Source organism: Triticum aestivum, chromosome 6A, assembly GCF_018294505.1.
Source record: "Triticum aestivum cultivar Chinese Spring chromosome 6A, IWGSC CS RefSeq v2.1, whole genome shotgun sequence".
Classification (NCBI taxonomy): Eukaryota; Viridiplantae; Streptophyta; class Magnoliopsida; order Poales; family Poaceae; genus Triticum; species Triticum aestivum.
In genome coordinates, this window is record NC_057809.1 from 1,576,599 (window position 1) to 1,644,205 (window position 67,607).

Consider the following 67,607-nt stretch of genomic DNA (forward strand, 5'->3'; position numbering starts at 1 on the left):
TCGATCATCAGTATCTCAATACCTAGTTCAATCTCGTTACCGGCAAGTCTCTTTACTCGTTCCGTAATGCAACATCCCGTAACTAACTCATTAATCACATTGCTTGCAAGGCTTATAGTGATGTGCATTACCGAGAGGGCCCAGAGATACCTCTCTAATACACGGAGTGACAAATCCTAATCTCGATCTATGCCAACTCAACAAACACCATCGGAGACACTTGTAGAGCATCTTTATAGTCACCCAGTTACGTTGTGATGTTTGATAGCACACTAAGTGTTCCTCCGGTATTCAGGAGTTGCATAATATCATAGTCATAGGAACATGTATAACTTATGGAGAAAGCAATAGCAATAAACTAAACGATCAAAGTGCTAAGCTAACATATGGGTCAAGTCAATCACATCATTCTCTAATGATGTGATCCTATTTATCAAATGACATCTCTTTGTCCATGGCTAGGAAACTTAACCATCTTTGATCAACGAGCTAGTCAGGTAGAGGCATACTAGTGACACTCTATTTGTCTATGTATTCACACATGTACTAAGTTTCCGGTTAATACAATTCTAGCATGAATAATAAACATTTATCATGATATAAGGAAATATAAATAACAACTTTATTATTGCCTCTAGGGCATATTTCCTTCAGAATCTACTCGACTATTACTTCATCCATCGACCACTATCCAGCATGCATCTAGGGTATTAAGTTAATAAAAATAGAGTAACGCCTTAAGAAAGATGACATGATGTAGACAAAGAAAACCCAAGCAATATGAATAAACCCCATATTTTTATCATTAATGGCACAATACAAATATGTGTCATTTCCCTTTTTGTCACTAGGATGTAGCACTTCAAGATTGAACCCATCACAAAGCACCTCTCCCATTGCAAGATAAATCAATCTAGTAGGCCAAACATCCGTGTGACATCCATGTTGGGCCCATGTGGTTGCGGTTTTAGTCCCACCTCGCCGTCAGAGGAGCGATGCGACTAGCTTAAATAGCCACATCGTGCAAAAGCTTTAAGCTTCTCTCTCTTAATTTGGGCTATCAATGCCCGCTTTGTGAAGTAATACCCTCCGCAAGGTGAGCATCCATGGCCCCTACTCTCAGTGATCAATAGTGTTTAAGTATGAGAGCTCTTTTTGAATCATTTCGTCATGCTCCTACAATAAAGTCACCAGAAAACCTAGCCGGACAATGGGTCGAACACATAGAGGGCAAGGTGTAGTCTGGCGCAAGTGAAATCGGGTAGGTCAGAAGGTGATTTGGTGCAATTTGTGGTGGCGTTCGGTTGTTGGGTTCGATGTGGAGGATGCGCCTGGTCGCACCAGGCATCCCCATATTCATCCTAGATTTGTGCTGGATATTAGGGGTGTCAGTCAACCCGAGCATTTGAGGCCGGTTTGAGGTGCTCGTCTGGGTCATTGTTTTACCGTTCAGTGACCGGTCCATCCGCCCGGTCGTTTGAGTGCCATTTGAGGCATCCGGCTCTAGATGCTCTTAGGTGTTTGAGTCGAATATGTGTAACCTTAACCTATTATATATGGTGACGCGAGCTAGACAAATAGACTAGATATAGGTTGCTAGGCTAGATAGAGATCACCAGAGGGACAATCCTAACACCCGTGAAAGTGGTGGCCGAACCACCGTGGTGTGTGGTCCGAGATGCTTTTTGATACTCTCAATGGGTTTATCTTTGTTCTACTAAGTTAATTTCTTACATGTGGAGGTGCACCCGTTGTCATGCTCTAGGTTGTATCCTATGTTCCGTGAACCTCGTTAACAAGTCTCGATGTCTTTTTGTCATATATAGCTTGTCTTTGGTTGATCGACTATGCCTCAAATTTTCAAACATTCCGAAAGGAGAAGTTGCCCTAGTGTTGTAAGGCCCATGGAAGTCAGGGGATAATGGCTGAACTAGGGTTTTGATTCAATCATGCTTCTGCACCTTTGCTTTCCTTGCAGCGGTGACTCCGGTGACTGTCCATCATCACCAATATAATAGAGAGAGAGAGAGAGTGCCATTACCGCTACATCACTAGATGGGCAAGTCCATGGACCATCATCGATAACCCTCTTAGAATCATATGGCGTCCTCTAATGAAAACTGATCACTAAGAGAATCCAATGTACACTAAAATGTTTATTCCCTATTTTTTTCTAAACAAGATGTAAATTAGACACATAGTTCTAAAACAAAATGACAAATAGATCAATGCAAAAATATATAATAAAGGTATTTTTTTCTAGTTGTAAGTATTTGAGTTTTTCTTTTGTACAAACTTTTCTTATAATATTATTATAAAAAACAATTAACTTAATTATTTAAATCATAGTTGATTTATCTTCCTTAAAAATACCGGTGTAATGCTTATCTTATTTAGTTGACACATAATTCTAAAACAAAATGAAAAATAGGTCAATGCAAAATATAAAATAAAGCTATTTTTTTCTTGTTGTAACTATTTGAGTTTTTTCCTTTGTATAAACTTGATATAAGGACATTCAAGAGGTTAATGCGTAACTTCATATATTCATATTTTTTTCATTTTTTAGTTTCTGTCATTTAATTTTAAGCATATTGCTTTATTTTTCACTAATAAGGTTTAATTTTCCAAAATCATATTCAAATCTTAAGAGATAATTGATTCTTAGTCCCACCTCACCGGCAAAAAAATGTTAAGACCAATTAATGTACGCGATCATTTTAACCCGTTTATACTAAAGATAAACTATTGCAATAAAGATTATTATATTGTTCTACTTAAATAAATTTGTTGAGCATCATCGATCAAATTAAACTTTGAATATAAAGATACTTAAATTAACAATTTTATATACTTATTTAAACTTTTTCTTGTCACGGTACAAACTTAATGAGTATTTTTATTTAGTTTCAACAGTTAACCATATACTAATTCAACCTAATATTAATTATAATATTCATTATTATACAATTGTAATGTATATCGTTAAAAAATTGGTTTTACAAATTAAAAAATGGAAAAAGTTTAATTTTAAAAAACTTTACAATTTTTTAAATTACATATATATGTGTGGGTTCATATAATGATTATATATATATATATATATAATAATAATCTAGAGATCTAAACATAGAATCTAATTAATATTTTAAATATGGTTTCTAGTGTATTATTAGGTAGCATTTGTCTAGAATCTTCTAGTGCAAAATTGAACTGTTAGAACATTTATCCTATAAGTTTGATTCACTCATACCTTGACAATATAATCATCAAAAAGTAAAAAAGTCATTAATTCTACTTTTTTACACATCAATTTAATCCTTTCTTATGCTCAATTCCAATGATGTCACATCCAATTTTTTTTTGCCAATTTTGGAACATAAATAATTTAAATAGTTTTAATTACGTCATCTTTTATGATTGCTTGATCTTAGCTTGTTTTGAGTAGGATTTGATCCATTTTAGTAGGGGTGGAAACGGATCGGACGCGGATCGGATAGTGCTCTTGCCACTTCCATTTTCATATTTTCAAAACGAATACGAATCCGAATACGGATGTTATCGGATACGGATGCGGCTCGGATATTATTCGAATACGGATTCGTATCGGATATTTTCTTGATTCGGAACGGATACGAATAATATCAACATATTGCTTAAGTAAATTAGTCGATAGCTATGTGACCTGAAATAATCAACTTGTGACATACAATAAGTCAATGATAAATAGGTTTATGAATAAATACTATTGTAATGCATAATAATTTATAAGTTTAATCATATAAAGAGTAAAATTTGACCACTTATTTGGCTTTTATGTTGGATAATTGGAATATTGGGTCTAGAATTTTGAAAATTACCTCCCATAATCTTATTCGGATACGGATATATCCACTTCCATATCCATATTTGTCTCAAAATCTCGTACCATATTTTATTTTTTATTTGTTTAATAAATTCAGATACAGATAATTTCCATTTCCATTTTGGTTCGGATGCGGATGTTTCGGATACGAATAGGCATTCTCTCGAATACGAATATCGGATATTTTGGATTATCCGCTACCAATTTCCACCCCTACATTTTAGTGTTATTTGTGGCTCAAAAATAATTTTGAAACTATTTAGAACCCTAATTTTTTATAAGGGATTATTTATAATGACAACATAGAGCTACAAATTTGGGTGTGACTTCCATTTGATGTTGGATTGGAGAATAATTTCAATAAATACAAAATTTATTGAGACTCCAATAAAAAATTGGGAATTAAATTGAACCCTAAAAGTATTTAGGGAATAAATTAATATCCCAAAACAGCAAACACGGCGGTACCGATCACTCCTTTCGGTGAAACCAAAACGTTACGAAAGGGAAACAGAGAGTTTGCACTACGAACTCGGTGGGACCAATCACTCATCTCGGTGAGACCGGAACGTTACGAAGTGAAACAGAGAGTTTGCAATCCCATCTCAGTGAGACCAAAATCCCTATCGGTGAGACCCAACTGATTAGGGTTTCTGGCTATGGCTATGTCAAAAGAACTCGGTGGCACCGGATGAATCAATTCGGTGGGGCCGAGTTTGACTTTAGGTTTAGGACATGTTTGGATATGAGAGTGTGGTTGAGGGATTTGGAGCATATCACTAAGCACTTGAGCAAGTAGACCATTAAGCAACACCTCATCCCCTTTTAATAGTATTGGCTTTTCTTATGGACTCAATGTGATCTTGGATCACCAAAATTGAAATGAAGAGTCTTGAGCTTTTGCCAATATTTGTCCTTAGAATTTTGAGGGGTCCACATCTCTAGTCCATGCCATTGCCAATCATTGAACTTTCTGAAATGATCAACTTGAAAGGATATTAGTTCAATGAGCTATATGTTGTTATGAATTACCAAAACCACCCGGGGATTAGTTGCACTTTCAACGGCAATCTTGATGACGATCACCACTTGATGTCATCCTTTCCATGGGTTGTATGATATCTTCCTCTTGACACAAGCCCACGGACACATACCTAACCCCACATGGAACTCTCACATAGACCATGGGTTAGTACAATAAGCGTAATGGACAAATCTTACCATACCATGGGCCACTTCATCCCTCTCGGTACATCTTTTACGCTTTGTGAGTTGATCAACTTGATTCACTCTTGACTTAGTCTTGATCAACCTTGAATCTTTCCAACTCTCTTCAGTTGGATGATGTCTTGAAGATAAACATGAATGACACACAATCTTCTTCTTCAAGACATGCTTGCAATAAGCTCAACACTCACATGACCAATCTTTGGATAATTCCTTAATAGCACCTTGGTCAACTCAGAAACTCCTTGAAACCTACACATGGACTTCAAGAAAAGCCTATGGACAAATCCTTCAAATATAACTCAATGCAACCATTAACCATAGAGAATGTCATCAATTCCCAAAACCACACATGGGAGCACCACATGTCCTTTCAAAGTTCATATCCAAAGTTGTGTGCTCCTGTCTGATCTCATAACAAGAGTATACAAAAGATGAATGGTTAGCATATAATCACAACAAGAGTATACAAAAGATGAATGGTTAGCATATAATCACAAAAAGAAAAACCATGAAGAATCCTAGACAAAAAGCAAAGAAATCAATAAAGGGAAAAGTAAATATTAAAAGTACTACTCCTTGTTCATTTTGGTAACTAGAGGAACACGATGGCCCTCCTATTCAAGTAAAGCAATAAGAATCTAACTTAATTCAAATAATTCCAACTTAATTCCTATTGCCATTTATTTTTTTAATATATGCTTTCCCTTTTTTAAGTATAGTAGTTGATTGCTTAGTAAAGTGTTCTAGACATCAGAGCAGCCATATTTTCAGTGAAGTTTCATGTTTCGTGAACTTTTATGAAATTATGAAAGTGTTCAGTGAGCAATCTAGTGCTAGCACACAGATAATTTGTCTTCATTTGGTTCAACTCACAACAACAAACAAAATTGTGTGCAATTCAGTGATAGAAAAACAAAATTGTCAGGGTAGGAGTATGCAACATCAGGGTAGGAGTTAACCGAATTTACACTACTGATAACCAAATGTAGAAGAAGAATGTGCTAACTTAATTTACACTAAAGGAAGCAATCCAGTGCTAGAAAAACAAAAAAAATATTTACACTTGACTGAATTTACAGTATAGTGAATTTGAGTACTTACAGAAAATTGCTGCTGTTGTCAAATTACTCTACTCTCCATAGTAGAAAAAATAAGTTAATTGCTGAATTCTTTAAACTAGACATCAGTTGATGATTTTTTATGTGGCACATCAGGGGCAAGCAGCACACCATGATTCTTTCTGTGGCACATCAGGGGCAAGCAGCAGACCATGATTAACTGAATTATTAATCTGCAACACAATGAAAAATTGTTCCATGCTTTCTCTTTGTCATGAAATGAAATATGACCACTGTTTTGACTTGGAATGACCATTGCAAACTGCTCTATGAATTTGTACTGCTCCCTGAATTTTGGACAAATTCAAAGTAGCAATGTCTATTTCTGCTACCCCTGGTGTTGATCCAACCATTGCAAACTCAGGTAAAGTACCTCGCTCCTGCTCCTTCACAATTCTGCAAGTCCTTCAGTCTAAGCCTATGAGTAACCTTGTTTGTTCACTAATTCAGTTTACTGTACAATTTTGTGCATCTATAGTTTACTCTTACAGACTGAATATTGTGTGTGTATGTGTACACGGTCATCAAATTACAGATTGGATGATCTGGTGGTGCTCTAATTCACCTCAATTTGATCTATAGAACAAATTAGCATCAATTTAACACTGATTTCAGGGCGCTGGCTACCTTTCACTTCAGTAGCAGCAGAGGCGGCGAGGAGGAGCTGGGTTGCTTGGACGAAGAAGAAGAAGAAATCGGCGAGGAGGCACATGTGGGTGGCGGTGATTGCCTCTGTAGTAGGAGGGCGGCGGTGCTAGGCCCGACGGTGGATGCATTGGCCACCTCGGTGGACGACTGTGGAGGAGCAGCGGTGGCCGGGGTATTTCCCAACTCCCGTAGCGGAGTGGTTGGCCTTGGTAGGTCGGGGTTGCGGCCGGGGATGTGAATAGGACGGCGAGGAGGAGTCATCCATGAGCCGTGCAGTCGCCACCTGTCGAGGTGTCGCCACAGAGGAGCAGGTGGGTAGCGGCGAAGCTCGCCTCCGTAGGGCAGGTAAGCAGGGGTGGCACAAGATGGAAGCCGCGGGGCAGGTGGGAGGTGGCGCAAGTGAGACTTTGTTGCCGGCTGATCCCTACGGCGACCAGGGCACGCGGTTCTTGCCGACGACGGGGGGAGACGGAGGCTGGGGCATGCGGTGCCCGCAGGCGTCAGGGGAGGAAGAAGGGTTGATTAGCACGAGATTTAAAATGATAAGTTTTTTTTGTAAAATTACAGTTGAACTAAGCTGGTGACATGTTTTCCCGGACGGAGGGAGTACTGTTTAATTATGTTGCAGTGAGCCGAAATAATAGTTTTTTTGCCGAGGACACATAAATGCATATTTTCATAATCACACAGTTGGATCATCTTTGTTACATTGTAGTGGTGCTCCACGATTTATTTCAAAAAAATATTAAAACATTTACACCGTAAGAAGCTTAGTGAGTGTTAACATGTTCTCTGGCAAGCTATGATAGACACACTTTTACTATATATATATATATATATATATATATATATATATATATATATATATATATATATATATATATATATATATATATATATATGGGTAGAAAGGCAAGGTGGTAAAGAGGAGCAGACCCAGAAAGATTGCCTTAGAATAGATTGGAGATTACAATTTAAGGCAACAAATCAATTATATTAATACTTTCCCTATCAAACTTGGCACTTGTGAAGATTTTTCTATGCATTAAACACATCACATCCTTTATATCGCACTAACACAATAGATTTTGTACAAAAGATAAGGATGATCATATCTTAGGGCATTTGATGCCATATTCTCAAACACATCTTATCATATATAGTGCAATTAATGCTATATTTTCTAGTGGTCATATATCTTAGTACAATTAATATATGCTATCTTTTGTATGCATACAATAATCCTTAGGTTATACATTATAATTATAAGCAACATTAAATGTGAGGTGCACTCTGATGCATATAAATATGATGGTCTAAGAACTCCAAAACTAACAATTCCCTATTTTCACAATGAAAGGGATGCAAGCCATTAGTGCAACTCTTTTCATGTCATTTCTAGTTCTGGTGACCAGAGGAAAAGATGTGCAATACAGAAGGCAACAGGAAGACAATACCCAGATTCTCACTTATCACCGAGTCAATAAAACCATTGTGGTATGAATAATTAACCTTCTTATGTATATTTAGCATATGTTTTGGGGGTTAACAGGTAGAGGAAACATCAAAATAGATGAAAGATGGAGATGTCTATGACTGCATTGATGTGAATGAGCAACCGACTTTCAGGCACCCATTATTGAAAGACCACAAAGTCCAGGTAAATTAATTTCATAACAATATGATGTACCTCCATGAATTGTCTAGTATATTATTAGTTCATGATTAATTGCATAAATGTTGATTCAGCATGTTCTACTCCCTTCATGTTTCATTAATCTTTTTGGATATGTTTTTAATGCTAGAAAATTAGGGCTATTGGAAGTGTACTGAACTAAGAACCTTTTTACATAATATAAGCTTTATAAACTATGAATAAAATTACAACATGTTTTTTGTGTATTGTCTTATACATTTGTAATATTTTGTTTATAAGGTGGTTCATTCTATTTTCAAACAGATGCAACCAAATCATTTCCCTGTTTGGATGGATATCCAAACATTGCCTTCAGATGAACCATCTATCATTGAGTGCCCAACGGGAACAATTCCAATACTGCGTACTAATGGAAGTGGCACCATAGCAGCACATAGTTACGATGGGCAATTGGAGGTGAGTTTTTGTATAAGTTACAAAATGAATTTGTTATCACAATTTTACATGATTTTTGTAGGGTTGATTATGGATATTAGCGTGTAATTGTGGCATTTGATACGCATGTCAAATTTACAATGTTGAGTTAAAGAAGCAGCATAGACACCATAATAATCTAATTAAATTACAATAAGGTATTTTAAGAAAAAAATCACCTTCCGATGGTAATGGTTAATTTTCCATCAAGTGTCGTAATAATGAACGGTCTAGGTTCGTCAAGTATGATGGAAAATGATTTATAGAAAAGAATGCAATTTTATAGTGAATGAAGGGCCTCATATATACTCTACAATATTTGAGTAGTTGGTAATGATTTTTGTACCCTCAAATCTTTATTTGTACTAAAAAAGTTATGTATGAACATTATGTCTGCATGAAGGTATTCCAATTTCATTACCAAGTTTTAGCAACACTCTCTTGGACAGTTTCATACTATATACTAATCACAAATTCTTAGTTGTCAGAACTAAATCCCGAAATGTGAATGAACACACATCTTAAGATTTAAGTTGTACTGACAACATGGAAAAATAATGTAAGTAATATGAACCAAAAGTGATACATTTGAAATGCTTTCGAATACGAATCATATAATTTTATGTGTCACATAACCCATAACTTAATAGCTTAATTATTGGTCAAATTAAAAATTATAATGGGGTTGGTGCCTTACATTTTGGAGAAGATGAATTACATGTGATATCCTATCAGGCTTATCTACACATACTATTCATTCTTCTCACTTAAAGGTGTCACTTTTAATTCTTGCAGTCAGCGGGACTCATATATCAGGGTGATGTATATGGGGTGCGTGGTGTATTAAATGTTTGGGAGCCAAAGGTGAATAAATATAGTAAGGATTCAAGTGCAATGTGTGTAGAAATGAAAAGTGGAGGAGAACAACACACTGACAGGATTGGTGCTGGTGTTCGGGTCTTTCCAACATTGAGTGGCGATACTTTTGTTAGATTTCATATTTCTTGGGTAATGCTTAATTTTATTCAGGTACATGCTATTATGTTATATATTTTTATGATAATAAATTAATAATATAAGTTCATATGGGTCTTTCCAACATTGAGTGATTTTATTTCGTGTGCATAACCACTATATATACCTTACTGAACGTGACCACAACTTGATATGCTTGTTTACCATCTTACACCCACATACTATCTTTTTGCACATATATGACACTATTCTAATAATATAGATTCAAAAGGCAAGTTCAATTAATCATGACAATACTTTGAACATGAAGGAAATACACATATATCATTCTGATTCATATCCCTTGCTATGCAAAAAGGATTAGGTGAGGACATGCATGCCTACTATATCTCATCAAAAGGATTATAAAATAATTCACCGCTAAAAAATACTAGAAAGAATAAGATCATGATTGTAAATAATCTTAGTTATTTAATAGCCTATTTATCTCACACAATATTGATTTAAGGACGGCATCTAACCTGCAATAAATATGGATTTATTTTAGGACCCTGTGTCAAAGAACTGGTGGTTGACTTATGAGCATGTAGCAATTGGATATTGGCCAAGTGCATTATTCGAATTCCTTAGGAACAAAAGTGACGCAGCATTCTGGGGTGGGATTGTTGAGGGGCCGACTGCCTCGTCGAACTCTCCGCGAATGGGCAGTGGACATTTTGCTTCCGAGGGATACGGAGGAGCGGCTTTCGTAAAAAATACCCAGATTGCGAATAATAAGAAGGGATATTTTGACACTCCAGATAAGTATCAAGTGCGTCCTGAATCAAGCGATAAATCCAAATATACCGTGGAAAGATTTGAATATAGTAAATATGTAGGTATGCGTATCTTCTATGGTGGATTAGGGTCTTATAAGGCCTACTGACATGAACTCAACAAATATATTAAAACAATCACTATGATCAAATAAGTGATGGTGAATTATGTATTATCAAGTTCTGTTCATGATAGAAGTTGGGTCCTAGCAGCAGTATTGGGGCCCGCGCTACTGCCGGAACGCTGAACTTAACATTTAGCAGTAGTGTGGGCCTCGCCTCATCTTACTACTACATTTATTAGCAGTAGCGTGAGGTAGGACCCACACTACTACTAAATAGCAGCAGTGTTGGCTACTGCCCCGCACCACTATTATGCATCCGTATTTCATTTCAGCATATTTATACCGCATTTATACACCCTTATAGAATTGTTATACCGTAGCAATGATATAACCACTCATCATCATCATCGTAGCGATATAACAACTCTGCATCGGTCGGTGATGATCGGTGGTACTCTGCAGTGGGGTTGAGTGGTGTGGGTTCGCGACCCTTGAGACTCGACCGGGACAGCGGAGGCTCGACGCGGTAATAGTGGCGAGGTGTGCGGTACGCACGGGACATGGAGACGGGTCAGGGCTCTAGTGGTCATACATGTGGTGAGACAACTGCGAATTTGACTCGGGATGATTACAAGCAATGGTGAAATTACTTCAAGTTTCAGACAGACGGTCAAGAAAGGAGCGGTGATGTTGAGTTCAGGTAACTCTTATGTGTGACACCCAATATGTGAGTTGTTCACTTTCACGCAGGTCAGTGATCAGTGTGTGATGATGTTGGACTGATACTCTGGAAGTTGGGAGTACAAACTAGAGTAACAAGGAACTTAATTTTGCTCGAGTGTTGACTGTGGTCAAGAAAAGGAGGGACTACAAGTTGCAGGTGGAGTCATATGGAGTCTTTGGAGTAGCAGCGGTACTCATGAGATAAGCTCAAGTCCAATGTACATAGAAGTTTGACGCATTAACGAATTCAAGGTGGTGGAGGATATTCGCCAAGGTGGAGTTTGTTAGAGTTGTGTCAAATATAGTGTACGAGGTAGGTTACAGTTGGACTTGTAGTTGTATTGTGTTTAGATAAGATATGGAGCCGTGTCCTAGTAGGATACTTGTATCCTAGGCCTCTCATATATAGCGGGGCTAGACACACGATATAACCTATGCCAACATAATAGCACCAGAACGCAAGGGGAGCCGACGGCATGTGCCGGTGTCCAGGGCGACCGGGTGCGGTATTGTAGCGGTGTCACATCTCGGTGATGTAGCCATATCGGTGAACCGTAGTCAAGCCCCGGGATGTAGTCATATCGGTAAACCTCGTTAACAAATCTCGGTGTCATACTTGTGTGATTGCTTAGTCCTCGAATGATCAATGATATTGCCTCGAATTTATTGTAACAGCAGCAGTTCCGCTGCATCTGCCACAGCAGGTTCAAAGCAATGCGAGCTTCAGGCATCAGGGGGTGATAATGAGCCTGACAGACTGCTCAGCCATGAATGATAGCGTTAGTACATTTCTTAGGATTTGTTATTAAATTAAAACTGCTTGTACGATTGCCCATCTCGGACAGGTGCTTTGCGCGCCGTATGCCCTAGTAAGCAGAGGATGGTTTGGTCTAATGTTCTTTGGCGGGGACTAATATAAGCGGCTGCCTGTTTTGTCTTCCTCGCTAAAATCAATCAAAAAATAAGAGTGCTCTCCTGTTGCAGCAGCGATAGCAAACAAAGCCTGAAGAACATGATAGTTCAAACCTCATGCAAATCAATCAAAATACATACTCCTTCCTTTCATCTATATAGGGCCTAATACGTTTTTTAAGATCGCCTTTGACTATTGACAAGATTAATAGTATATGAGATGTATAATATGAAAATTATATCATTAAAAACTTCTTTCACATACGAATTTGATGATATGCTTTGTGTAGTATGTCATATATTATTGCTCTAACGTTTGGTCAAAGTTAGCCTCGAAAAATGCATTAGACCCTATATAGATGGAAGGAGGGAGTAAGTCTTTTCAGGCAGCACTAACATGTTGCTGAATCGTCGTCATCAACGGAAGCAACACTCACACTATGGGTTTTGTAGCTGTGCTAGGCACACCACATGCACATCAGACGCTCTTATTTTAGATACAAACATAAGAAAAAAATCAAACCAAACCGAACCACGTGGCTGATGCACCGTCTTTTCCTCACTGGAGAGACACACACAGAAATCATCAATCAGGTGCACGCACACAACATCAAGCACCAATTTATTCTTGGGAAACTGAACACAACTTCAACTGGGCAAGCCAACACTTGATTCAACCGTTGTTGCAGCAGCAGCAGCAGAAATCATCCCGCCTCCAGATCTACAAATGTAAAATGATAAAACTAGTTAATGCAAGACGATAATATAGCTTAATGCGTCAAATAAGCACAAATGAAGAAAGATACAGTAGTGCATAGGGGCCATTAGCTCCTTGCTATATGCATCATTTTTGCAGTTCAGAATATAGCACAGCATATATAGTGAGTGCCGCAGATATATACACACATGATTTATACTAGTCCCTCCGTTCCTAAATATTTGTCTTTCTATAGATTTCAACAAATGACCAGATACGGAGCAAAATGAGTGAATCTACACTCTAAAATATGTCTATATACATCTGTATGTGATAGCCATCTGAAATCACTAAAAAGACAAATATTTTGGAACGGAGGGAGTAGATGTTATGGCATATGATACGGTACAGGAAACAAGAAAAGGGTGGGGGCATGCACATGCATACCTGAACGCTCAAAGCAATTCAACGGAGGACCGAGACTCGAGGAAGGGCCTTCTTGTAGTACTGTGAGTGGTGTGTCTTAAAGAGTGACGGGTGGTGACCGGCCTCCAGCCCGTCCCACTCTAGGTTATCCCACAAGTCCTTCTCACAGTCCACAACAGGAAGACTGACTCCACGGCGAAGGCCCACCGCCGGGAGGCGCCTAAGGCCCCAAGAGTCCCTTATCCTGATGGTCTCAAGCTTTGGAGCAAACATCTTGTCTTCACATATTACCTCCAGATTGTGGGGTTGATGCAGGTAGATGTGCTTTAGCTGTGGAAAGTTCTTCACCGTGTCTTCTCTTCCAGCGTCATAATTCACGTCCCATGGGAAGATCTGCCTGAGATTACCACAGCCGACTATTTTGATGGTCTCCAGGCTGGGTAAGATGAATGATGAGATTGGGAGGACATACTTGAGCCTCGGGCAGTTGTGCAAGTGTATGCTCCGCAGTTGTCCAAAGACAAATTCTTGCTGAACTGCCCACATTATTCCTTGGCTCCAAATGCAGCCAGCCGTTCGGAGATCGGTCACCCAGATGGTCTCCAAGTGAGGAAAGGAACAATTGACCTCCTTGATATAAGGGACAAAAATTGCCTGTAACTTAGGACACTTGTCGACATGGCACCATCTCAAATCAAAACGAGCAGGTTCACCTATAAGGACAACAAAATCTTGTTTGGGGGCAATAGCAAGCATGGAAAAATTGTCATGGACGCGCAATGAGTGAGCCCGGCATATCAATTGAAAAATAGCTATGACTCCCCAATCGGAATCCACATCAGTGAGGTTAATTCCATCACCAATCTCGACATGACGGTGCAGGGGTACAAGCAGTGGCTGTGGGACCTCATAAGAATCGACTACAATATCATGGTAGCAGCATCTGATGGGGCTTCGGACTGGCCGAACTACCTGCCCATTGTGGGTCTCAATCCCCACGTTATTAATGCTTCTCCCTTCAGCTTTGATCTCCAAAGACCCATACAGATTCAAGTATAGGCTATCAGTAATCAAAAACCTGGAATTGTCTTCCCACAAACCGAGCACCAACGACAGGATGAACCTTGCATCTCTAACATAAACTTCACCGTCATATTTTCTGTTAACACAGCAGATAAGTGAAGAATCATGTGGCCTGATGGCGCCCTTTCCTTGATTGCTGATGCGTAGCATTTTCAACCTTCTTTTGACGCTCCACCATAGTATTGCGTGGAGGTTTTCACAGCCTATCAGAAAGAGCCGCTCTAGTTCAGGCACCTGCACCACCTCACTGCTCAAGTCAAGTTTCCTGATTAAGGTGTTTGATAGGTCTAGCTCCTCAAGGCACGGCAATTCTCCATGCAATGTGAAGTTCTCCAAATGCACACAACCAACCAAAGAGATCTTGGAGACTTTTGCTTCTTGGATTGAACTAAAACTTAAGCTAAATGATTCAATTGAAGGAGGGAGTCCTTCAGGCCCAACATGCTCCAACTGAACACAGCCATCTAGAATCAGAGTCTTCAGACCAACTGTCTCTGATACTCGTGGCAAAACTTGCATTGTACTATTCCCAGATAGATCGAGGAGCTCCAACTTTACCATATTTGTGAATTCATCCAGTTCATCTGTTTCCCAAGAGCATGTAGGTTCAATTATTCGAAGCTTGCGGAGGTTCTGTAGTTGTCGCCATGAAAAATTACGGCACCAAATCCTTCCCTTCTTCACATGTACCTCCCTCATGTTTGCAGCCATTTGCTCTATTGTCTCTTGTGGCAGAGCCAGTTCCCAGGTTGTGTCATATATATCTAGCACCCATAGGCTGTGAAAAAATTCCATAGTTGGTTTCCTTTGCTTCACGGGTTCTTCTTTTTGTTGATTCTTGCAGCTGTCCAATCCAAGGAAGCTTAAGCTTCGACAACAGCGGAAAGGAGGTGAAGAAAAATTGAAGGAGCAGTTGCATAATCTGAGCACACGAAGATTTTCCGATTGATGAAACATGCCATCAGGTAATGATGGTAATGGAGGATTGGATCCCCTTTGGACTGCAAGGAAAAACGACGTTGACTCTGGAGGAATAGTCACCGCCTCGATCCTTTTTATTTCTTCCATACTAGTGGAGGTGACAACCATTACCATCCAACGTTTCTGGGCGTCCAAACTATCAGTAAAATCTTCCAATATATCAAATGAGCAGTCCTCTAATCTGATCCATTGATGCAAAGCAGTACCAACATCCCATGCTTCATCATCATGACCTCCTTGTACAATGCCATCGCAGACCCAATATTTGGTAGCATGGGTAGCCCACTTATAGTCAATAATGTCGCTACCCCGAGAGATTAATGACAACAGATACATGCAGCACTCGGCCACTATTTCAGGGGTGATGGCAAGATTTCCCATAGATCGAGCAATTTCTCTAGCCTCTGCCTGTAGAAAAAACTTGTGACTGAGACTACCTCTTTCGTAAACACAGAAAGTTGAATTGTCCATCTTTTTCTCAATTCTTGAGTTGGGCAGAATCTTTCTTCTAAAAGTCCACAATATTCTAGTGCCGAACACTGCTCGAGGAATGCCTAAATCATTCAAGTCAACTCTGTTGTGGCTCCCATTCTGAAATACCACTAAACATCTATGCTCCTGTAGGGATCGATGGATTACTGGCACAACATGTTGTATCTCAGCTCGAGATCCCTCATCTAACCCTTCCAATCATCTTTTTCATATTGCTTATCAAAAATAGCCATTACAGTTTCAGCAAGCTTCAGTTCCTCGGCTATTTTCCTTTGTAGTGCTCTTCGACTTTTCCACCTCGAGCAATCGACGTGGATGATCTTGTCGAAATTCTTCATCAGAGACGGCGGAGGGTCTTCGACAATAGCTCTAAGCACCACAGAAGCAGCCAACCCATGCCATCCATTATAATATATGACACTATATTTAGTTTTCTCAATGAAATCGATCAAATTCTCTACCGCCGCCTCGACATGGGGTGATTCATACCCCAGCACCTGGTTATGACAATCAGCTGAGGTTAACTCACGTATATATCAATTTTGGCCTAGTATTACTTATACTTATTTAAAAGGTATAGGCAAAGCTAGAAGTGATCAGAGAGACCATTCCCGCCGATAACTGTTTCTTAGTTTTGGTTAGGACCACTAAATTGGGCATGAATGCTCATGATATGGTAACACCCACACCTACCAACGGATTAGGCTAAATGCTACTGGGTTGTGGTTTACATGTGCATGGGCCAGTCGATCAGACATGCAGCTACAAAAGCAGCGATGCAGAGATGGGAGGGAACAGAAATAAACTGAACCGTGCTCGATCTTCCTCTCGTCTGGATCCCCTACCTCTCCGGTGACCACTCCACAAGTACCTTATCGTCCTCTGCTCACGTCAGGCGATCCCCGGGGCAACGAGTTGTGACAGACCTAAATCAGATTCACTTCAACATAGGTCATCGACACATGACACTTGAACCTTTACTGAGCAAGCGGTTCTATGACTAAAGAGGACAGCTGGGGTGGAGATCAGGGTAAGTGGGTAACTAAAAGATTTCTATAAATTATTTGGTTGTATCAGTTTGATATATGGAGGACATAATCCCTCTGTATCGACTGCGCCTATTACTCAAGAAAAGGGTTGAACCAAAGTTGAAAGGTTAGAAGAATTGCATTTCCATAAGAAACATCAAATCAAGATTAATTTCGGATGTGCAATTAACTATATGTACCATATGACAGTCTTAAATCCTAAATGTGTCATCTTTTTTTTCAAGATCTGATAGAACAAGCTCTGTCTCATCAATGTTATGCATTTTATTGTTCGGTGCCGGTTAATAGGAGCAGGCATGGCAGATTAGATCTTCATAGTTGCGTAATGGCACATACTGGATGTGTGTGTGTGTGTGTGGTGTGTCTATATATGTAGTGTATGCTAAGATTTAGAGGAAGAGATTTATGCACATAATACCATGACAGCCAGACAGAAAAACTCAATAACAAGAGTCAAGAGCACAACTCGAGTGAAACGAGCATGCATATGTAAGAAAAGAAAAATACCCATCCACGCCTGTCCATGATGAGTTTCTGAATCAAGGCCCAGGTGCCCAACAAACGGAATAAGCTCCAGGCTCAAATAATCTAACCCATCCACGCCTCCTCCACTTGCAAGCACCTAGAAGAGCATCTCTTAGTCAGTTGTATGTTTGCGCGTAACTAGTGCTTGCTCACAAAGTTGCGAGTTTTTAGAACTATAAGTTGAAGCAATTAATATGAGGTAGCGGAACAAGGATAGTGGTACCTTAATTAGCAGCTACATATCCTGTGCGAGTCCATTAGAGAGCAGAAATGTTGGTGCTGTTTCCTCCGGGAAGAAAGATGGTGACACAGGATGGAGGAAGAAGAATGGGAGTTGGGCATCAACTGTGAGTGTTAGCTTCACATATGGTTTTGCTGATCAACATACATTGCTTTTGCCTTTGCCTTTGCCTTTGGCCAAAGCGAGCGCACAGCATATCATGCTTCTTTGCTTGGGTTTGGAGGCAAAGAATAAAGCCACGGATCGGCATCTCGATCCCTTTTTTGCTTTGCGGATGGCGAATAACAGAATCAAGCTCCTTAATTCGCTTGGTGTTGGAATAGAAGGATGAAATTGTTCCTCTGGGCTGAAAAGAGCAGAGTGAATCGCACGACATCACAGCCTTGCGATAAAAGTGAACCACAGCTCTAGGATGTTTTTTTGTTCCGGAGATAGTAGAGACCCTATAACCTGTCGGCGCGCGCGGCCAGAGCACGAGCGGCCGGCGTCGTTCCTCGGCGGCGTGGCCAACCACCACGCCGAGCCTTGCCGATATGCCAAATAGCTCTGCCTGGCCGTGGTGTGTTAGACTCTATATTTACATAGAGCTTCTGTACGTAACTGTATATTGTATTCGTATAAATGATGTACGAAATGCCAAATGGAGGCCGAGCTCCATGGAGGACTTTATTTGAAAACTTCAAAATTTGAACTTTTCAGTTTCAAAAAATTAAGAAAATAAATACACATACACCTATATACATAATGTACATGTATGTAAATTTTCAGGTCGAAATACATTAAAATGTGAGCTACACAAAAAAGACAAGTTTGTGGCTTTTTAGTATAAGGTATTTCATCCTAAAATTTTCATCTTTAAAGTCCATGATTTTTTTTGCAGCTCGCAGTTCAAGGTATTTCATCTTGAAATTTTCACACATACACTTTACATTCTTCCATACACGTGTATTTTTTTCAGAATTTTTGAAACTGAAATTTATGAATTTTGAATTTTTCAAAATAAAGGGTTCCATAGAGCTCGGTCTCAAAAATGCCCTACTCATGTGGTGTACCCCTATATATAAAGAGAGCCACAACCGTATTAGGGTGTCGTGCATTTTCTCACAACCCTAATCTTTACATGGTATCAGACTAGTTCTATGATCGATGTCTTCCGCCTCTGCCCCGATCGCCCCTGCCCCGGCCGCCGCCGCCTCTCCGTTTTGTCCTCTCGTCCGCTGGCCTCCATGGAGCAACATCGGAATCAAGGATTTAGGGGTGATAAAAGTGCAAGTGAGCAACTAAATTATATCACATTGGCTGCTTGCAGGTCTTCTGTGCTCTAGACCCAATGAGTACGCCACATGCTATCTTCTTGGCAACTATGTTAGATATATTAAATTTACTATATATAGAACTAGCTACTTTATTTTTAGTAAGAAAATTAATTGAACTAGTTTATTTTTAGTAAGTGCTTAGTTGAATTGAACTAGTTGAATTAATAGAACTAGCTAGTTAAATTAATTAGTTGAATTAATATAGAACTAGCTAGCTAGTAAGTGTTTATCAGTTAATGTTTCAATTATGAACATAGGAAATGTCGTCTGACGACGAAAACAATTTTGTTATGTGTGAATACTGCTAAGAAGAGCGCGGCCTGTGCGACAAAAATTTCCTAGTTGATGATAGGCGCTTTAGTATCAAGCTGGATGAGACCTTCGAAGTGGATACAGTAAGTCACAACGACAAGTCTTTTTTCGTAATTAAGCATGACTTATGCTTCATTTGCTTCAACTTATAATTTTAAATTTTCACTATTCTACTAGCGTATCCCCTACCATGCAAGAATTTTTGTCTTGGATAAGATAGGTTTCAGTCCTAAAAAAACTATGGAGGTAAAGAGAGTTTACTTGAAGACCGAGCATGGTTATACCTTCAACGTCAAATTATACAATGCAGACACCTACACCTATTTTGAATGCAAAACTTGGCAAGCACTATGCAAGGCTTATCCAGCTTGATATTCGTCCCGAAGATGATATTGAAGGTAATAGAGACATTTGGGTCGATGTGCAGACTCCTCTAGTACTACCATTATGTGAGTTTCTCAACCATATTTATGTCTCCAATATTGTTTATGCAAAAATAGTTGACAACTAATTTCTATTGACAACTTATTTCCATTCAAGCAAACATGTCCAGCGCTTGGTAGACAGTACCATCCCCTGTCCCGGGGCTGAACTAAACTGCGAGGAGACAAGTCATTATGTTTCATGGCTTGAGGATCTTTATGATGTCAAGAGAAATTATTTTCCTGAATTTGAAAATCTTAGTACTCAAAACGTGTGACCAATAGTGATCGTATTGAACTACGGTCACATCTATTTCGGAAAGACGCATGGTAAGATTTTTACTATTTATCCTCAGTGCATCTTTTGCATACAATATTTTTCAAGCTAAACTTCATTGCTAAGTAATGTTACTATACGCGATGTTCTTCAACAGGGACTCCCGATGAGAGTTGTGCCTCAGTGGATCAAGACTAAAGGTCGCATGTCAATGGTTAGCTTATGGCCAAGATATCCTACATTGCACATGAGTGCATTCAGGATTTCCACAACTGAGGAATGCTTAATAGTGAAAGACTGAAACAAAATTGTGAAGGATCACAAAGAAGTACTAGGGGGCAGCAAACAGAAGCGCAGCCGACGATTAGAGACAGGTTCATTTGCATGCTCCAATATGATGAATCAGGAGAGCTATACATGTTATATGCTATTTTAACTGAGAGAGAGCAGCAGGAGTGATTAGCATGCTATTAGTACTTGTCCTCTCATGTCGGTGTTCTTCGTCGATCCTGAATTTAATCTCACGACCATGCTGAACTAGATGATATCTTTGCTTCTGGTATAAGTGAATGTTTCTTCTTTAAGCTAGTGTTAGTGATGATTAGATAGCGGTAACGACTATGATGATTAAATAGTGGTAATGATGACTATAATTGATGATTTTTCAGCTAGCTAGTATACTGTTGTTGGTGATGATATGATGTAAGAGTTTTTATATTAATATGATGATGATGAGTTATTATTTCATTTATGAAAGAAACCGCAGATTAGTTTCAACTGGATGCAGAGCTAGCTAGCTAAGTGATCAAGTATATATATGCCATATCTATATTACTTGATCACCTAGTGATTTAACAACTCATTATAATATAAAAACAATCTCTAAATTAAACTGAAAACACGAAATTAAAGGAAAAACAAAAAATAAATCCAAAACCACCCCAAACATTTAGTATCGGTTGGTGGTATCAATCGGTATTAAAGGTCTCCCCGCATCCGGCCCTGGCATGTGTCACGTGGCCTTTAGTCCCCACCCTTTAGTGCCGGTTACAGAACCGGCCCTAAAGGCCCTTACGAACCGGTGCTAAATCCCGGTTCTGCACTAGTGGGATGCGGTGTTAGCCGTAGGATGCGGACACATGGTGGCAGATGCCAGCCGGTCTATTTTTAATAGGGTTATTTGGATAAATGCCACTTGAATTCTGACGATTCCGAGAAACGCCAATGCAAATGTCACCACATATTATGCAAACTTTGAAAAACAAGACTTCCTCTTTCTCTCTGTCTTTCTTGCCAAGGTTATTTTTTGGAGGAAATAATTATCATGACCTCCTACCACTAATCCACCACCTCTCTGTCCAGCTTTGAGCGGGAATACGAGACGCGAGACATGAAACGCCAAATTGGTAGTTGTTTAATGTTACATATAGCAAACTGTTGGAAATTATCCTTCTTCTTTGGTAAGCGGAGGCACAGTTGTATGGACTCTTGTGCCCGTCAGATTCGGCATCCGGAATGGACATGAGAGACTATCATGCTGACATGCTAGGAAGCAGCCTCGCCGTCATATGGGCCGAAACACAACTAGCAGGGAACCAGATCCTAGAGGCACTGTGGGCCAAAGTTGTCTGCTTGGAAGTACAGGCTCCCAACACTAGTAAAAAAAGGGCCATTTGTCCCGGTTCATAAGGCCCATCTGTCCTGGTTGCGGAACCGGGACTAAAGGGTCGTTACTAATGCCCTTGCCCTTTAGTCCCAGTTATTATATGAACCGGGACAGATGGGCCGCCACGTGGCCGTTGTGACGAGTCCAGGCAGGAGAGCCTTTAGTCCCGGTTGGTGGTACCAACCGGGACCAATAGGCATCCACGCGTCAGTTGTTCAGGGGTTAGGGTTTTTGTTTTTTTTCTGAAAGGGGGATGAATTTGGGGTTTTTGTATGGTTAATTAAGGTGCTTCATGTATTGTGTTAGGTAGCTAATTAATTAATAGAGAGAAGTGTCCTCTTTTATCTCCGTGCTTGGTCGACGCTACGTACTATACGTATAGAGAGGCCCTCGACACGGTAGCTAGTAAGAAAATAAAGGAAACCATTAAGTACAGAAGTTCGTCATGCATACCGAGAGAAGTGATCGACCTCTCCTTCTCCGAGAGATTGGTCGAACAACAAGTTTTCGTATTATCTATCCGACGCTACTGGCTACATACATATACAATATGTAAGATCTGTTACAATCCCCTAGCATCTGAAATCAAGTTTCACATGGTATTCTCCCTCTTGAATTTCTTTCATGCGATCTTCTGGTAGGAGTTCATTCCGCATCTCCCACGTCTAATTTGAAGAAGGGGGTTAATACATATATATGAATGAAACTCAACAGAAATGATGGTGTAATAAAATGAAATTATGAATATTATTGCTTACGCACATCAAATTGTCTTTTAGAGTAGCCCCGCTTATCTTTGCAAGTCGCGTTGTAGATGAACTCGCACACATAGTATCCACAGAAATCATTCCCTTGTTCCTGCCACAAGCACTTTACGAGAAATAGAGGTCAATCAAACTGATAATGAAGCATTATAAATGGCATTGATGAAAGTAGCTAGAATCAACGGGATCGAGATGCGCGGAACTAGCTAGCTAGTACTACTTACTTTCGGGTATGTCCATCGCAGCTCCCCGGCAGTCCCGAAGCTTGTGCGGTGAATACTTTCCAAACCCTGCGAGACAAAGAAAACAATTACTTGATATCAGGAAATGAAAAAAAAGTTGCCGATATGGTGCGATAATGATCGATCGACTTACTTCTCGAGCATTTTAGTCATGTCCGCATAGGTCTCGGGAGATTTTCGTCTCGAGTCTAAGACGATTACTAGTCCCTACTCAAGCTTAATCTCCAGGAGAATATAGTGGAAGCTGCGCACGCATGCATAACTCATCAATTACATTACTATAACCTCGCTCGAGTAATAAGGGAAACCGAATATGCACAAGACAGTAACACTCACTCGAAGTTGTAAGGAAAGAGTATTTTATCTTTATTTTGATTTACTATCAATGATTTGAGCAAGTTGGCCTCAGCATCATCAGCGTTCTTTTCAACCTCAAATTTATCCATGAGATTTGTGTTAATGAACCCAATATCATACATTTCTGCTTTTCTGCACTCGACGATCTTCGATCTGCATAATATAGTGAGGATAATCATATATACATGCAATGAAAGAGCTGAGCTATATATAGAGACTTAATGACAGAAGTAGCACTTACAGACAGTAGCAACTGACCGTTAATTTATTGATGGCCTTTTGATTGAACCACTGGAAGAACTCCTCAAATGGAACAGTCAACAAATGAATTCCAACAAGGTCGTGCTCATCTTGAACTCTCAGATACAAAGTATTCGTCCCCCCAGACTCTCTGCAGGTTTTCATGTACCAATCATGGAACCTTCGCATCATCGTTGTTAGAGATTTTTCATCTTTGACGAGAGGCTTCGCGTACTCGTATCTGTGTTCGTCCACCTCCAAGAAATCATAATGTACATCGTCGGGCAGGTAATTTCCAAGATTGCTATAACCGGGCACCATCCCCGGATCATTAGCGACGATATCGCTAGACACCTTGAGCGGGGGGCACAATTGGTCCGCTTGTTCGCCGAGCTGGGCAATTTTTTCCCAACTCGTCGTTCTGCTAACCTTCGATCACTGATAGTATTTCCCGACCGCTCCGCTTCGATATATACCTTTGCAGTAATGTGCTCATAGTTGGTTTTCGGCAGAGACTTTGGTGGTTTCCTCAGGGCATCGAGTGTGCACTTTGCTTTCATCCGGTCTACCTTCTCCTCCGGAGATGGATGTCTCTTTGCTTTCACCCCTTCAAAGAAGTCATTCACTTCTTTTTCCACGATCTTCGCGTTTTCTTCCACGGTCCTCTCGTATGGTAACTTCTCTAGAGGCTTGCGAGGTGGACCGAATCTGTATTGCCTGCCTCTGGTTGTACTGCTAGACGCCGGAGCAAACGGAGTGGTTGCGGCTATCTTCTTTCATGCTTGCTTATGAGGCGGAGGAGAAGGACTACGACGCGCTGGAGCAGCCGGGGCGGCGGCGGGTCTCTTCCGCCCTTGCTGGCGAGGCGAAGAAGGAGGAGGCTGGTGGCTGCTCGTGCACGCCGGCGCAGGCGGAGAAGGAGGCGGAGTGCCGCCACGCGCCGGAGAAGGAGGCTGGTGGCTGCTCGGGCGCTCCGGCGCAGGCGGGGAAGGAGGCGGAGTGCCACCACATGCCGGAGAAGGAGGCTGAGTGCCCTGATCACTCGCCGGAGGAGGAGGCGGAGTGCCCTGACTCGCCGGAGGAGGAGGAGGAGGCGGAGGCGGAGGCGTCTAGTTCGGAAGGTTGATGAGCTCCTTCCGCCATAGGCATGGAGTCTTCAGAGCAGAACCCAGCCGAGTCTCCCCTTCACCGGTAGGGTGTCCAAGCTCGAGCTCCTCAAATCCTTCCGTTATTTCGTCCACCATCACCCTAGCATATCCTTCTGGAATCGGCCGGCAGTGAAAAGTTACACCAGGTTCAGGACGTGCAACAGAGCCAACAGCCGCCTTGATTTTCGTATTCATCCATTGCGTCATAAGGTGGCAATTGTGAGACTCCGTGATTAAGTCCACGGGGTAGCTAGCAGGAGTCGTGAAGACAGGCTCCTGAAGCAGCTTCGTGGAAGCCACGCTGCTTCTCCGCTGAGATGGCGGTGTAGCTTAGGGTGTAGCAGCTTTGGCAGGTCGCGTGCTGCGGGCCTCATCTCGTTCCTCTAGCGCTTGTACCCTTGCGTGCAGCTCCTGTAGTTGGGTCAACTCCTTTTTCTTCTTCCTCTCCCGGCGTTTGTAACCGCCTGCGTCGGGAAATCCAGCCTTCCACGAAAGGGAGCCTGGTGTGCCTTGTGTCCGTCCGGGGTGCTCAGGATTCCCGAGGGCCTCTGTGAGCTCGTCGTTCTCTCTGTCCGGAACGAACGTCCCTTGCTGCGCCTTTTCAATATACTCCTGAAGCTTCTCGATGGGTGTGTTCAGCTGCTCGTTGGTCCAAACGCACTTCCCTGTTACAGGGTCCAATTTCCCCCCAACCCCGAAGAACCAAGTCCTGCAACGGTCTGGCCAGCGTCGCGTCTCTGGTTCGATCCCTTTAGCAATGAGGTCATTCTCAGCCTTGTCCCACAATGGCCGGGCTTTCAGGTAGCCACCTGACCCCGTGTGATGGTGATGCTTCTTCTTTGCAGCATTTTTCTTGTTTGTCGCTGACATCTTCGCTGCTCTCTCAGATTTCTTTTTGGTGACAAATGCGGGCCACTGATCTTTGATCTTCTCAAATCAGCCGATGAATTCTGGAGTCTTGTCTTGTTCAACAAACGATGATTTTGGCTCATTCTTCCACCTCCTGAATAGCTCAGCCATCTTCTTAAGAGCATAAGCCTTGATCATTGGCTTTTTAACTGGATTCTCCGAATCCTCCTCTGGCAGGAAGGTGAAATTTTCCTGCAGCGCGGTCCAAAGATCAGCTTTCTGCCTATCGCTGACATAAGACACCTGAGAGTCTTTGTCCTTAGGCTTCAACCATTGCTCGATGCTGATCGGGATCATGTCCCTAACTAGAACCCCGCACTGAGCATTAAATTTTTGCTTGGTCCGGTGGGGTTCAATCGGTTGGCCAGCGCGATCAATTTCGATGATCATGTACCTTTCATCCGAGCGCAACTTTCTCTTCGGGCCTCGTCTCGTTATCGAAGTGGTGCTCGATCCGGAGGGCTAGAAAAGAAGAAAAAGATGAGAGTTAATATGTGTACATACCAAAAACAATTAATGCATCAATTAGGTATAGTCAGCACATGCTTAATTAGTTAATATATATACCTGGCCGGACTCCGTTCGGTCACCGGAGCCGTCATCACGGTGTCCTTCCCCCTCCATTCGGTCACCGGAGCCGTCATCACGGTGTCCTTCCCCCTCCATTCAGTCACCGGAGCCGTCATCACGGTGTCCTTCCTCCTCCATTGTTTGATCATCGTCGTCGTAGCCTGCTTCTTCATCCTGTCTTTCCAGACCATCGGTGCATGTGTCGTTGAGAAACGACAAGACGACATCACTTCCATGTGCGATTATCTCCCCCAACACCGCTTCTTGTGCTTCGTCTCGGGGGTGCGGATCCATAGTTTATGCAAATATTTAAAACATGGCAATTATTATTCAAACATGACAGATGGATATATTAGTGGCAAACGTTGAAACTAGCTAGCTAAGCACAATAAGGAATCATATTAGTGGCCTGGCCTCGACGCTTCTCTATGGTTTGGGTGGCCTCGACGACAATGCTCTTTTAACTTGGTAAATTGGGTGGCCTCAAGAGAGTTGGTCGATCGGGTAGGGGCGCGGCGGGAGGGGTAGGAGACCGACATTGTTTTTTTCTAGGGTATGGGTGTCCTCGAGAATTTTGGTCGAGCGAGAGGGCCGCGGGGTGCTCCCGTGGTATAAGTTATCACGGTCGAGAGGGAAAGGCCCCTCAAACCCTCGGCGACCCCTCCCCCTCCCCCTCATGTCGAAGTTATCGGGGACGGGGTATATCGACAACGACATACCCGATAAAAAATAAGAAGACGAAGAAGAAATAAAAAGAGGAGAAGAACAAAGGAATAAAGGAGAAGATCGAAGAAAAAAAGAAGAAAAAGAAGAAGAAAAAAGAGGAGAAGAAGAAAGGAATAGAGGAGAAGAAGAGAAAATAGAAAATACTATTTTCTATTAGTATTTTCTATTTTCTCTTCTTCTCCTCTATTCCTTTCTTCTTCTCCTCTTTTTCCCCATTTTGTCCTCTTCTTATTTATTTCTCCACTTCTTCCTCTCCTCTTCTTCTCCTTTTTCTTTTCCTTCTTCCTAAACTAAATATAAACTAAAATAATCCTAAAATTAAACAAAGTTATCGAGCCGGGGTATATCGACAACGAAGAAAAAAAGAAGAAAAAAAGGAGAATAAGAGAAAATAGAAAATATTCCTTTCTTCTATTTTCTATTTTTTCTTCTTCTGCTCTATTCCTTTCTTCTTCTCCTCTTCTTTTTCTTATTTTTTCCTGTTCTTATTTATTTCTCCTCTTCTCCTCCTTTCTTCCTCTTCTTATTTTCCTTTTTCCTCTCATTCTTTTTCTTCTTCTTTCCTTTCCTAGCTAGATATATAAAACTTTTCTAAAAATGTAACTTTTGCATATATAAAACTTTTCACTCTACATTTTCGTACATATGAAAAAAAATAAAGTTGCTATACAAAAGTGCACAATTTTTATGAACAAATTACAACATCTAAATTAACTAGACATCTAAATAAATATAACTACACATCCAAAATTTTCCTAATCTTAAAACTAAACTAAACATAAACTAAAATAACCTAAAAACATGTAAAAACATCTAAGAATAGCATCTAAAAACTTCTAAAAAAACATATAAAAACATCTACAAATATAATAGCACCGCGCAGGGGCGGATCCAGGGGCACGGTGGAGGGGCCGGCGCCGGCGGGGCAGGGTAGGGGCGCAGGGGCGCGGGACAGGGGAGGGGCGCGGGAGCAGGCTGGTGCTCACAGGGGGCGGCGCGTCGGGGCCGGCAGGGGCGCGAGGGTCGACGGCGCATCGGGGCAGAGGGCGTTAGTGGCGGCGGCACCGACAGCGACGTTGAGCAGCCTGACGGCGTCGGTGGCGGCGATGACGACAAGGTGGAGCAGGGGCGTCGGGCGGCGACGGCGACGAGGAGGAGCAAGAGCGTCGGGGGAGAAGAAGTGATGGATTTCATCAAAACTGATAAGTGTTTTCTTATATACCCAGGGCATTGGTAATGGTTCGTGGCACAAACTGGTACCAATGGTCCCTTTAGTCCCGGTTGGTGCTACCAACTGGGACCAAAGGTCTCTTTTCAGCAGCCCAAAGGGCGGGAAGCGGAGGCCTTTGGTCTCCGTGAACCAAAGGCCTCGTGCTCCCCGTGGCCAAAACTTTAATCCCACCTCGCTAGTTGAGAGGGGCGCGGAGTGGTTTATAAGCCCCACTGCCGCACCCCTCTCGAGCTCCTCTTGATTGCAAGCTTACGAGCCTAATTGTCACTACTATGCCCGATGGGCCTTCTGCGGGCCTGAATCCTGGCCCATGGTAGAGTTTCTAGTCGTATTCAGGCCGTGGTGGCCCAGTAGTTGGCACTTTCTTTTTTATTTTTTTGTTGCTTTATTTATTTTATTTTATTTCTACTTACAACAAAAAACCTTACCATTGCTATTTTTATTTTTTTTATTAAAGTTTATTTATTTTACTTTTATAAAGTTTATTTTGTTTCTACTTCTTTATTTTATAAAAGTTTATTTTATTTTGTTTCTACTTATTTATTATATTAAATTTTAGTTTTTTTTATTTTGTTTCTACTTATTTATTTTATTAAAGTTTATTTTATTTTATTTTGTTTCTACTTATTTATTTTATTAAATTTTAATTTATTTAATTTTGTTTCTACTTTTTATCAAAGTTTATTTTGTTTCGTTCTGCTTTTCATGTTTTGAACAGAAAATACTTTGATAATTTCAGTGGCATGAATTTTATATAATTTTAGTTTAAAAAATACTAGAGGTTTATAAAAGCTTTTTAGTTCATTCCTTTTGCTATTAGAGTTTTATAAAAGTTTTTTAGTTAATTTTCTTTTTGCATGGTATCATCATTTCATCCACATAGCATGTGCAAGAAATTAGAGAGGGTTACGGCAAAAACTGGATGCACTTCGTGTACAAAACAGACAATCTCTTTCGAAGTATAAGGGTTTCATACGGAAACTCGTCTGTTACAAAGGGATTTCATTTTTTTGAACTTATTTGAACTTCAGAGTTTTTCTGTGTTCAAAATGCACCATTCAAAGCCACGTCATCAATTTTCAACCCTTTCTGACTTCATTTGTTATTTTTCATGCATTTACTGATTATTTTGAGCTATAAGACCCTGAAATTGAAAAGCACTACAAATGAACTCTGAAAAGGTTGAAAGTTGGCATGGTATCATCATTTCATTCACATAGCATGTGCAAGAAAGTAGAGAGGCTTACGACAAAAACTAGACGCACTTCGTGTACAAAATGCATAATCTCTTTCAAAGTATCAGGGTTTTATACGGAAACTCGTCTGTTACAAAGGGATTTCATATTTTTGAACTTATTTGAACTTCATACTTTTTCTGTGTTCAAAATGCACTATTCAAAGCCACCACATCAATTTTCAACCCTTTCTGACTTCATTTGTTATTTTTCATGCATTTACTGATTATTTTGAGCTATAAGACCCTGAAATTGAAAAGCGCTACAAATGAACTCTGAAAAGGTTGAAAGTTGGCATGGTATCATCATTTCACCCACATAGCATGTGCAAGAAAGTAGAGAGGCTTACGGCAAAAACTGGATGCACTTCGTGTACAAAATGCACAATCTCTTTCAAAGCATCAGGGTTTTATACGGAAACTCGTCCGTTACAAAGGGATTTTATTTTTTAAAACTTATTTGAACGCCATACTTTTTTTGTGTTCAAAATGCACCATTCAAAGCCACATCATCAATTTTCAACCCTTTCTGACTTCATTTGTTATTTTTAATGCATTTACTGATTATTTTGAGCTATTAGAGCCTGAAATTGAAAAGCACTACAAATGAACTCTTAAAAGGTTGAAAGTTGGCATGGTATCATCATTTCACCCACATAGCATGTGCAAGAAAGTAGAGAGGCTTACGGCAAAAAATGAATGCACTTCGTGTACAAAACAGACAATCTCTTTCGAAGTATCAGGGTTTTTTTTAAGTTTGAAATATCAGTGTTTCATACGGAAACTCGTCTGGTACAAAGGGATTTCATTTTTTTGAACTTATTTGAACTCCATACTTTTTCTGTGTTCAAAATGCACCATCCAAAGCCACATCATCAATTTTCAACCCTTTCTGACTTCATTTGTTATTTTTCATGCATTTACTGATTATTTTGAGCTATAAGACCCTGAAATTGAAAAGCGCTACAAATGAACTCTGAAAAGGTTGAAAGTTGGCATGGTATCATCATTTCACCCACATAGCATGTGCAATAAAGTAGAGAGGCTTACGGCAAAAACTGCACTTCGTGTATAAAATGCACCATTCAAAGCTACATCATCAGTTTAGTACATATAGCTCTCATGGATAGATAAGTGACCAAATTAATAGAAGTTCATCATCACATTAAAAACAAAGTACATACATAGTTCTCATTGAACAACATATAGCTCTCCAGAGCATCTAGTTAAACCATACATTGAAACTATGTGAAACCTTTCAATGCAACAATAAATGTGATCATAATCACAACCATGGTAAAAATTGATCCAACGGCATAATGATACCAAGCCACGGTATGAATGGCATATTTTCTAATCTTTCCCATCTTCAACCGCATTGCATCCATCTTGATATTGTGATCATCGACGACATCCGCAACATGCAACTCCAATATCATCTTCTCCTCCTCATTTTTTTATTTTTTCCTTCAAGTAATTGTTTTCTTCTTCAACTAAATTTAACCTCTCGACAATAGGGTCGGTTGGAATTTCCGGTTCAACTACTTCCTACATAAATAAAATCTATGTCAACTTGATGGGCATAATTGTGATAAACAATAAATGAACCGAATAGTTATAAAAGATAATATATACCACATCCGAATCATAGCCCGGACGAGGGCCGACGGGGGCGGATACCAAAACCATCGCACTATATAAGCACAAGCAATAATAAAAGTAAGAAAATTAGACAAGTATCTATCTAACGTAAGAATTTTTTTTTTCAGAAGAAGATAAGAGGCTCACCACAGTGGTGCAGGCGACGAGATCGGCGCGGGCGATCGACGGCGGGGAAGACGGGGACGGGACGTGACGGACCACTAAACCTAGAAAAATCTCGAGGAAAATGGAGCTTGGAGGTCGAGCTTCGAGAGGAGAAAGTTTAACTAGCGTGGCTTGGGCATTTCATCGAACACCTCGTGTGCATAGGAGGTGAGGCCGGACAGAAAAAACAAAGAACTATGGAGTGCTCTGCTGCAGCGACGGAGTATATATAGGCAACTCATTTGTCCCGGTTCATGGCTGGAACCAGGACTAAAGCCCAGCCTTTTGTCGTGGTTCGAGCCAAGAATCGGGACCAATGTTTGTGGGCCAGGAGCGAGGCCCATTGGTCCCGGTTCGTGCCTGGAACCGAGACAAATGGGTCCATACGAACCGGGACCAATGCCCACGAGGCCCCAGCCGGCCCCTGGGCTCATGAACCGGGACGAATGCATCCATTGGTCCTGGTTCATGGAAGAACCGTGACTAATGGGCTGGAAGGAAATATGCCCTAGAGGCAATAATAAAGTTATTATTTATTTCCTTATATCATGATAACTGTTTATTATTCATGCTAGAATTGTATTAACCGGAAACATAATACATGTGTGAATACATAGACAAACAGAGTGTCACTAGTATGCCTCTACTTGACTAGCTCGTTAATCAAAGATGGTTATGTTTCCTAACCATGGACAAAGAGTTGTTATTTGATTAACGGGATCACATCATTAGGTGAATGATCTGATTGACATGACCCATTCCATTAGCTTAGCACCCGATCGTTTAGTATGTTGCTATTGCTTTCTTCATGACTTATACATGTTCCTATGACTATGAGATTATGCAACTCCCGTTTGCCGGAGGAACACTTTGTGTGCTACCAAACGTCACAACGTAACTGGGTGATTATAAAGGTGCTCTACAGGTGTCTCCAAAGGTACATGTTGGGTTGGCGTATTTCGAGATTAGGATTTGTCACTCCGATTGTCGGAGAGGTATCTCTGGGCCCTCTCGGTAATGCACATCACATAAGCCTTGCAAGCATTGCAACTAATGAGTTAGTTGTGAGATGATGTATTACGGAACGAGTAAAGAGACTTGCCGGTAACGAGATTGAACTAGGTATTGAGATACCGACGATCGAATCTCGGGCAAGTAACATACCGATGACAAAGGGAACAACTTATGTTGTTATGCGGTCTGACCGATAAAGATCTTCGTAGAATATGTAGGAACCAATATGAGCATCCAGGTTCCGCTATTGGTTATTGACCGGAGACGTGTCTCGGTCATGTCTACATTGTTCTCGAACCGTAGGGTCCGCACGCTTAACGTTACGATGACAGTTTTATTATGAGTTTATGTATTTTGATGTACCGAAGGTTGTTCGGAGTCCTGGATGTGATCATGGACATGACGAGGAGTCTCTAAATGGTCGAGACATAAAGATCGATATATTGGAAGCCTATATTTGGATATCGGAATCGTTTCGGGTGAAATCGGGATTTTACCGGAGTACCGGGGGGTTACCGGAACCCCCCCGGGGGTTATTGGGCCTACATGGGCCCTAAGGGAGAAGAGGAAAGGAGGCAAGAGGTGGCCGCGCGCCCCTCCCCTCCCTAGTCCGAATTGGACAAGGAGAGGGGGGCGGCGCCCCCCCTTTCCTTTCCCTCTTCCTCCTCTTTCCCACTTCTCCTTCTCCAACTAGGAAAGAAGGGAGTCCTACTCCCCCTTGGCGCGCCCTCCTTGGCCGGCTGCCCCCTCCCCTTGGCTCCTTTATATACAGGGGCAAGGGGGCACCCGAGAACACACAAGTTGATCTTCGTGATCGTTCCTTAGCCGTGTGCGGTGCCCCCCTCCACCATATTCCACCTCGGTCATATTGTAGCGGTGCTTAGGCGAAGTCCTGCGACTGTTGAACATCAAGATCGTCACCATGCCGTCGTGCTAACGGAACTCCTCCCCGAAGCTTTGCTGGATTGGAGCCCGGGGAGCGTCGTCGAGCTGAACGTGTGCCAAGAACTCGGAGGTGCCGGAGTAACGGTGCTTGGATCGGTTGGACCGGGAAGACGTACGACTACTTCCTCTACGTTGCGTCAACGCTTCTGCTTCGGTCTAGGAGGGTACGTAGACAACACTCTCCCCTCTCGTTGCTATGCATCACCATGATCTTGCGTGTGCGTAGGAAATTTTTTGAAATTACTATGTTCCCCAACAGTGGTATCAAAGCCTAGGTTTTACGGTTTGATGTTATATGCACGAGTAGAACACAAGTGAGTTGTGGGCGATATAAGTCATACTGCTTACCAGCATGTCATACTTTGGTTCGACGGTATTGCTGGATGAAGCGGCCCGGACCGACATTACGCGTACGCTTACGCGAGACTGGTTCTACCGCCGTGCTTTGCACACAGGTGGCTGGCGGGTGTCAGTTTCTCCAACTTTAGTTGAACCGAGTGTGGCTACGCCCGGTCCTTGCGAAGGTTAAAACAGCACCAACTTGACAAACTATCGTTGTGGTTTTGATGCGTAGGTAAGATTGGTTCTTGCTTAAGCCCATAGCAGCCACGTAAAACTTGCAACAAACAAAGTAGAGGACGTCTAACTTGTTTTTGCAGGGCATGTTGTGATGTGATATGGTCAAGGCATGATGCTAAATTTTATTGTATGAGATGATCATGTTTTGTAACCAAGTTATCGGCAACTGGCAGGAGCCATATGGTTGTCGCTTTATTGTATGCAATGCAATCGCCCTGTAATGCTTTACTTTATCACTAAGCGGTAGCGATAGTCGTAGAAGCATAAGATTGGCGAGACGACAACGATGCTACGATGGAGATCAAGGTGTCGCGCCGGTGACGATGGTGATCATGACGGTGCTTCGGAGATGGAGATCACAAGCACAAGATGATGATGGCCATATCATATCACTTATATTGATTGCATGTGATGTTTATCTTTTATGCATCTTATCTTGCTTTGATTGACGGTAGCATTATAAGATGATCTCTCACTAAATTTCAAGATAAAAGTGTTCTCCCTGAGTATGCACCGTTGCCAAAGTTCGTCGTGCCCAGACACCACGTGATGATCGGGTGTGATAAGCTCTACGTCCATCTACAACGGGTGCAAGCCAGTTTTGCACACGCAGAATACTCAGGTTAAACTTGACGAGCCTAGCATATGCAGATATGGCCTCGGAACACTGAGACCGAAAGGTCGAGCGTGAATCATATAATAGATATGATCAACATAGCGATGTTCACCATTGAAAACTACTCCATTTCACGTGATGATCGGTTATGGTTTAGTTGATTTGGATCATGTGATCACTTAGATGATTAGAGGGATGTCTATCTAAGTGGGAGTTCTTAAGTAATATGATTAATAGAACTTAAATTTATCATGAACTTAGTCCCTGATAGTATCTTGCTTGTTTATGTTGATTGTAGATAGATGGCCCGTGCTGTTGTTCCATTGAATTTTAATGCGTTCCTTGAGAAAGCAAAGTTGAAAGATGATGGTAGCAATTACACGGACTGGGTCTGTAACTTGAGGATTATCCTCATTGCTGCACAGAAGAGTTACGTCCTGGAAGCACCGCTGGGTGCCAGGCCTGCTGCTGATGCAACTGACGATGTTAAGAATGTCTGGCAGAGCAAAGCTGATGACTACTCGATAGTTCAATGTGCCATGCTTTACGGCTTAGAACCGGGACTTCAATGACGTTTTGAACGTCATGGGGCATATGAGATGTTCCAGGAGTTGAAGTTAATATTCCAGCAGAATGCCCGGATTGAGAGATATGAAGTCTCCAATAAATTCTATAGCTGCAAGATGGAGGAGAATAGTTCTGTCAGTGAGCATATACTCAAGATGTCTGGGTATTGTAATCACTTGATTCAACTGGGAGTTAATCTTCCGGATGATAGCGTCATTGACAGAATTCTCCAATCACTTCCACCAAGCTACAAGAGCTTCGTGATGAACTATAATATGCAAGGGATGGATAAGACAATTCCCGAGCTCTTCGCAATGCTAAAGGCTGCGGAGGTAGAAATCAAGAAGGAGCATCAAGTGTTGATGGTCAACAAGACCACTAGTTTCAAGAAAAAGGGCAAAGGGAAGAAGAAGGGGAACTTCAAGAAGAACAGCAAGCAAGTTGCTGCTCAGGAGAAGAAACCCAAGTCTGGACCTAAGCCTGAAACTGAGTGCTTCTACTGCAAGCAGACTGGTCACTGGAAGCGGAACTGCCCCAAGTATTTGGCGGATAAGAAGGATGGCAAGGTGAACAAAGGTATATGTGATATACATGTTATTGATGTGTACCTTACTAGAGCTCGCAGTAGCACCTGGGTATTTGATACTGGTTCTGTTGCTAATATTTGCAACTCGAAACAGGGACTACGGATTAAGCGAACACTGGCAAAGGACGAGGTGACGATGCGCGTGGGAAATGGTTCCAAAGTCGATGTGATCGCGGTCGGCACGCTACCTCTACATCTACCTTCGGGATTAGTATTAGACCTAAATAATTGTTATTTGGTGCCAGCGTTGAGCATGAACATTATATCTGGATCTTGTTTGATGCGAGACGGTTATTCATTTAAATCAGAGAATAATGGTTGTTCTATTTATATGAGTAATATCTTTTATGGTCATGCACCCTTGAAGAGTGGTCTATTTTTGATGAATCTCGATAGTAGTGATACACATATTCATAATGTTGAAGCCAAAAGATGCAGAGTTGATAATGATAGTGCAACTTATTTGTGGCACTGCCGTTTAGGTCATATCGGTGTAAAGCGCATGAAGAAACTCCATACTGATGGACTTTTGGAACCACTTGATTATGAATCACTTGGTACTTGCGAACCGTGCCTCATGGGCAAGATGACTAAAACGCCGTTCTCCGGTACTATGGAGAGAGCAACAGATTTGTTGGAAATCATACATACAGATGTATGTGGTCCGATGAATGTTGAGGCTCGTGGCGGATATCGTTATTTTCTCACCTTCACAGATGATTTAAGCAGATATGGGTATATCTACTTAATGAAGCATAAGTCTGAAACATTTGAAAAGTTCAAAGAATTTCAGAGTGAAGTTGAAAATCATCGTAACAAGAAAATAAAGTTTCTACGATCTGATCGTGGAGGAGAATATTTGAGTTACGAGTTTGGTCTACATTTGAAACAATGCGGAATAGTTTCGCAGCTCACGCCACCCGGAACACCACAACGTAATGGTGTGTCCGAACGTCGTAATCGTACTTTACTTGATATGGTGCGATCTATGATGTCTCTTACAGATTTACCGCTATCGTTTTGGGGTTATGCTTTAGAGACGGCCGCATTCACGTTAAATAGGGCACCATCAAAATCCGTTGAGACGACGCCTTATGAACTATGGTTTGGCAAGAAACCAAAGTTGTCGTTTCTTAAAGTTTGGGGCTGTGATGCTTATGTGAAAAAGCTTCAACCTGATAAGCTCGAACCCAAATCGGAGAAATGTGTCTTCATAGGATACCCAAAGGAGACTGTTGGGTACACCTTCTATCACAGATCCGAAGGCAAGACATTCGTTGCTAAAAATGGATCCTTTCTAGAGAAGGAGTTTCTCTCGAAAGAAGTGAGTGGGAGGAAAGTAGAACTTGATGAGGTAACTGTACCTGCTCCCTTATTGGAAAGTAGTACATCACAGAAACCGGTTTCTGTGACACCTAAACCAATTAGTGAGGAAGTTAATGATGATGATCATAGAACTTCAGATCAAGTTGCTACTGAACCTCGTAGATCAAACAGAGTAAGATCCGCACCAGAGTGGTACGGTAATCCTGTTCTGGAAGTCATGCTACTAGATCATGATGAACCTACGAACTATGAAGAAGCGATGGTGAGCCCAGATTCCGCGAAATGGCTTGAAGCCATGAAATCTGAGATGGGATCCATGTATGAGAACAAAGTGTGGACTTTGGTTGACTTGCCCGATGATCGGCAAGCAATTGAGAATAAATGGATCTTCAAGAAGAAGACTGACGCTGACGGTAATGTTACTGTCTACAAAGCTCGACTTGTTGCAAAAGGTTTTCGACAAGTTCAAGGGATTGACTACGATGAGACCTTCTCACCCGTAGCGATGCTTAAGTCTGTCCGAATCATGTTAGCAATTGCCGCATTTTATGATTATGAAATTTGGCAAATGGATGTCAAAACTGCATTCCTGAATGGATTTCTGGAAGAAGAGTTGTATATGATGCAACCAGAAGGTTTTGTCGATCCAAAGGGAGCTAACAAAGTGTGCAAGCTCCAGCGATCCATTTATGGACTGGTGCAAGCCTCTCGGAGTTGGAATAAACGCTTTGATAGTGTGATCAAAGCATTTGGTTTTATACAGACTTTTGGAGAAGCCTGTATTTACAAGAAAGTGAGTGGGAGCTCTGTAGCATTTCTGATATTATATGTGGATGACATATTACTAATTGGAAATGATATAGAATTTCTGGATAGCATAAAGGGATACTTGAATAAGAGTTTTTCAATGAAAGACCTCGGTGAAGCTGCTTACATATTAGGCATTAAGATCTATAGAGATAGATCAAGACGCTTAATTGGACTTTCACAAAGCACATACCTTGACAAAGTTTTGAAGAAGTTCAAAATGGATCAAGCAAAGAAAGGGTTCTTGCCTGTGTTACAAGGTGTGAAGTTGAGTAAGACTCAATGCCCGACCACTGCAGAAGATAGAGAGAAAATGAAAGATGTTCCCTATGCTTCAGCCATAGGCTCTATCATGTATGCAATGCTGTGTACCAGACCTGATGTGTGCCTTGCTATAAGTCTAGCAGGGAGGTACCAAAGTAATCCAGGAGTGGATCACTGGACAGCGGTCAAGAACATCCTGAAATACCTGAAAAGGACTAAGGATATGTTTCTCGTTTATGGAGGTGACAAAGAGCTCATCGTAAATGGTTACGTTGATGCAAGCTTTGACACTGATCCGGACGATTCTAAATCGCAAACCGGATACGTGTTTACATTAAACGGTGGAGCTGTCAGTTGGTGCAGTTCTAAACAAAGCGTCGTGGCGGGATCTACGTGTGAAGCGGAATACATAGCTGCTTCGGAAGCAGCAAATGAAGGAGTCTGGATGAAGGAGTTCATATCCGATCTAGGTGTCATACCTAGTGCATCGGGTCCAATGAAAATCTTTTGTGACAATACTGGTGCAATTGCCTTGGCAAAGGAATCCAGATTTCACAAGAGAACCAAGCACATCAAGAGACGCTTCAATTCCATCCGGGATCTAGTCCAGGTGGGAGACATAGAGATTTGCAAGATACATACGGATCTGAATGTAGCAGACCCGTTGACTAAGCCTCTTCCACGAGCAAAACATGATCAGCACCAAGGCTCCATGGGTGTTAGAATCATTACTGTGTAATCTAGATTATTGACTCTAGTGCAAGTGGGAGACTGAAGGAAATATGCCCTAGAGGCAATAATAAAGTTATTATTTATTTCCTTATATCATGATAAATGTTTATTATTCATGCTAGAATTGTATTAACCGGAAACATAATACATGTGTGAATACATAGACAAACAGAGTGTCACTAGTATGCCTCTACTTGACTAGCTCGTTAATCAAAGATGGTTATGTTTCCTAACCATGGACAAAGAGTTGTTATTTGATTAACGGGATCACATCATTAGGTGAATGATCTGATTGACATGACCCATTCCATTAGCTTAGCACCCGATCATTTAGTATGTTGCTATTGCTTTCTTCATGACTTATACATGTTCCTATGACTATGAGATTATGCAACTCCCGTTTGCCGGAGGAACACTTTGTGTGCTACCAAACGTCAACGTAACTGGGTGATTATAAAGGTGCTCTACAGGTGTCTCCAAAGGTACATGTTGGGTTGGCGTATTTCGAGATTAGGATTTGTCACTCCGATTGTCGGAGAGGTATCTCTGGGCCCTCTCGGTAATGCACATCACATAAGCCTTGCAAGCATTGCAACTAATGAGTTAGTTGTGAGATGATGTATTACAGAACGAGTAAAGAGACTTGCCGGTAACGAGATTGAACTAGGTATTGAGATACCGACGATCGAATCTCGGGCAAGTAACATACCGATGACAAAGGGAACAACGTATGTTGTTATGCGGTCTGACCGATAAAGATCTTCGTAGGATATGTAGGAACCAATATGAGCATCCAGGTTCCGCTATTGGTTATTGACCGGAGACGTGTCTCGGTCATGTCTACATTGTTCTCGAACCGTAGGGTCCGCACGCTTAACGTTACGATGATAGTTTCATTATGGGTTTATGTATTTTGATGTACCGAAGGTTGTTCGGAGTCCCGGATGTGATCATGGACATGACGAGGAGTCTCGAAATGGTCGAGACATAAAGATCGATATATTGGAAGCCTATATTTGGATATCGGAATCGTTCCGGGTGAAATCGAGATTTTACCGGAGTACCGGGGGGGGGGGTACCGGAACCCCCCCGGGGGTTATTGGGCCTACATGGGCCCTAAGGGAGAAGAGGAAAGGAGGCAAGAGGTGGCTGCGCGCCCCTCCCCTCCCTAGTCCGAATAGGACAAGGAGAGGGGGGCGGCGCCCCCCCCCCCCTTTCCTTTCCCTCTTCCTCCTCTTTCCCACTTCTCCTTCTCCAACTAGGAAAGAAGGGAGTCCTACTCCCGGTGGGAGTAGGACTCCCCCTTGGCGCGCCCTCCTTGGCCGGCCGCCCCCTCCCCTTGGCTACTTAATATACAGGGGCAAGAGGGCACCCTAGAACACACAAGTTAATCTTCGTGATCGTTCCTTAGCCGTGTGCGGTGCCCCCCTCCACCATATTCCACATGGGTCATATTATAGCGGTGCTTAGGCGAAGCCCTGCGACTGTTGAACATCAAGATCGTCACCACGCCGTCGTGCTGGCGGAACTCCTCCCCGAAGCTTTGCTGGATCGGAGCCCGGGGAGCGTCATCGAGCTGAACGTGTGCCAAGAACTCGGAGGTGCCGGAGTAACGGTGCTTGGATCGGTTGGACCAGGAAGACGTACGACTACTTCCTCTACGTTGCGTCAACGCTTCCGCTTCGGTCTACGAGGGTACGTAGACAACACTCTCCCCTCTCGTTGCTATGCATCACCATGATCTTGCGTGTGCGTAGGAATTTTTTTGAAATTACTACGTTCCCCAACAGGGCTAGCCAGGCCCGAACGAAAGCCCCCTTTTCTACTAGTGCAAAATAGAGGGTCGCGCCTTCAATGCCACACCAGGTCGGCGGCAATGAAGTTGAGCGTAAGATACTATTACATTTAAAGTTACTCATAGACTAAGGCAAATAAATAGGCACAAGTAGTAGGAAATTTACTGCATCGGTTCAAATATGTTAAAAAATAGTTCTGTAAAGAACTTAGAGGTTTTAAGTAATCTATTAGAGTTACTCATAGACTAATGTAATCGATCTATATGTATGGTCCATGGATTTAGGTTTTAAGCACTGATTCCAGTATAAATGAAAGCTTCAAGTGCACTTAGCATTTACTATATTTATTAATAACTCTATGAGTTTTGCCTTTAAGCAGATTTTTATGAGACTAGACATATTATTATCGCTTCCAAACATAACTCTATTACTCCTGGATACATAGTGCTCAATTGTTAAAACAAAGATTCAAGTGCACTTGACATAGTAAGTATCCATTGAAGTTCTATATGACGATGCAAATCTTGCAGTTGCAGAAGCCGAAGAAGACACCATCACACCAAGACTGCGTGACTTTATAATACCAACGATGCTGGCAATGATACAGACATTCAGACTTTATACAAAATGTCATCCTGTCGCGCTTAATCTCACAGTTCTCTGTGCATCTCAAATATATTAAGGGTTAGACCATAATAGTGAGACATCAATTGTAATAACATACCGTGTCCAACTATTGCATAATTGGTAACATGTATTATTCCTCCACGGCATAGAAACAATGTGCGTCAACATCGTATTTAAGAAAACTTCCAGTAATTCCATAAGAAACCTACTTCAGAAGAACAAAAGCTAGAACATACCTGCAGTCATACTGCTTCCTAACAACACAAGCATCACCATAAAACAAGCAGTGGCGGATCGTTTGTCCATCCTTGAATTCCACAACTGACGAGGCCCAAGGAACAATATATAATGTCAAATGGATAAGGAACGAAGTATCTTATCTATAGGCTTAAAGGCAAATAAAGCTGCATCCAAAAGATATCATGACCACGTACAGGAAGATGGTCCCCACTAAGGCTAAAGGGATAGATGATGTCAAATGGATATGTTTCAGCAAGCCATCTATAGACCTCTAAAAAGGGACATAATGAAATGCATGCAAGAGATAACATGACCAAAGAATAACCAATTGTCTTGACTTGCAGTTAATCTATTATATTTGAAATGTACTAATCACCAAGCGTACAAAATAAAATTATTTAGTGCTGGGCCAAATTGTTGTTGGGACCACATGCCATGATGGAGACGATATCGTGGCCCTAGCGGATACCTGTGAATGTCACCCTTTATTTATTTATTATCCAAAATTAGCCAAAAAGAATCCATGCACCTTCTGCCATGGCTGTTACTCAGTAAATTTCACATGTAAAATCCATCCCAGTTGTAGATATCTCTGGTGGGCTGATGAGTTGTTCCTTCCACAAACGCATCTACCTCTGATTGTTACTCCTAGAGGATTTATAGCATGATGATAGTAGTATGCCACACATATCCTGGATGTTTGTCGATAAAGCTTCTTTTCCAAACTGGTTTCGACGAGGCGGTGTTGAGTATCGTGATTAGTTAGGAAATATGAGATGGACTAGGATTTGTTCTGACTTGTCTTGTACTCTGAATTGATCATGTACTTCTATATATATACACGCCCATGATACTCAAGCAATAAACAATCGATTCTAGCAGGTTTTTTCTCTCTCGCCGATCAATTGGTCGGTGATCTTTTTTTGTTCTTTGATCTAAGATCGAATTGAGTTGCCCGTCCGTCGTCTGTCTCATCGCGCGTCACTACTCCAACATTGGCTCATGGCCTCCACAACTAGGGGTGGGCATTCGGTAGAAACCAAAATTTTGGTTTATAGTGTTCGGTTAATCATCAAATTCGGTTTACAACCTAGAAAACAAAATTAACATCCAAAAACAGCTAACCAAGATTTCGGTTAACCGCAAATTCGGTTTGGTTTTCAGTTTAAATGGAATATATACTTCGTTGCTTACAAGCTTACAACTTAGCTGTGATCAAACTCGTCTGTGCAGCCCCACCCTCTTCTATAACTGAGCATGTTGTCCCTTGAGAGTACCTACGCGATGTGGGACTAAACAAAGTCGCTGCACACCACCGGCTCTCAGAAGTAGTGATATTAGTTATTCCGTTTGGGGCTTTGGGACATGCAATTGGTAAAAGGCCCATACCTATAACGCAAAAGGTTGGCTTAGCTCACACTGCGCCGTCTGTACGGGCGAACCCTATTTGGCGCTGCAGGCACCCATTAATGTGTATTTTGCAAACGAGCGCCCCGCGCTGGGCTGACCCATTCTAATATTTTCTCCGTTTTTCGAAAACGTCAATAAATGCTGGCACTAGAGTTCGAACCCGCAGCCCCTCCATTGCAACCACTACGATGTAACTACCAGGTCACCACCGCGCTAGTGCAAAGATAGTTCGTTTTTCTTTTTTTAGTTGTCATTCAGTTCGGTTTATTATATTTATTTTTTATTTTTTATCATTCTTTTTTTTGTTTAATGCACGGCTTTTTAAAATTTGTGAACCTTTTTTCTAAATTTATGAAATTTTTCTATCAATTTCTATACTTTTTTTCAAATTCGATGAACTTTTTTAAAATTTGATGATTTTTTAAAAATCGGTGAATTTGTAAAATTTCGCTGAACTTTTTTCAAATTGGAATAACTTTTTCTTAATTTTGATAATTTTTTCCCATTTCGACGAATTTTTTTCAAATTCGCTGAACTTTTTTTCATTTCCTATGAACTTTTTGAAATTGATTGAACTTTTCGAGTTCAATGAATTCTTTTTCCAAAATCCACAAACTTTTTTTCAATTTTTTAATCGACGGTGAACTTTTATTCAAAATCGATGAACTTTTATTCAAAATAGATGAACTTTTTTCAGAACTGATGCACTTTTAGAAAAACTAAATATTCATTTTTCAAAATTGCTAGACTTTTTCAAAGTTTTTGAACGTTTTTTAAATTGATGATTTTTTTCTAATTCATGAAAATTCTTTGAATTCATGATCCTTTTTTTAGTTCGCGGTTTGTTTTTACATCTATGAACTTTCAGATTTTCTTCACATTTTTGTTTGAATATTGTGTTTTTCTAATTTATATACGCAGTAAATAGTAGGGGTGGAAAGTGGTAGCGGATAATCCGAAATATCCGATATTCGTATTCGAGAAAATGCCTATTCATATCCGAAACATCCGCATCCGAACCAAAATGGAAATGGAAATTATCCGTATCTGAATTTATTAAACAAATAAAAAATAAAATATGGTAGGAGATTTTGACACAAATATGGATATGGAAGTGGATATATCCGTATCCGAATAAGATTATGGGAGGTAATTTTTAAAATTCTAGGCCCAATATTCCAATTATCCAACATAAAAGCCAAATAAGTGGTCGAATTTTACTCTTTATATGATTAAACTGATAAATTATTATGCATTACAATAGTATTTATACATAAACCTATTTATCATTGACTTATTGTATGTCACAAGTTGATTATTTTAGGTCACATAGCTATCGACTAATTTACTTAAGCAATATGTTGATATTATTCGTATCTGTTCCGAATCAAGAAAATATCCAATATGTATCCGTATTCGAATAATATCCGAGCCGCATCAGTATCCGATAATATCCGTATTTGGATTCATATTCGTTTTAAAAATATGAAAATGAAAGTGGTAAGAGCACTATCCGATCCGCATCCGATCCGTTTCCACCCCTAGTAAATAGCGTGGTTATACGTACTTCTTGAACAGATCGGGCCCTAATAATTCACTAGAGCCTCTGTGGTATAGTGGTTGGCAACACGCACCTAGGCACCAAGTTGCCTAATCGGCGCTGACTAGGGGCTCCCGCCTGTACACGGTAGTTCTGCGGCAAGACGCGCGCCTAGCCTCGAGCGACGGCTATTCGGTTTTTCTTTCGGTTACAGGTTTCATACCGAACCGAGCAATTTAATTTCGGTTATCATAAGTAAAAACCAAATTTCACTGGTTTTTTCGGTTTCTGTATTGGTTCAGCATTTGGTTGGTCGGTTTTTATGCCCACCCCTGTCCACAACTCTCCTCCATCCAGATCGGTTCCTGCACACCGGCTTCACGCTTGCATCAGCGTGCCACTGTGCGCGTGGCCAAGGCACCCCGCGCGGTGCACCTGCCTGCCTACGTTGCGTCATCCATGCACATGCATATAGCTACATGCACCCTTGCACCGTTCTGGATGAGGACATATTGTACTTCGAGAGCTGGATTAGCTCTGCATCACTGCCGCCGCTCTTCTTCCGCCTGGATCGCTGATGCCGAAACACACGAGCCCGTCGCCAGTGACCGGAGAAGATTCCGCCTGGATCGCTGCTCCAACATGTGCCAGCTAAATTTCCACTTTCCATTTTCAGTTGAACTAATGGTCTAAATTTTTTTTGCATCTTTTTTTTTGTAAATATATGAATGTGTCTAGCAAATCATGTATTTACCACGAACCGTCCTAATTAACAGCATATACACATTGTTTTACTCCCACCGTTCTAGAATATAAGGTGTATTGCTATCCATGCAAGTCAACCATTTCAATGTTTGACCAAAATTATGGAATAAAATAACAACATTTGCAATACCTAATACATAAAATATGAAACTACTTCTCATGATAGATCAAATGATATAAATTTTGTATTGTGGATATTGATATATCTTTTCCCTAATAATAAAGCACAGACTACTTCTTGTCGTCCGTCATTGAAATCGCCCCCAAAACTGTCGTAAATAACCCACCATGCCACCTATAAGTAAAGAAAACAATTCAAATTTTTTTTCAAAGTCGTCGTCGTCGGAAACGGTTCTTATAAAGTCATACTCTGATGTCTCTCAAGGGACTCAAGTATCGTCTACGGCAACTTCCTCAATACCGGCCACCCCGACTCGACATCGACCACGGCGCCCCTCACATAGCTACACCATCCTACGCTCTTGGCTACCTCGACATCAGCACAAAGGGCAAACCCATTGTTATTCTAGCTTATCACGTACTCAAAGAAGATCATGTGCTCCCATATATATGCACACGAGGCTCAAGCAATACATCAACAATTCCACCAATTTCCCCTCTATTCCTTCTACATGGAGAAATGCCTTGGTAGCAGTGCTGCAACCTGAAGAACACCCTGATAAATTCTGAGCACACCAGGCCTCCAACCTAGTGAAGCTCAAAATATCTCACTTGTTGTTTGTTCTATCAGTCATGTTCCCCACTTCAGCGCCTCTGAAGAAATATTATCACGCGTGCTGCAGACAAGGATTAAAGTGGCACTCCACTCACCCAACCCAATCTAGTTGTGAGGTCATATCGTCTTTAACTTGGTACTCTATGGATGTCTTTTATTTTCATCTATACATACGATTCAATCCGTAGGTTAGGTATAAAGTCATCCTACTGCCCAACTAGATGCAAGCATGCATATGTACATAGGACTGGTCTTTTTTTTCTTCTAGAACATTGCATGTATACCAACAAGCAACTGGTCGTGATTGGTGTATGAAATGTGAAAGTTACGGCTACAACCGAAATGAGTGCCCTGTGCACGGCGTGCACTGATCGTGATTATTAGAAACCGCGTACTTAAAGTGCATCACTGTCCGATAGGAAAGCTACTAGCTTTGGTCACTTTCCGATATTGTCAAAAAAGCTTTGGTGCTAGGCTTCTTGGATTCAAAGGGGTTTTAATGAAATTTTGGAGGAGACTAATCCTTAGAAAATTTTCCTGTATGTGTTGTTTGAGTCGTAGAATAACAATTCATAGAAGAAAATAATATATCATAGGACTCATTTACACTAGATTCCATAGAAAATAAACCCATACATGCAAACCTCAAGTTTAGAATCCGATGATTGTGTACAATAAAACATCCTACAGGCTTCTTCATTTTTTTATCAAGAACTTTATTCTTACACCTCAAATTTTCCTCAAGAAAAAGGTGTGGTGTGTTAATACAAAACAAAAATTTCAACAATTTCATATGTAGTCTACACAAAGGGAAAAAACCACAAATACAAAATTTAAAATAGGCTAATTTCTACTGCATTTGGGCTGGAAATTTATTTTTTGTGTGTAGCCTACAAATCATCATATGGCTTAATTAAACTATTCAAATGCGTACATAACATGTATATGTTTTCATAATTTTATAAATTAACATAAAATAAATAATATTTTTAGGACAATTTAAAATTCCCATGCTCAAAGCCATCTACTACGCTGCTATATGTTCAACAGAATTATTGAAAGTGATCATGTTGTTCACAACTCGGGCGACTGTATGCTTCTGCATGTTGCTCTCCCACGATCAACTAAAAAATGCCACATCTATCCGGACCAACACCACTCCAACTTCCCTAGATAACTTTTTGTTGTGATTGGCCTCCTATTGGAGCACTATAAGGGGAGGCATGCAGCCCTGCATCTCCAAAAGGCAAAGCTAACAAGCCCAATCAGAGTTGGAGTAAACAGCGTACATGCTTGTCCAGCCTTAATTGGCTGAATTCGCCTATAAATATGAAGATGGAGGCGCACACACTTGCAAGTACGTAGCAACACAAGCCTAGCCATGACGATGAGGAAGCGCCCCTCCTCGTCCTCTCTTCTCGTAGCACCGCTGCTGCTTATGCTTCTTCCAGCGTTTGCTCTTGCTGCAGGGAGGCACACCTTGATCACTAGAGACCCTCTATACGGCCCACGGGCTAACCCAAATCCAGAACCACTACCAGGAAAACAACCAAATCCAAATCCTCAACCATTGCCAGACCCACAACCACTGCCAGGACCACGACCAGACCCAAACCCGCAACCACTACCCGATCCTAAACCTAATCCAAACCCACAACCACTGCCTGAGCCACAACCTGATCCAAATGCTCAACCATTACCAGGACCACACCCTGACCCAAATCCACAACCATTGCCAGGCCAAAACCTGCAACGGTTGATGAACCCATGGCCAAACCCAAACCCGCAGCTACTACCAGACCCACGGCCAAACCCAAACCCTCGTCCATTACCAGGACCGCAGCCTGATCCAAATCCACAACCATTACCAGACCCAAACACAAAACCATTGCCGGACCCACAACCAAACCCAAACCCTCAGCCATTACCAGGACCGCAGCCTGATCCAAACCCACAACCATTTCCAGACCCAAACCCGAAACCATTGCCGAACCCACAGCCAAACCCAAACCCTCAACCATTACCAGGACCTCAGCCTGATCCAAACCCACAACCATTACCAGACCCAAACCCAAAACCATTGCCGGACCCACAACCAAACCCAAACCCTCAGCCATTACCAGGACCGCAGCCTGATCCAAACCCACAACCATTACCAGACCCAAACCCACAACCACTGCCTGGACTGCCGGACCCGAATGCACAACCAAAACCACCACTTGGGACACAAGCGGAAAAGGAAAATGTGGAAGCACACATCCAAGAGGAGCCGCTGGGATGAGATGTTCGAGTACATCAACCGCGCCAGATATAGTATACTCGTGACTTATATTGCCTGCTGGATTAAATAAGTGGTGTGTTGTAACCCACCACCATCAAGTCATTCTGTGCTATATAATGTCAAGATCAATCAAGATTAGGGTATGATGCCCATGTAAATCTTGTGATTGTTCTGACTTACTTTTCTGGCTTGTATGGATGATAATTGTATGTGTGTGCTGGTTGTACTATGATTGTGTGATGATATATATTAAAATTTCTACTTTGTACCTTTACTTTTATCATTTTTTACAGGGATTATGCAGAAAGGATTTACCCCAAAGCTTTAAATTTGTGCTAGTAAGAACGGTGGAAACTTATTTACAAGGTAAATCCTAGCGGAAATTTAAACTTAAGGAAATTTATGGCGCGATTCAACGCGGGTTGGCTTGGCAGCATGCATGGTGCACTCAATACGTAAGTCTAGACACATTTAATGAAAGTTCGAGGTATAAAGTGGCTAGGATTCTAATTTGGGCGGTAAAATGTTGATTAACTACATATAATACACATAGATTTTGAATTTACAGAGAATATTTGCACAGATTACTTTGGGCTTATCTCGCCCAAAAAAGAACTGATTTGTCTATAGGTAAGGCAGTATTTTGTCTAGTGGGGGTGTATGTGCACGTTTGTTCCTCCGGGGCAAAGGCTTGCCTGGATTATGCCATCAATGATGATGTGGCGGTTGCTAGTGTCGTTATTCCTTCTTGGAGGGTCGCCGTGCAGCTCTTCCATCTTGGTCACCCTTGGGATGTCTTCAGTAAAAGCCTAAGGTCCCTGTTGCAGGGTCGGACAACATTGTTATTTCTGCATCGCTCCCCACTTAGGGCGCCGTCTTGAAGATTTGTTCCCCTCCACACTTTTCCTGGGTTGGATATGCACATTCTCACGGTTGGATGGTGCACAGCTGATGATGCGAGTAGTTGGTGTTGGCACTCGTGGCGACGACAATGGTGGCGAGCGGAGCTAGGTCGTGGTTGGCCCTTCTGAATTTGACAGTCGGGTGTGCCAATGGGTGTGCCTATGCTTGTTTCTTGTTGTAACAAAGAAGATGAAGCTGTGTGTGGAGGGGCGCCTGCGGAAACGATGACTCCATGAAGATGGTTTCAGTGGACGCTGCTCTCCAGAGATTGCGCTGGACTAGATCGGTGCGAGGCTTACAATTTTCCCCAGCAAAGTTCATCGGCAAAATCCAAGCTGCTATGTTGTCGAAGCTTGTGGCCAATTGTTTGGCAGTGGCCGAGACGGTTCTCGTGTATCGTTCGGAGGGATCTTGACGTTTACCCATGGTGCAGTCAGAGTTGGCTTGCTCGAGGAGAGGTGATTTTGTTGATTGAGAGGAGGATATATAACATAGTTTTGTTTTTCTTTCGAGGAAGATAACTTCGTTTTTTTTCTTAAGAGGATAGCCTTAGCTTTTCACCTTGAGCAATCTATATCTATATCAATATCTATATATACCTACTAATAAAGCAAGGTGCGTTTCTCCGATTTTTTTATCCGTTCACCGCCAAAAAATTATTGTTTTTCTTTCCGAGGTGGTACTAAACTTTCTATGTTCGTCTATTAGCAAAGGAAAAACAATTTGTGCAAAATTTCGTACATGGGCCGCGCGCACTATGGCCCCGTAAATTCAGCCCATTTTTTCCTGCCCATGTAGCAACAAAAAATCCTATTTCCCGCACAAGGCGGTAAATAGTTTCAGGTACGCACAAGGCGCCCAAAACTCAGCGGCCGATTTATGCTTGTGTTCGGTTTCCATTTTTATTTTTCTGCTTAGTTCTCTTTTTGTTTCGTATTTATTTTTTACTTTTCACATTCTAAGTCTATTTTCTACGTATTTTCTGAAATTCAAAATTTTCGGAAAATATCGCAATTTCATTTTTATTCAAGAATTCATAAAAATATACGAATTACATAAATGTGTTCCTATTCTAAAAATGTTTGGAATTTTTTTAGTTCTGCCAAATGTATTTCAAAATTTAAAAAATATTGCCATTTGTTAAAAAATAACTGTATTTAAAAAACAATATTTAGAAAAATGCATTTTGAAAATATTCCAAATTCTAAAAATATTGTTGTTTTCACAATATGTTCAAAAATTGAAAATAATGTTTGCATTAAAGAAAAAAATTACTACAACTCTTCTGAATCTTCAAAACATGTTCTTGTTGACAACTTAAAAAATGTTCGTGGTTTAGAAAGATTCATGTTTTTAAGAAATGTTTGTGAATTTCAGGAAATGTTCCATTCAAATTTTTTGTTCTTATTTTTTGTTCGTGGTTTAGATTACTTTGGTGATCTAAACGGTCTTATATTTCATCCCTCATGGTGGCGAATTTTCCACTGCTGCAGGGACGCCATGGTCACTTGGATATCCCAGAGGCTGGGCCCTGAGGTGCAGAACGTCACCACCATCGACGAGGCCGAGAAGATCATCACCGGCGGCAAAGTAGCCGTGCTAGCTTTCCTCGACTCCCTTTCGGTACGTTCCAATCCCAGCAAAGTCTACCATCCAACCGAATTGCTGCAATTGCACCGCACATGTGGCCCAAAATTGATTACTCTTATCAACAAATGCTATAGGGTGCTCACACCGAAGAGCTTGCTGCTGCCTCAAGGCTGGAAGATTTCAACAGCTTGTACCGGGCTGTCAACATCTACCAGACTACCAGTCCTGATATAGCCAAGCTTTTCCATGTTGACCCGCAAGCAAAGCGCCCATCACTAGTCCTGCTCAAGAAAAAAGAGGCGAAGTTAACAGTATATGGTAAACTTGTTTTAGCTTCTCCTTTCCATTTCTATGTACCGAGTTGGTTTGACTGTTAAATTGGCTAACAATGTACTGTGTGTATTGCAGATGGCGAGTTCAGAGCGTCTGCAATTGCCGAGTTTGTTTCGGCCACCCTCACACAGGAAGACACCCCTCCGGTGTTTGATAATCCGATCAAGAAGCAAGCAAATCACGTTGTGTGCCATGGGGAATTTTTGATATTTATTATGGATGCAGTTGATGAATTGAGTTGAATGGAATGGACTGCTTATATATATGGATGCAATCAACGAACCCAACACAGTACAGCGCCAACATGCTGACCATTTTTCTTAAATTCAGTTGAATGGAATCGAATGCTTGTTGGCAAGCAGCGAGCCAATGGGAGGCGGCAAGCGCCTGTTAGTTGCAAATAAATCGCCTCTAATTTTCTTCTCGTGTGAAATACCCATAAGGTGATGTGTGTGTACACATAACTGAATACCAATGGCAAGCTCAATCATTAGTGTTATTGTTATCTAATTGGGACACAATTGCAATGTAACGAGTCAAAAAGGGATGCAAACATGATTTTCATGAGTAAAAATTGGGGATATTATGAGTTTATGACAATGGGTCGTATTGTTGTCAAAACATGAGTACTTCTATGCTTCAAACATTTTTATTCATAATTGATGAGATATTTCTTCAAGGGATAGGGCACAAGTTCATTGGGTCAGCGTAGGTCCACAAAATTCTTGAATGATGTCGCACGCTGACCAACACTCCAAGCTTGTTTAATGCTTAAGGCTTAGTAGATGATTTTTTTTTTCTTTTCTCTTCAGTTCAGTCCATCGTGTTATCTTATACCCTGTTGGATGAACCCGTCTACACAAGATAACAATGACTGAGTTGTGCATCTTGAGAAAGGGGTTTGAAAAAGCTCTTTGAGGCGGGAATGCCACGGTATATCCTTGAAGGGAACTCAAGGCAAGCACAATGAATGAGTGGTGTGAAATTAACCTTCATGTCATCATTGAACATGTATAATTTCAATTGACGGGGCGGCGAGAGAAAATCACCTTCTCTTCTCCATGAAGGAACGGATACCAAGAGAATACTCATACTAGAATCAACCTTTCCACGACAGAAAACAACCCTTTTTTAACTATCCTATATGCAATTTGTCTTTTTAAGTGCAATCTCCTCGTGATGGCATAGTATAAACAAATGACAGAAGATACAAAATTGTTGCTTGCATGTGTCATCGATTTTCTCTTAAAGAACTACATAACCAGTGGGTGGGGTTACGGCTAGGGGAGCCACTTGTGCAGAACAAAAACGATGGAGCGGCCTTAAAAAATGATAATTTAAGATCTCGCACCTGCTACCACCGTTAATATTCTTTTTTTATATGGAACCATCGTTAATATTATTGATGGCCTTAGAAGCGAGACCTCCTAGTTGACGCAGTAGTTCAGATGGTTGGCACATATGATCACTCACGTATGCTCTTTTGGTCGCCTCGGGATTTCTTCTTCTTTCCTTCGTTTTCTGTATGTGTCTAGCCATAGTTCTTGTCTTATTTGACTTTGTTATTTGCCAGTGTGATTTTTTATGTGTGTTCGCAGTGTGTATGCTAGTTATACATAGTTTGGGTGTGTGCTTGTTATGATTGTATCCCTCGATGCAACATTATAAGTAAATAAAAGGCACCCGTTGTCGAAAAAGTTGAGGATACGCATAGGTGACTCTGAATGGGTAGGCCCACTAAGACGTGCAGACCTATTTTTGCAGCGACGGAGCTGTCCGGTACTGTTTTTTTTCGTTTATTCATTTTACTTCAGTTTCTTGGTTTTCTATGGTTTGTGAAAACACAAAAATGAACGTGTACTTTTAAAATGTTCAGCATTTATAAAAATATTAGTGGGTATATAGAAAATGTTCGCCGTATATTTCAAATGTTCCTCATATACTAAAAAGTGTTATGTGTACATGAAAAAATTGTCCATTGTGTATTAAAAAATTATAGATGTATTTAGAAATATTCACTATATTTTTTTAAAATAGTGTGAATATAAAATATGTTTTCATACAATTAAAAAATTTGTTTGACGTATACTACAAAAATGTGCAGTGTATATTAATTATCGTGTAGTAAAGAAAGTACAGTATGCGTTTAAAAAGGAAAATGAAAAATGAAAGGAAACTACAAGTACAAATGCCACGGTCATGTATGACATATCAGTACCATGCTTGTACTGGTGACTCCTCGCGAACACCAAAAAAATTGACCACTCTGAGGATAGCCAGCAAGTAGTTGAACCAATCAAATCGAGGCACAAAAACGTGCACATTGAGGGATGTGAAGATGATGATGAAGAGAAAGAGGAAACATCAGAGGGATCAAGAGGGGATAATGAAACTCGAGGCTGTGCCAGGTCGGATGTGCTTGTCCATGTAGGTAGCATGCACGATGGAGTAGACTCACATCACCAACTCTCCTCGGTTTCCTTTATCAATATCCGTCTCCAAACATTTTTCCCTAAGATCCAGAGTAGCGTTGTTTATGTAGCAGCTGCAAAGTCGTCGGTTTGTGACCGAATAAGCCAAATATAGCGATCCAAGAATGTATGGGTGCATGCAGTAGTTGCCATCGTCTTCTAATGATAATGAGACCGGCTACTTTACTTTTGTGTTTACTCAATTTTCATCGTCTTCTAATGACAACGAGACCGATCACTAATATGAATGATTTGTTCCTTATGTTGGGTGCCCCCCCCCCCCCCCCCCCCCCTTGAAAAAATATACGCGTGCTATATATTTACATAGTTTCTCCACGAGCATGTTATGCCATGTAGGCCGACATGAGTGGTGTGTTCCGCTTCTTGGACAAACCGAGCAAAGAGGAGCGGAGATGAGAAGTAATGGGATGCATTTTCCACATTGCCATACACATCGGCGAGTCGCTCGACAGCACTGTCATGCCAGCCTAGTAGTCGCCAGACTCTATTTATTACTGACTTGTAGTACTGTGTGTAGCGTTCGGTTGTCTTGTGTACTAGAACACCGATAGCTGCCACCTTACCTTCGCAGGACCATTTATCTCCTTTTTCTCGAACGTATATGCGTCTGTCGCAACCAGATACATGATAAAGTTCTCGGATCGATATTTTTATTAATATAACTGAGGCGGGCTGGATTGTACAATGGTTGTCATAGTGCAACTTTAGTGTATCTGACGTCCGAACACTGTGTTTCTGAGCCGTAGCGAACTACAGGGACTCGTGGAAGCACAGCGAGACATTCCTCTATATGAAAGACCAACAGCGGGTTAAAAATTAGATGTCAAACTCCACACACAACGTGCATTTCACAATCATACACACAAGATGCACGTTTTGTGTTGGTAAATCAAGGTATCATAGGCGGGTGCTCGTTCCTGCTTTTTTACACTACTAATTAGTATTTACAAATATATAGCTAGTTGTATAGCTAACTTTTTAACAATTAACAAATTAAACTATGTGTATAACCCTCGGGAGTATAAAATTATTTTCTATGAACTTTTTTATTAGTATTGCTAACAAATAAAATCATGCCCTTGTTGCATCAGCATATATCTAACATTATTATTTTTCAAAAAAAAAACTCCCTTAATTATACTATAGCATTTTATCAATAAACAGTTTGCTTCTAAGTTAACTAATTACTAGCATTTAAACAATTTGACATTAATATAATACTCAAAGGCATGACGGCAGGAGCCTTTTAAATTGACGACACATAGTATAATATTAAATTGACATTAATATAATATTCTCCAATGACCTGATCAAATTCAACATAGGCGCGAACAAATATGGCAGGCCTCTGCTCGCCATTGACGCCGAGTTGCATATCAAGATTGTTAGTGAACCTTTCACATGGTCGACTCACATTGTTGAGCTGCAAGGGAAGCTAGCGATGGTACTGGGGAAATTCCCATCATACCACACCGGCCCTGAGCCTTTCTTCAAGGTTTATGTGTTGGATGATGACTCGATGACAAAGTATGCTCGTAAGTGGGAGGAAGTAAGGACCTTGGGTGACTCCGCCTTATTTTTGGGGAAAATGTCCAGGGCGGTTGACGTGCCGGTGGTTGGGCGCGACAGGGTGCAGAGAAACCACATCTACGCTGATGATATGACATACTTGGCAAGTTTTGATGGCAATGGTAACCGTGTATATCCTATGCAAGATGAAAGTAGCGACAATGTCACACAGAGGATCAAATCAGCGGGATCTTATGTAGCAGCTCGTGCTCAAACTGGCATCTGGGTACTCCCTCCTAATTTCTAGCCAACCAAGAGTAGTCTAGCTAGCATGGGACTTTTAGGGTTTTACTTTATTTCTAGTGTATCTGGTGTTGTGGTCACATTTACAATAAATTTGACCTTGTAGATTGTAGAAATTTTACAGTATACAATGTCACATTTTACTATGAATCGTAGATGCGTTGTTAAAATAGTCGTTTGAAAAAACTATAGTGATTGGGATATGTGTGTTAAAATACTAGAATTGCTAATTATTATCATGACTAGTTTCACCTGAATCGTTCAGTTTTCTCATATATCATAAAGGGGCAGAAACCCGAGTTTCTACAAGGGGGGGGGGGGGGGGGGGGGGGGTAGCAAGGGAGAGGGGGGGGTAGAATCTCACTACTACAAATCCGAATAACACTTACCGGCCAAATTTCATCATCACTAACTAGTTGCTGGTCTGTCAGTGGATCAGGGTTTGTGATGACTTGCTCATCATAGACCCGCAATCTAACCGGTCAGTGATAGTGTACTAGTTTGGACCGCCAGCCAGTCGATCGTACCGATTCATTTCACCATTGCATGCATGCACTTCATTTCAGTATGTTACCAGCAATGCAAACGAAATTTACAGAAAGACATGAACACAATACACAGGCATAATCACTCAGTTGCACATTGTTTTTCATAAGACAATTCACATGTACATTTACACAATTGACAATTCACGGCCAACGATTCGAGAATACTAGCAAAAGCTACACACATAACATTTGAACCTCTTTACAAACGAGAGAGAGGGCACATATTTTCTCACCAATCTCTATCCTACTTCATAAACCCCTTAGCCATCTTTTTTTGTGTAGTGCCACTAATATGTAAGTCTGCACACAGCAAAATTTGTCAAGACAATTAACATAAAATGTTTATTGGTTCATTTAATACAAATGGTAGTTAAGAATATCATACATAAGGTTAAACACTCCGCTCAAGGCTCTCTCGGCTTCTCCAAGAAGCAACATGTGGACATTTGTTGTGTATCTAGAGGCAGCAGAATCTTCCAACACTTGCTTCAGATCTTAAGAAACTATTTACCTTTTAGGATTCTAACACTTGTGCACACTACCCAATCGCTCCGGAGTCTTCCACCCAACACGCCACCCACCCTCCTTCGCCACCGCGGTCTTGAGGCCACCCACGCCGTCTCACTAAGGCCACCACCGCGAGGCCTAGAGGACGGAAAATGAGAACGCATGGAGCCGGGGGTGGCAGCACCGCAGCCAAGCGGGAGGGGACAACCTCCACCGACGCCGCGCCAGAGGCCAGTTCCTCCAACGCCATCGCGGTAGCCAGCCGGACGCCGAGGCGGGAGGCAAACCAGGCCACCCGGGCCTAGCCGGGCTCAGATCGATCCCGCAAAGACTCCACCGCCACGCTGCACAATCCGGCAACGATGCCGCCACCACCCAGGATCCAGACACCCCACCGCCGCTTCCAGGAAGATACACCACAAATCGGAGCTGCCGGCCCGCCTCGGCCCAGATCTGGGCCGAACGGGCGCCACCAGCCCGCGCCGCCGCGGAGCTCCTCCGCCTCTGACCACCGAAGTCAGCGGCGAACCAGCCCACCGCAGCGCCGAACCATCGCCACCTGAGAGCACCTCCTTAAGCAGCGCCGCCCCGCACAGGATCTGCCGCAGGGGGGAAAGCCGTGGGCCGCACCGCCGGCGCCGCCCGAGCCGAGCCCGGGGATGCACCCCGGCAACGGTGGGGAGAGAGAGGGTGGGGGAGAGCGCTGGGAAGGAGGGATGGACAGCGCGGCCGGCCGCCCATGAGGGACGGACGCGGTCGCGCGAGGAGCTTTCTTGTGGCTCGGGAGAAAAAATTCAAACGTGCGTCGAATATGCATAAACCAAGTCTATCGTCAAACAATATTCCACTCTGTCTCCTAATGGGGGAGTTGGTTGCATTTACACTATTTCCGGTGAAATATTCATCACTACATTGTCGCATATAACATGTAGAATATGTTCTCTAGGGCAGAGAAACCCGGCCCGACGAGAACATTTTCTAACATATATATGACAGAGTAATATTTTCTAGCATATTCATTGGTTCATGGAACACCTAGCAATTTTAAGATTCATAGCAATACAATTACATGCATCCCAGAATTATAATACATCCATGACATGCATAACACAATTGAAGCTGCAACATAGATACAAAGGAACGGAGCAAACCGCCGTGGCCAGCCGTGCGACCAAAGAACATTGTAGTACAAGTCAGGTCTACCACCATCGCGGGAGACACGGCTAGGAGCAGGACAGATCCCCATGACAGAGCAACTGATATGCTGGAATGTGGCAAAGTCCCGACGGGAGAGCGCCATTGTGGCCTCCGGACGGCTTGCAAGCGACAACGCTCGGGCCGGTGCGGCAGCGAAAGAAGGCCACAGAGCTATTGGAGAGGCCGCCACAGATCAGCAGCAGAGGGTGAGGAGGGATAATAGGGAGGCCGAGAGGAGGGAGGGACTGGATGGACGGACTGGCAAGGATGATGTGGATCTCTCTCCTGAAGATGGGTCAGCGGTCTGCAGATGATGGCGGCGTCTAAAACATGTGCATGTGGTGTGCGCTTTAGGTCTGCTGCACTGGCTGTTCGTTCCGACACGTTATGTGGATGGATCAGCGACGATACCGGTTTAGATATGAGGAGTGTGAGAGCACTCTACATTTTCGAGTTTTGTAGGTGTGAGTGATGTCTTCGAGTAGCTTGATGTATGTTTTTGTTAGACTTTGGTGGAATAATAAATAAAGATGGCCGCTGAATAATAAATAAAGAGGCCGTAGTTATAACCTCCGTTAAAAAAAGTACAGAGCAACACTGACTCGAAGTAGGGGTTTGCTTCTGTACTGTTATAAGAGTCAATTCTGGGTATGAAACGCCAGTGAATGATAGGTTAATGTTGTAAAGATTGATTCAGCTGAACAGTGCCTTGTACTGCTACTCACTTGGTAGTTGGCACTCTGTTGGAACTTTGAAGTTAGCCAATGATGATCATGAAAACCTTGTTGTGTCATGGGTTTCTGTCCTCTCCCTCGCCAAAAATGGGTTTCTATCTCCTCAACTAATTCATGCTCCAATCAGTCCTCCAACGTAGATGAGAAAAACGAGTGCTTCAAGTAGACTGATGACTCCAACCTAGACAGGAATCAAGTCGGGAAAACTTGACATCAATTTTACATTGTTATTCAAGCCTTCGAACCATGTTTACATGTGGTTCGTGCGGGAATTATCAAGTGCAAACCCATAATTGGTTCAGGTCACATAACATGTGACCATTGTACAAGACTTGGTTGCATTAGATTTCAAGAAACCTGAGTCTGTATATGTACCGCTCTGCGTCTATCTGATAGGATATTTTCATGGAGCAGGACAGAGTCTGAATGGAGTCTTTTTCTATGAATTCAACTAGTAACATGATTCCTTGTGCTCACTATAATAATAAAAAAGAATCCAGTTTCTATAGTTGTGCAATTTCAATGACAACAAACCCAAATCACAGCCCCAAACGTCGCTGAAAGCGACAGATCATATAAATCGACAAGTGAAGCAAGTCTATTACTACCAAAAATCTGCAGTAATATTTCCAAATCTGGGCCATCCATTAAACTATAGTCTTTTTAATAACCTAAATATTATTCATTGCAAAACTTAATGTAAAAATAAGCTAAATATTATTACTAGTGGCACAAGCTGGTTCATGTAATTGTTCTTGTTACGATCGAGTAGTACACATGAATGATCTACCACCGCCACTGGCAGGAGTATTTTGATGTACTAGTTGGTGCACTTCTAGGGTGCTTCCTACTCCATTACCAGCACTAATAACATACCACCACTCAATTATTGCCCTACTTTTCTGCTAGAAATGGAACGAGTTGGGGGTTCAACACCATTTCTCTTGCTCCATCAAACCATGGCGCTTGTGTAGTCGCCGGCTTCAATCAGGAGGAGTAGACCGCCTTCAATTTTCTGAGCCACGTCGATCTTTCTCCCAAAATGTTTTCTGCTCCTGTCCTTCCGTTCGCAAAGCGCATGCCGTCTCTCACTTGTGAGCTGCTTACTTGGTGCTGGATTTATCCCTGCATTCGGTAGTGGGTGCCTTACTCAGCTCTGCTGCTTCTACTACTACTCGGTAAGCATGCGGTCTTGGTGTTGCAGTGGATGTAATTTTTTCCCAGTGGAACCGGACGGCGATGGAGAACAATTTCCTTTGTCTTTCCTACAACAGATTCCTGTCCTCTAACTCCCATTTATTCGGTACGTCGAGTCCCTCCAGAGGGACATGAAGAGCTTGAACGCTGCCCTCGTAAAGGTGGCGGAGATTCCAAGGGACATGAATCCCTAAAAGGGAGCTGTCGTATGACATGGAGGATGTCATCGATAACTTCCTAGTGTCCGTCGAGGGATATGAATCTGATGCCGTCCCCAACTCAAACATGATCAAATGATAGGTAGGGAAGATGGCCAACTTGTTCACAAAAGGCAAGACTCGCCATCAGATCGGAGATGCAATCAGGTACATCAAGAACCGCTCTCAAGAGATGGCTGGCCGGCGTGCCAGATACAGGGTCAATGATGTTCCTAATCCAGCTAGCAAACAGAAGGTTGACCCTCGTGTATTGGCTTTGTACAATGATCAGAAAGAGCTCGTTGGCATTGAAGATGCATGGAACAAGCTAACCAAGAGGCTCACACATGGTCTCAAGCAACAGCAGCACAAGATGAAGATGGTCTCAATTGTTGGACCAGGCAGACTTGGCAAGACTACACTTGCTAAGCCAGTTTACGATAAGCTTCGAACACAATTTGTACACACGGCTTTTGTTCCGGTGGGTCGAGACACTGAAGTGAAGAGTCATCAACAATTTTTAATTCACAAATATTTCCTGATTTGTCAAACAATTTTGGTATTGTTTTGAAATTGGGAATTTTTTTAACCACACATTATTTAAAGAAGAAAAACACAAACAGAAATGAAAAAACAAAAGGCATAAAAATGAAATAATAAAAATAGGGCGGGAAAAACTCTTACATGGGAGCCAAGGGTGCACGTTCCCTCCTACTTTGCGCGCAGGTGACCAAGTAGGAGGTCCCCGGATAACACTGTAACAAAAGGAAAACACTATAACAAATGGTATAAGCGTTGAATAGGAAATTCCTTCACAACCGGTAATGGAGGAGGGCTCACACATATGGGCCAGCCCAGTTACAATTAGCTATCTAAAGTAGTGTGGGCGGCAGGTACCGATAACACTAATCTCCCTCCTAAGTTTCCCCTCTCGTTAGGGTTTTTCTCTTCCCTCGAGCGACGGCGACGCCGACACCGTAGGGACTTTTCCTCCCCGGATGTTAACCCCCTTCCGGCGATCGCTGTGGCCTTCGGCCGCCGCGGCGTTCTGGGCGGGTGGTGACTCCTTGGGACCTACCGCTCGCGGAACCCTAACCTCGAGCGAGCGCATGATGAGTTCGACTGCATCTGGATCAAGTACAACTGCGTCCAATCTGGCTGCGATGATGGAGGAACTTGGACTGAAAGAAGATGATCTGATTGATGTTGTGGTGGAAGACACCGAGCTGCCGAAGGAAGAAACACGCTGGATGGCGTTGGCTAGGGTTCACACGGAGAAAACATACAGCCAATATTGGTTTTATAGGAATATGAGAGTGGCCTGGGACCTAGCTCAAGAGGTAAAGATCAGACCACTGGAAGATAATCTGTACTCAATGCAATTCTCGTGCCTGGGTGACTGGGAGAGGGTTATGGGAGATGGCCCCTGGAATTTCAAGGGGAAAGCAGTAGTTCTGGCAGAGTATGATGGCTTCACAAAGCCGTCGTCTATAGAGCTCAACAAATTGGAAATTTGGATCCAGATTCACGACCTGCCCGATGGCTTCTTTTCTAAGGTCAAAGCTATGTCTGCTACTATGGGAGAATTCATATATGCAGAGCCTAGATCCCCGGATTTTGAAGGTAACTTTGCTAGAGTTTGAGTCAGGATCGATGTCACTAAACCTTTGAAGAACGTTGTTTCACTGGTAATAAGGAAAAAGGATTCGGTGGAACGAGTCATCTTTAGAGTCAAATATGAAAGACTGCCGGACTGGTGTGCAGTTTGTGGACATCTAGGTCACCAACACAAAGAGTGCGGGGACGGGGTTCATGCCCCAAAGACTCTGGTCTTCAAAGATATCAAGGCGAGAGCAGCAATGCAGGGAGAGGTCGCGGCAGAGGCCGTGGGGGAAGAGGAAGAGGACGATCGCCCAATAGTGCAGACTCGTTTGATGATCAACATCACCAGGAACGTGATCAGCGAGACGGAGATGTAGCAATGACTGAGGTTGATCGCAACAGGAAGAGAGGGGCACATGATCCAAAAACCACGTTCCCAACCTATTCGGTACAACAGACGAAGCAACTGTTTCTGCCATCACCTGCGGTGCCCCTTAGCCCTCCTCCCAAGCAGGATCTGAAAAGATTGAAGTCAACCTCGTCTAATGAGTCAGCTCTGGAGAAGAGCACAGTTTCTACCAAAAACCCTGATGCGCATGTGGCGGGCTCCGAAGCGGGGCCGCGCCTAGCGCAATGAGTCTTCTTTGCTGGAACTTTCGCGGGATTGGCAAAGCCGCGACAGTTAGAGAGCTTCACGATCTAGCGAGGCAGTTTGCCCCCTCTATTGTTTGTATTCTTGAAACTCAAATAGAGGGAAAGAGGGTTGAGAGTATGGCTGATAGCATAGGCTACAATAAAAGCTTTGCAGTTAGTAGTTCCGGTAGAAGTGGTGGACTTGGAATTTTTTGGAACGATGAAATAAAAGTGGAAGTTATCGATTACTCAAAGTATCACATTGATATTCTTGTTGATGACTTAGTTGATTTGCAGGTAAGAATTACCTTTGTCTATGGCGAAGCCCAGGTACCAGAGAGATACAAAACATGGGACACCCTGCGCGGTATTGCTGAGACGCAGAACAGACCGTGGGCAGTCATGGAAGATTTTAATGAGGTTCTTCACAGCCATGAACATGATGGTGTGGGACAACGAAGCCAAGCCCAAATAGAAGCATTCAGGGAAGCAGTTGATACATGTGGGTTATCAGATATTGGATACTCTGGCACTAGTTGGACATTTGAAAAAAGGGTCACAGGAGGCACCTACACCCAGGTTAGGCTGGACAGGTGCCTGGTAAATACAGAATGGACTCTCGCCCTCGCATCATCACAGCTATCGCACAAAAGTGCTGCTAGTTCAGATCACATTCCTATTCTTCTTCAGCTACGTGAGTTGCATGCATGCAAAATGGGCCACAAGGCTTTTAAATATGAGACGATGTGGGAAAGGGACGAAACACTGTTTGACACTGTGCGTGATAGCTGGAGTCTGCAGGATGGAGAATCGGTTGAGGGCATACATGCAAAACTAGGGAACCTGGCGGGAGATTTGTCAGCGTGGGACCGCAACAACTTCGGATCGGTGCGTATGGAGATTCGCCAACTCCAACGCCAGCTTGAGGTCATGCGTTCAGCGCCAGGACGGACGGGACCGACAAACACTGAAACCAAGATAGCTGACAGACTGGTCGAACTGTTTGATAGAGAGGAATTGATGTGGCGCCAACGCGCTCGACTGGATTGGCTGGTCCATGGTGACAAAAACACTTATTCTTTTCACCTGCGAGCGAGCCGCCGCCGCCGGAAGAACCAGATAAAATTGTTGCAGCGATCGGATGGATAGCTGACCGAGGACAGGGAGGAGATGGAGGAGCTTACCACCGAATTTTACAAAAACTTATACACAACCGAGGGAGTACAGGGCATGGATAGGGTACTGGAGTCAGTATCTACTAAAGTAACGCAGGCAATGAACGATCGTCTGAATGCTCCTTACACACACGATGAAGTGAAAAGTGTGTTGTTCCAAATGTTTCCAATCAAAGCCCCTGGCCCGGATGGATTCCCCGCTCACTTCTTTCAGCGCCACTGGGATGTATGCGGTGCAGATGTAACGAAAGTGGTACTCAAAATTGTGGACGGGACAGAGTCAGCAGCATGCATTAACAATACGGTGCTGGTTCTCATCCCCAAGGTCAAAAACCCCACACTCCTTGCCCAGTTTCGGCCCATAAGTTTATGTAACGTGCTCTATAAAATAGCGTCCAAGGTAATCTCCAACAGACTCAAACAGATACTGCCAGATATAATTTCTGCTGAACAATCAGCCTTTGTTCCGGGGAGATTGATCACAGACAACATAATAACGGCATATGAGTGATTGCATTTCATGAAGAGGAACAAGGAAAAGAAAAATCACTCATGTGCTCTGAAATTGGATATGATGAAGGCGTATGATCGAGTTGAATGGGCTTATCTCTAAGCCATCATGATTATATTGGGTTTTAACAGAAGGTGGGTGGATATTGTAATGGGCATGGTTACCTCAGTAAAATTCGCAGTCATGTTCAATGGAAAGAAACTTGAGGAGTTCAACCCATCACGTGGAATCCGACAAGGTGACCCAATATCACCGTACTTGTTCTTGTTAGCAGCAGAGGGCATGTCGTGCCTTTTCAAATCACAAAGTGAGTCATCAAACTTGGGTGGGATTCAGGTGGCGCTGCAGGCACCACTAGTTAACCATCTTCTATTCGCTGATGACAGCCTGCTGTTCTTCAAGGCCAACAGTGCGGGTGCTACAGAGGTTAACCAGTTGTTGGAAATTTATAGCCAAGCTTCAGGTCAAAGAATCAACTACAACAAATCCTCAATTTTCTTTAGTAAAGGCGTTTCTGAGGAAACTCGCAATGCTATAAAAGGTATGTTCAATGTCCCCAAGGAAACCTTGAATGAGAAGTATCTGGGCATGCCATCTGATATAGGGAGTTCAAAAAACGGTGCCTTCAAATATTTGAAGGACAGATTATGGAGCAAAATTCAGGGATGGATAGAGAGAACTTTGTCGGCGGCAGGAAAAGAGGTACTAGTCAAATCTGTTGCCCAGTCAGTGCCGGTATTTTCCATGTCTTGTTTCAAACTACCTAGGGGGTTATGTGAGCACCTCAATATGCTAATAAGGAAATTTTGGTGGGGGAGCTCAAACGGCCAACGCAAACCTCACTGGGTCTCTTGGGAAGCAATGACACAACCAAAAAGCATGGGAGGCCTTGGATTCAAAGATTTTGAGCTTTTCAATCTTGCCATGTTAGCCAGGCAGGCATGGAGAATGTTACAAGACCCCGAGTCTCTGAGTGCACGGATTCTGAAGAGCGTATATTTTCCACATACATCTATACTTGAGGCAACACTTGGGAACCATCCAAGTCAGATATGGAGAGCCATAGTGGAAGGCCGGGATATTCTTAAATTGGGACTGATCAAGCGGATAGGAGATGGGGCGAGCACCAGCATTTGGACCGAAAACTGGCTTCCCCGGTCAGAGATGATGAGACCGTATGGTTGTTGCGTAAGTAATCCTCCCAACACAGTATCTGAACTGATCGATGCAACTAATGCTTCATGGAAGAGATCTGTGGTGGAAGCAACTTTCTTGCCTTTCGATGCTAAAATCATCATGGGTATCCCGTTGTGTACGGCTCCTATGCAGGACTTTTGGAGCTGGATGCACGAGAGAACCGGACAATTCACAGTCAGGTCAGCCTATAATATGTTGGTATCTATGAAGCAACGGCGAGAGGCGTGGCTAGAGGGCTCCGGCGCATCATCCAGCAACCATGTCGATGAAGCCTCTTGGAAGTCCCTCTGGAAAACTGTGGTACCAGCAAAAGTACGCATGTTTCTATGGCGTTTATCAAAACAGTCACTACCGACGGAGGATGTGAGGGCCCATCGTAATATGTCAACGACTAGCTCGTGCGGCCTCTGCGGTTCTCCTGATTCATGGAGTCATTCCCTCCTGGAGTGCACAGTCTCCAGATGCATATGGGCGTTGGTAGATGAGGACTTGGGCTGCAGTCTGGTCGCATCAACGGAGACGAGGGCGAAGAGCTGGCTCTTTGGATTAATGGATATGCTAACACATGAGAAGTTCACTCTGCTGGCGGTCACCTTATGGGCGATCTGGACCTCGAGGAGAAAAGCTATCCATGAATCAATATTCCAATCACCCAGGGCGACGAAGGAGTTTATAACTCGCTTCATGGCTGATTTGGCTACTGCCTCACTCCCTGCAAAGATCAACGTACGTTCTGCAGCTACTGGCCACGCTTCTACTCAGAGGCTGAAGGCTCCACCTGCTGGCTATGCTAAGGTTCATGTTGACGTGGCAGTAAGATTTCAGAGGGGTGGCACGGCCGCGGCCATATGCAGTGACAGCCAGGGTGTCTATATGGGGAGCTCATCACTTGTCATTGTCGGAGTTTGCGACCCCGCGACACTGGAGGCCATAGCATGTCGGGAGGCTATTTCCCTAGCACAAGATCTTAATGTGCAACGTTTTGTGGTGGCTTCGGACTGCAAACAAGTCATTGGCGACATTGCTATGGGTAGTCATGGCACTTATGGAGCTATAATCAGAGAGATAAAGATGAGCTCATCACCACTTTTATGTAATTTCACCTTTGAGAGTCGAGCTCAGAATGCTGAAGCTCACGAGATAGCTAGGTTTTCTTTATCGCTACCACCAGGGCGTCATGTGTGGCTTGGCCAGCCCCATGACCATCGTTGTGTCCCACGCACTGTGGATTTTGATTAATAAAGTTGGCTCTTTCCCTCAAAAAAAAGGTACCGATAACACTGTAAACGGTGCTATAAGCGTTGAATAAGAAGTTTCATCGCAGCCGCCCCAAACCACAGCCCCAACCAGCGCTTCTGATCCTCTTCGTGCACCGGTGGCCTCAGCCTGCTTACTCATTGTCGGTGCCTACCAAACTCCGTGCTATCACCTTTGTTACTCCATTAGTGGCTGATTTATTTTCTTTACCATTTTGTACTACTCCATTAGATGCACTCTTTTTAAGCATTTATTTGGAGTAAATAGCAAAAAACTACCACATTACAGGCTATCGTTCCGGAAAACTACCGCTTTTTTTAATTTTTCAAAAAACTACCACAAAAGTGGCTGGCTGTTCCAAAAAACCCAAGTGGCCGAACGGTTAAGTTTTAACTGGGGTTATGACATGTGGGGCCCGCCCGTCAGGGTTTTGTCGGCCACAGTGCTCACGGCGCGCGGGTGACGGCCGTTAGGGCACACGGGCCGTCCCGACCAAGTCAAATGGATCCGGCCCGCCCTCACTCTGTCTTCCCCCTCTCTGTCTCCCTCTCTCTTGTGCGCGCCTCCCTCTCCGATGGCGGCGGCGGCGGCGAAACTAGGCGATGGCGGCCATTCAACGGGTGGAGGTGGAAGGGGGGATGGAGGCGGCGAGTTCTTAGAGGTTGATAACTGGCTGGGGAGTGGTAGCTTCGCAACCTAGCCGGCGGCGCCGCCGCCGCCGCAGCGGACACCACAGGCTGCAGCTCTGATGCAGGCTCCTACGACACAGGCTACACCACCGTCGCCTGATGATTGCCAGTTCTCGCTTGAGTACAGAGCAGCGAGGTCTCTTGATAGGGCTGTGCAGGCAGATCCGGCCAACTCCCAGCACTGGGCCTCTGCATTTGGAGGGGTGGAGTAAGTTTTTTTCCTCTTATGAGCTCCTTCAACAGTTTCTGCATTTCTGCTTGTTCATTTCAAATAACATAGCATAATTTAGTTAGTTTTTTGACCAAACCCTAGGTTGATGCTGCTGTGATTCATCTTAGAACATGAACATGCACTGAATAATAGTTGAGCAAACACTCTGTGGCATGTTTTGGATGCAACAGTATCACTTAGCACTGAAGGATTAGTTAGATTTAGTAGAAATGCATGGTGGATTCAGAGAAGCATTTTTTGGATTCAGATTCCTTACTGTACTTTATAGTAGTGTGCACTGAATATTTGTAGCAAAAACACTTACTTAGTTGGGCTTTTCAAATAACATATTATGTAATGCAGGCTAGATGATGAAGTTTGGGATGTTAGGCTGCATTTCCAGGGCAGAGATAATATGGAAAGGAGGTTTTCTGTTTCAGACATCACATTTCTGAACTTGATAGCACTTACTGAGACTGAAGGCTATGGGTCAGATGACTACATGTACTGGGTAAAAGAACAAGGGATTGGACAGGAAGGTTTATTTCTTTTGGACAGTCAAGATGCAGTTGAAGAAATGATAGACCACTTAGATTTCACAGTGCTCAATATCATTGTTTCCAAGGCAAATGAAGATAGAGATGTTGAATGTAACAGGGCTCACAATGTTTGTGAAGAACAAATTCCAATAGGCAACCCACTGGGGGGTCCTGGTTTTGTGTTAAGTCTGTCACAAGATGGAGTGGTCCACCCTCTTGAAGTTAATTTGAACACACAGCAAAGCTGTAACTTCAA

The 67,607-nt window shown here is 42.3% G+C and overlaps 2 protein-coding genes and 1 pseudogene across 2 annotated transcripts; 2 read left to right on the forward strand and 1 right to left on the reverse strand.

Moving 5' to 3' along the window:
* Nucleotides 1-8,214: 8,214 nt before the first annotated feature.
* LOC123131514 (uncharacterized) lies at nucleotides 8,215-12,311 on the forward strand. The gene is made up of 5 exons (XM_044551170.1): nucleotides 8,215-8,358; nucleotides 8,435-8,521; nucleotides 8,822-8,974; nucleotides 9,788-10,021; nucleotides 12,246-12,311. The coding sequence occupies exons 1-5, from the start codon at nucleotides 8,215-8,217 to the stop codon at nucleotides 12,309-12,311; spliced, it is 684 nt and encodes a 227-aa protein (XP_044407105.1).
* A 1,333-nt stretch (nucleotides 12,312-13,644) lies between these two features.
* On the reverse strand, nucleotides 13,645-16,821 carry LOC123131515 (uncharacterized; annotated as a pseudogene).
* Nucleotides 16,822-47,092: 30,271 nt separating this feature from the next.
* Nucleotides 47,093-48,301, forward strand: LOC123131550 (protein TsetseEP). The gene has a single exon (XM_044551193.1). It carries the CDS (start codon nucleotides 47,128-47,130, stop codon nucleotides 48,025-48,027), a length of 900 nt encoding a protein of 299 aa, XP_044407128.1. The 5' UTR covers nucleotides 47,093-47,127; the 3' UTR covers nucleotides 48,028-48,301.
* The last annotated feature ends 19,306 nt before the right edge of the window (nucleotides 48,302-67,607 follow it).

Coding starts and splice junctions, on each gene's coding strand:
- LOC123131514 (XM_044551170.1), top strand. CDS start 8,215: ATGAAAGGGATGCAAGCCATTAGTGCAACTCTTTTCATGTCATTTCTA. Junction 8,359..8,434: donor GAGTCAATAAAACCATTGTG/GTATGAATAATT, acceptor ACATCAAAATAG/ATGAAAGATGGAGATGTCTA. Junction 10,022..12,245: donor TAATGCTTAATTTTATTCAG/GTACATGCTATT, acceptor TTATTGTAACAG/CAGCAGTTCCGCTGCATCTG.
- LOC123131550 (XM_044551193.1), top strand. CDS start 47,128: ATGACGATGAGGAAGCGCCCCTCCTCGTCCTCTCTTCTCGTAGCACCG.